At 49.8% G+C, this 60,948-nt stretch overlaps 1 protein-coding gene across 2 annotated transcripts; it reads left to right on the forward strand.

Moving 5' to 3' along the window:
- The first annotated feature begins 48,886 nt into the window (after positions 1-48,886).
- On the forward strand, positions 48,887-59,165 carry MLN (motilin). Of its 2 annotated transcripts, none has more exons than XM_053602651.1 (5): positions 48,887-48,943; positions 51,439-51,562; positions 53,486-53,602; positions 55,604-55,712; positions 56,468-59,165. In XM_053602651.1, exons 2-5 carry the CDS (start codon positions 51,446-51,448, stop codon positions 56,473-56,475), a joined length of 351 nt encoding a protein of 116 aa, XP_053458626.1. In that variant the 5' UTR covers positions 48,887-48,943; positions 51,439-51,445; the 3' UTR covers positions 56,476-59,165. The 2 variants fall into 2 exon arrangements, with proteins under 2 accessions (XP_053458626.1, XP_053458625.1); XM_053602650.1 differs by having other exon boundaries at positions 56,465-59,150.
- Positions 59,166-60,948: the final 1,783 nt, after the last annotated feature.

Here is a 60,948-nt window from a genome sequence, read left to right on the forward strand (position 1 = left end):
CTGTACCCCTGCTTCCCCCGTGAGGCCAGACCCCCTGCCCAGCCACCTAGGCAGGGGGTGGGTAGTCTCTGGTCTCTCTGTACCCCATGGGGGACATTCCTGGGCATAGGGCAAGAAAGGGGATGGGCAGGAAGCCTCACCAGCACCAAAAGCACTGGTCTGGCCTCCCCTCTGACACTGACTAGCTGTGAGGTTTGGAGCCAGCAATCCCCCTCCCTCCTTAACCTCAATCCTTTCCTTTGGAAGTCCTTCTAAGTATCTAACCTGCAACCCTCCAGCCCTTGCAACAGTTTGCTCCAGGCTGAGAACCCAGGCTGTGGAATCCAGACCCCACCCTGGACCCACCATGAAGCCAAGCCTAGAGAGGCAGCTGGATGTAAGGCCAGGAGCTTTTAATGGGCTGATGATGGTGCTCTGGAGACTAGGGAGGTACGAACATGTCATAAAGCATAAAGCCACAGCCACTCGTGAATTATTCATTCTCCACTTGTTCTAAGAGGTAGAGTAATGGGACAGCTCAGAGGGTGAGGGTGCCAAGACTAGGGAAGAGGGGCACATCCAGAAGGACAATTCCATTTACTCCCATTCCCAGCCCTGGCCCGGGTCAGGATAGGACTTGACCTCTCCCTTGTTCTCTCTGATCTTGGCAACATTTATGGACTAGGTGAGAGTTAAATACCCAAGAAGCATAGCGTCTACCAGGGCCTAGCCCATTGCCAGGCAGCCTGGAGGATGCCGGGATGGAGACTTTGCCCTGCTGTAGGAGTCCCCCTTCCAACCACAGGGAGTACCTCCTAAAGCAGACCACAGCTGGCAGCCACATAGCAGGAGCACAGGGGCTAGAGAGACAGATGTAGGGTGGGCGCTGCAGTGCGGCATTTACCTATCACGCCTCTCTGGGCCTCCCCATCCACTGGGCTTCCCCCAGCCCAGCACTTGTCCATGGCAGCTCCAGGACCCCTGAGGGCTTGGTCAGAGGAGAAGGAAGAGATAACCAGCCTTGTCCTGAAAGCAAGCGTCACCCCTACACCTGAGTTTCTTCACCTGCTGCACCAAGCTCTCAGGACTTCCAGGGAGCAATTTTACTGCAGCCTCAGAGGCCTCCATGAACCAAGGGCCAGTTTTCCCACTAAATAGCACCATCCTTCCTTATGGTCTTTTGATATGAGGCAGGCATAGCTACACAGGTGAGGGCAGGCTGCACCGTACCTGAGCTGTCTGGTGGGTTTTGAGCCTGGTCAGAGAGTTAGGAGCAGGAATCTCTCTTGAAGAGGTCCAGACCCTAGCCCCAGCCAGTGTTGCCCTAGAGCTGACCCTCCTCTATGTGGATGGGCTCCCTGGCCCCAGGTCCAAGCTCAGCCCTGGGGGCACCTGAAGCCTTGTACTCTACGCTCCTCCTTGGTCTTCCTCTCAGGCTATGCACAGTGAAGTCTCATTCCAGCAGGGATAGAAGGGAGGGTGGGGAACCAGGAGGGAGAAGTGAGTGTAGGGCACAGCCTGGGGCTGGGGAGGAATGAGTGGATGTTCTGACAACTCGCTTCCCTCCCATCTGCAAACACCTCTTCCATTTTCACAGCTTCCCCAGAAGCCACAGCAACCTTCTTTTACACAAGCTGAGGGTACTAGCTGGAGGAGGGGCAGGCACCACCCTCAGGCCACCTCCACGACTCTCCTCCCTGCCCTCATCTGTAAAATTGGAGCTTTGGGCTTGGTAACCTCTAGGGCCCCTTCCTGATACCCTGGGCTTTCCTCCCTTAGAGGAAGCTGCATCCTCCCAGCCTCTGGCCTGGATTCCACTTGGCCTCTAACCAGCTGTGCCCCCTCAGGCAGGATTTCAGCCCCTCTGAGCCTGTTTACACCTAGTATAATAAGATAATACCCCTTGCCTGCTGACTTGTGAGGATTCAATGTTATCAAGGATGGGACTGTGCCTTGAGCCATGAAGCTCCCTGCAGCCGTGCAATAAGTTTACAGAATTCTGGGGTTTCAAAGTGATAGCCCAGCTCTGTGTGTCTTGTCCATACGGTTTCATATCTGAATGCCATCAGGCAGGGTGTGCCTGTCCAGTCTGCCCCAGGCTTCCCACTGTCTACCTCCTAGCCTGGACAGCTGTGTCTAATATCCTCCTTGGAGTCTGGCCCTGATTTTGGTGGTGTCAGAGTCATCACTCCCAACTGGAGTCTCCTGGGTCCTGAGAGACACTAAGTTGGAGTGTACAGCTGGCGGGGTCAGCCTGTCCTACCCCAGCTGGCTGCCTCTACCTCCTGCTCTCCAAACTTCTAAGTGCCTAGCCCCTGGGCCCAAGGGGAGCAAGGGGCCCGAGGTGCTGCCTCACCCACAGCTTGTGACAAATTGCTTCTGTGGTCTCTGAAATAGATGCTTCATTTTCCCTCTTTCCTTTTAGAAATTTGCAAAGTCTCCCCCAGCCTGGCCTCCTCCCCAAATCTATACCCTGCCTGTGCTCCCCAGACCTTAAAGAATATTTAACCACCTGTTAAATGATTTATCCCATTGAGGCTCCTGAGCTCAGGGCATCTCACGGGCCTCCTCCAGAATTAACTAGAGCCATAAATCAAAGCGACGTTTGAGAAATTTCCAGCCACCTCAGACAGTAGGCAGTGGCTTGGGCTCAGACAGGGGAAATGGCATTTAGATGGGGGGAAATGGCATTTAGGATGGAGAGGCAAGAGCGCTGGCTGGAAGCAGCCTCCAGACTGCTCAGAAGGGGGTGGTGGGCCAAGGACACTGAGCTTCCTGAGGGCTCTGTGGGGAGGGAGCCACAAGCATGTCCTCTCTGCTCTTTGTGTGTCCAGCATCTTAACTCCCCACACGTGCAGAGCCTTCTACAGTTGGCAAAGAGCTCACCTACCTGTTGTCTCATCTGATTTCAAAACAGCCCAGGGAGGCTGGCGCTGTGAATGAATGCAGTGGACCTAATGGCAGGGTTCCAAGCATCTGCTGGAGGCAGGAACAGTCTTGACTTGTGGCGACCCAAGAGAAGAGAAATGTGGCTGGACTCAGGCTGGACAAGGACTTTGGCAACCCATGATGGCAAAAGGGAACCAGGTGAGGCTACGTCCAGATTCTGGGTTGGGGGAGAGAGGGGAGGGTAGGAAAAGGCGACACTAAGCACCAGATGAGTGCTAAACCCAGAGCCAAGTGGCAGAGGTGAACCCCTCAAATCCCACAAGAGCCCCAAAAGGTAAGTAATTTGTTAAACCCCACTTTACAGATAAGCAAAATGAAGTTAACTGGCCTGGCCAAGTTCCCACAGCTAGCAAGTGTCAGACCCAAGAATTGACCCTAACTTAGTCTGGCTTCAAATTCTGTGTTTTTCTTCTCCACTATCAGGTCTGCTGCGAGTAAGAACTAAACATTGTTGGGCCCTTGGCAGAGCACCCAGCACTCTGCTGAGTCCTCACCTGCATTATCTTCCAAAGTTCTTTCAACGACCCATGAGGCTGCTTCTCCTATTCTCCCCATTTTACAGATGAAGAAATTGAGGCCTCCAACCCTCAGCTCTAAGGAGCTCTGTTGGGGCTCAGAGCCAAGCGGTCCAACCCAGAGCCTTGTCTGCACCTTCCACACAGCACAATTATCCTGTGTCAGGAACCCCGAGCTAGTGCCTCTATGGAAGGCTTGGCATGATACTTTCCAGGCAAGAATGAAGCAGATGAATCATCAGATCCAATTTTGGAAAGAAAGAAGTCCACAGAGAGGACTCAAACCAGATTCTCAAACCCCAGGCTAGTGCCAGCAGACAACACTGAACAAGGATCTTAAAGGGTCCCTAAGAGTTCCACGAGCCCCATGCCCCCTCAGCCATTCCTGCTCCAGTGCGGAGGGGCTGGGCTATGGCCTAGGCTCATCTCCATCCAGGAGAGCGCCCTCCAGGAAGTGCACCCTTGGGGAAGTGTGTACAATGACTCCCTTTTCTGCAGTGGAGAGGAGGCGCCCTTGAGAGTGAACAGTGAGAGCCAGGCCATGAGGCTGGGAGGCAGGGTCCCATGGACAAGATATTGTGTCTTCAAGGACAGCCATGTCCCTCAATATCTATCCTTTGTCCCCACAACCCTTGCAATGTCCTGGAAATGCCAACGCTGGGTATCCAGATTTGGTCTCCCACAAGGCTTTACTTCAAAGGCAGAACAAAAATTCTTTTCTGTTCATGAGCCTCAGTATGTGGTCTGAGAAATCCCAAATTTTGGAAAAGAGATACAAAAGGCCTGCTGGAACTAGCATGGCCTGCCTGAGGCTCCTGTTTTAGCCACTCTGTGTCACAGGGAGGAGTGAGAAAGTGGCATTTAAACGTTAATGCAGTGGCACTGAGTGGACAAGACACCTTGGCCAGGGTGGCTTCTTTCACTCTTGCCTTGGCCCACATCTCCCCCTCCCTGCCTGACCCCAGCCTCAGGGCCCTTCATCCTCCCAGGAAGCTGGGATGAGCCTAAGCCCTGCCTGCAGGGCTTGCAGAAGTGTCCCTTCATGTGGCAGGCCTTGGGGCAGGGAGCCCGCTGCGCACCTCTCACCAAGAAAGTTGGCCAACTCTCCCCTCAAACCCCAGAAAGCAGGACCTGGACCTGCCCCCCACACCTCAATCTACCCCCTCCAGGAGTGTCAATTCAGCCAAGTTCACAAGGAGACTAGTGTCCCCTAGTGTCTGCTCAGGGCACATCCCAGGCTCCTCAGGCTTGGAGCCACTCACCCACTGGGGAAAGGCTCCAGATAACCCAGGGCTGAGGCAGGCGGTGTATCCCTGACCCCAACTTCCTCTCATCCAGGCAGGTCCCAGGGCTACCACCATCCCCAACACCTCCACCCCACAAATTACAGTCCATACTGGGTCTTTGTGGATTTAGGGAGGTCTGCTGCTGTCCCAGAATCCCAGAAATGGCACTTATGGACAGATGCACGGAGCAGTAGCATTCCAAGTAGAGCAAGGGCAGAGCACCTGCAACCAGAGAACATGGGGAGGCCGCTCAGCTGCAACAGAGTGAGCGTGCTGGGCCCCTGTGAGAGGGTTCTGAGAGCCACCACTCTGAGGCATGGTATCAAAAGCCACCGCGCAAATGGAAACAATTCATGGGCTTCCAGACAAGGGAGAGGTCATTCTCACATCACCTGTCATCTGTCAGAGAGGGATTAGGTCTAAAGCCTTCAGCAAAACTGGCAGTAGGCATGGTGTACCCCAGACCTCAGACTCGGGGCCAGAAGAGAGTTAGTCCCTGCCCCTCTTTGTGGCTTCTGTCAATGGAGCCCAGCTGCTCCTGAGAGTGGCTTTGAGAGGCTAACAGGCCCTGACACAGCCCAGCGGGCCTCCTAGTGAAGGGCACATGTTATTAGTACTCCTGGGGCTGGGAGGGAGGAGGGCACCAGCCCAGCTCTCTTCCCTCACCTCAGGCTTCTTTGGCTGGAAGCTGCGCCAGCAGAGGAGACAGAATGACTGGCGTAGTCCCACTGAGCAGAGTGACAGGCCATGCCGGGTGCTCTGAGCTTGGCCGCTGCGTTGCTCCCATTTAATATCTGGCGCTGCAGCAAGGAGGGTCTCCAGAGGCTGTACTGGCTGAGCGTGTAGGTGGACGTGGTAGTTGGGGAGTCCTCCCCCAGACTCTTAGGAGGAAGTTCTGGTTCCTTCTCCTCAACCCCAAGGCTCGGAAGGGGTGGGTCTGCAGCCAGAGTCCCACCCTGGAGGACAAACTTCCACGTTATTTAGGGTGCAGTTGGAGGGGGTGATTGTACATGGAAAGCAGAAGAAACCTGACATAAATAAAAACTTTACATCCTTTCTACCTAACAGCCGCTTGTAGCTTGTCGTGGTGTTTTTGCATCAACTCTGGCCTTGGCGGTCTTAATTAAAGAAGATTATGCACACAGAGTGTGAGTGACCGGCCTAACACAGGGATCTGGGCAGCACAGTGGCTGGAATTGCTCCAGGAGAGCAGCTCCTGCTCGCAGATGATGTTGAGGCCGAGACTAGCACCATGACCAGCCCAGGGCCTTGCAGTGGGTGAGGGCAGAGCTGGCACCAAGCTGACACTTCTGACTCCCACTTTCTACCTTGTCACCCTGTGTGGCTCTAATCCCAGCCTCTGGCACTGCAACACCAGTGCAGCTCTGAAGCCAGTCCCTAAGCAAGCAGCACTCAGAACACAAATCCTCCCCGCCCCTCCCCACTCCCCCCCACCCAAAGCCTTGAGTTCCTAACCTGGAATTTGACAGGAATCCTGGTTCTACCCCAATTCTAAATCGGATTTCAGTCCCTAAATCAAACCCTGACCCAATCTCCTCAGGCCTCGCCAGTCTCAGCTCTGGCCCCAGGCACGTGAGTGTCCAGCTAGGGATGAGGACTGAGTCCACCACCACCCCTCCCTGGGATGGGCAGGCTGAGGGAGGTTCAGAGAGGTTAGGTAATTCACCAAAGGTTACACAGAGAATGTGTAGCAGTTGACCCTGGAACCCACGTCCCTGGGGCTCTGGACTTTCCTGGAAAGGTTGGGATAGCACAAAGCCTGGAAGGTGTAAGGTGAGGCGATGGGGGACACCCAAGGCCACTGATACAACCCTCCACAGGCCCTCCTGGGACAGTACATAGCTTCATGAGAGCCCCACTGTTTCTGGAGAAGGGGGCAGCTCAGTGATCGTTAATCTCCATTTAAAGAGAGAAAGACTGAAGCCCAAAGGGAAAGGCCAAGGTCACCCATCAGGCCAGTGGGAAAGCAAAGCAAAAGCCCAAATCCCCTGGCACTCCACCCAGGGCTCTCCCACTGCCCCACATTGTCCTCAGCCTACCCTGTAGGAGCTGGGAAGCCTTGTCAGGTGTGGAGTAAGAAATAAAGCAGGAAACTGCGCAAGATCAGAAGTAGCAGAATGCCGATTTCCAATCTTCATCCCTAGAGAAGAGCCCCAGAATGGACAGTGATAACTCACAGCCCCCGTAACCAGGATGGGCTCTGGGGCAGCCAACCCGGGGCCCACCTGCCCACAGTGCGGTATTAGGTGGGTCAGCACCCAGCACTCCCACATCCTCTCCTGAAACGAGACAGCACAGCTACATTACGATGTTGCTGAGTCCTAAGATGGGATACAGGACTCACGGCGCCCTCCTCTCTCTCCCCCCACCCCCCGACCCCCATCCAGGGCCTGGTTCATTGTAGGAGCTCCTGACTGTTGACTATAGTTCCACCCGCCCATCACACCATCCTGTATCTGGGAAATGTCAGCTCTGGGCAGCCCCTTTCTCCCTCGCCTGCCTTTATAGCCAGCAGACCATTGGAGGTCATCCACTCAGTTCTGGAATTTGGGCTGAGGGGGTGCCTTGTTCTTGCAGATAGTTGTGGGGTGTAAATATTGATACCTGAGTCCTTAAGAATGACCTAGAGGGCCAGCTGAATGTATTTAGCCTTGTCCTCCTGTCCCCCTCTGGAACATTCAGGTGTATCTGGTGAGGCCCTTGGACCTGTGTAGAAATGCCCAAAGCTTAGAGTAACTCTGAAGGCTAAAGAATGAGAAGTGAGCCTGGGGCACAGAACCTGGCAGAGGGGCCAGGAAAGAGACCCCTAGGATTGAGACAGGGAAGGGGAATCCTGGCTCAGGACCCAGAAGGAGGAGCAGTAGCCATCAGGGCTCCCCAGGCAGACAGAGGGGAATCCCACTGGGAGAAGACAAACGGCCAGATGGCAGAGGAAAGGCACTGGCTGCAGCCTCCACTGGGAAAATTAATTAAGCCTTCAATTACAGCAGGCCTGCCCCTGTCAGTTCCAAAGGGCACCCAGAGCCCCAACTGCCCTGCCCAAGCTAGGAGTTAATAACTCACCTGCTAATGAACTCAATAGAAAAAGAGCCAAAAGCACCCACCTGTCCATCTGCCTGCCTGCCAGGGCTCTGGGCAGGAGGGAGGGTTGGGACCACCTCTTTGGATCCTGCTGTCCACCAGAAGTCACATCATAAGTCAGCCGGAGGTGGGATGGCATGGTGGCCCTTCTTGCCCCAGGGACGGAGTGTCCTTACACTATTCCCAGAAAGTTTACTATGCTGGACCCTGTATGCAGTGCTGGGGACATAGATGGATAAGACCCCGCCCTGCCCTCCAAGGGCTCATAGTTGGCTGGGAAGTGGAGAGGGATAGACATAAAATTGACCATCATCAGAGCTGCTATGGCCAGAGCTGTCAACAACAGCAGTACCCTCCAAGAGGTATGGAAGGAAGGTCTCAGCCCGGGGGTGGAGGATAGCAGTGCACAGGTGGGCAGGAAAACCTATAGGTCGGGATCATATATTCCCACTCCTTATTTCATGGGTGAATAATCTAAGGCACAGGAAAAGCAAGTGATTGGCCCAAGACCACACAATTATTGAAGGTCAAGACCAGAATTAGGACCCTGTAAAGAATGTTTTTTCTACCTCATGCTGAGCAAGGCCAACTGAGGCCTGGAGAGTCATTTAATTGAGACTATAAATGGAACCCTCCTGATGCCCATCCCCTGCCTCGAGATAGACCAGTCCTCTGAGGGTCATTTCACACAGTGAGCATTACCCAAGGGTCTACACTCTGTCTTTTCTACTGAGAGAGCTCCAGAGCACAGTGGCTGCCCCAGCCTCCCTCGGGTGCAAAGGCTCTTCCTGCCCCTTCCATCCTGCCCTTTCTACCCCCATCTACTCAGGATCCCCAACTGCTCCCCCAGCACCTCAGGCCAACTGGCAGGCAACCAAGAATAGCCAAGCTCTGACCCTCCCAGAGCTTGCCAGAGCCAGGATTTTTTTTATTATTATTTCATTTCATTTATTTATTTTTTGAGACAGGGTCTCACTCTATTGCCCCAGCTAGAGTGCAATAGTATTATCACAGATCACTGCAACCTCAAACTCCTGAGCTCAAGTAATCCTCCTGGCTCAGCCTCCCATGTAACAGATGGTTTTAATTTTTGTAGATACAGGATCTCATCATGTTCCTCAGGCTTACCTTGAACTCCTGGCATCAAGTGATCTTCCCATCTTGGCCTGGGATTACAGGCCACTGTGTGCAGCCAGGGCCAGGCTTTTAAGGCATAGTTCTGACACATCCCAAGCCAGAATCACCTGGAGTACTTGCTAAAATGCAGATTCCCAGGTCCCCTCCAGGATCTAGTGAATCAGAATCTATAGGAGTAGGTCATAGAAATCTGTATTTTAAAATAAGCTGGGGTTTTTTTTCATAAGTGATGTTAGTAGATACATAAATACAGAAAAGTGTAGAAGTCACAGTGAATTTGTTCAATACATGTTCAAAAACTGTGCATCTGTCCAATCTATACCCAGGTCAACATATGGAGCATTGACGCCCTCACAGATCCCTCACACCCCTGCAGTCACCATCTCTCCAAACAGTGCCACTATCCTGACTTCTAACGGGTTATACCAGTTCTGTCTGCTTTTGAACTTCATGTGTAAGGAATCATACAGACACTTGGTCTGGCTTTTTTTGCTGGACATTATTTGTAAGATTCATTCACACTGTTACAGGTGGTTGTGGTTTGTTTATTCTCACTGCTGGATAGCATTCCAGCGGGGGATTGTACCTCAATTTGTATGCATTCTGCAGTTGATGGGCATTGGGTCAGTTCCAGCTTTGGGATATCAAAAGGGCTGCCATGAAAATTCTATTACATGTATCTCTGTGGACATCTGTACACATTTCTGGTGAGCATATGTCTATGAGTGGAATTGTTGAATCATAAGATTTGTTTGTGTCCAGGTTTAATAGAGACTGCTGGACAGTCTTCCAAAGTGACTGTACTTTAGATTTCCCCCACACTGTGTGAGTGCCTGATGATGCGCATCCTCATCCACACTTGCCACATCTCTTTTCTTTTTAACCATTCTGGTAGGTGCATAGTGATACCATTTTATACTTCAACTTGCATTGCCCTAATGACTAATGATGTTGAGCACATATTCTTATGTATATCGGCCATTTGGGCATCCTCTTTGTGAAATGCCTCTTTAGATCTCTGCCAATTTTTTGATTGCATTATGTGTCTTTTTCTTGGTGATTTATAGTTCTTTATATATTCTGGAGTTCAGTCTTTTTGTGGAACATCTTCTTCATCTTGGTGTCTTGCCTTCTAATTCTTAAAGACATTAGTTGATAAAAACAATTTAACTTTAATATGGCCCAAATAACCACTTTTTTTTCCTTTTTGTGGGTAATACTTTGTGTCCAGGACACATTTTATGCACATGAAAATCCAAACGTTCATGGGAGTGCAGCTGTTCTGGATGTATGACAGTCTTGCTACTGCTAGCCCCCACTTTCTCCTAAGCCAAAGGCACAGAATTTTTCTTTATCACATGGCCACATTTGCCAGGTACTTACCCCACCCTGAGGCAGCGTACATGTTATGGCAGACATCCCTATGGGTATCTGCTCAGACGGTGTCCCAACTGAATGCTGGCCGACAACTACTCCTGGAGCACGTGGAGCATCGTGTAGTGGCCATGCTGGTATGTGACCCTGGCACCTGGCCACAGTTGATTGAGCAGACCCTTACTAGGCTGAGCAAATGAGACTCCCTGTCCTAGAGATCTGGAATTTGACCCTGAGTGGTACTAGACTCAGTTTATACTGTACCAAAGAAGAGCTGATGAGAACTCAGGAGCTGAGGCTGCCATGAAGGCAGAAAAGGGCACATCTGGCCTGGCACCCCTGGAAGCCACAAACCTGGTCTTTAGAGGAGGACAGAGGAGGCAGATGTGCAGAGAGGCAGTGAGGAGGGATGGAATGTGGACACTGGCTAGGCTCCCCCTCGCCTCCTGGTTCTTGGTTTTTGTGCTGCACCCCTGCACTGAGGGTCCCTGAAGATACCTAGCAACTTTCCAGTAAATTCCCCTTTTTGTTTAATGTAAATCCTGGTCTTGCAGCTAAAAGAGTCCTAGCAAAAATATGCTTATCATCTTGAATCTTCAGAGCAATGGATTCTTCCCTTTTTAGAAATGAATAAAATGAGACGTGGGCTCCAGGAATGATTCCTTTAAAAAAATAAAAAATATTTGCTTCCCTCATCCAGCTTTGAAGATTTGGGCCAAACATATATAAAAAAGGACATTCTTTACTGCAGGGAGTTCAGAGCCTTTGACAGAATGGTGCACATGGCATCTGCCAAACATATTTGACCATGGAGCCCCCTTTTGTGAGAGCACTGCATGGGATTAATATTTTATGGAAAATGCTGCAAGGAACCAAATTTCTCCTCCCCACCCCAAGGTGTTCTCTCTGGAAGGAAGTGTCCTGAGCAAACAACTGGAAATCTCCATCCCATCAGGCACATTATCCTTTGTTAGATATGTTGAGGACAAATACGAATTTCTTTCCTGAGGGTGTTTCTTCTAATCAACTCTCCTGGGCCTGGGTCCCCCTAGATGAATCAGCCATAACAGAAGTTCAAAATCTTCCCTGTGGTTGATGCCCAACTCCGGGCTCCACCAGGCCACTGTGATCCCAGAAGCCTGGCCCTTGACCAGGCTGCCCCTCTCAATAGGAATCAGGCCAGGGAGGTGCAAAAGAAGAGGGAGGAACCTGAGAAGAGAAGGTGATGGAGAAGAGGGAAAGACTGATGAAAGGGGGAGAGGACCAGAGAGGAAGGAAACAGGAACAGACGGACCCTCAGACCAGGGACCAGGAGGGTTTGGTGAAGGGACTATTTGGCAAAGGATACACAGGATTCTGGAAAACCAACAAGGATGGTGCGTGCCTGGGAGCTGGAAGCATGGAGCGTGGTGGCTACCCCAGGCCTGAAGGGACAAGGGAGGGAGTGGAGCAGGGAGGGTGGGTATGGAGGAGGCTTCCAGGAGGAGCTGCCAGGGCCTTTGAACTGGATCCACATCCCATCTATCCTGCCCTCTGATTTCCTGCTACTCCCTCCCACTGGCCAAACCCCACCAGAACCCCTCAGGCCAGGAAGTGGCTGATGCCACCCTGAACTGGGCAGGATAGAGACAGGCAAGAGCTGGGATAGGGGAATGGAGGTTGTCCTGCACAGGGAGGTTTGGGAGAAGCTGGGGGAAGCAAAAGAGGAGAATGAGGAGATGAAAACACAGACCATCAAAAGGGAGGGCCTGAAAAAAGCTAGAGCAAAGGGGAGAGGAGCCCGGGGGTAGAAACAGCTTTTCCCTGCCTTCTCCTACAAGCATGGGGTTGTTGCCATGGCCCCAATGCCCAGATCTCCGAGTATCAAAACAGCCCACCCTGGCAGGCAGGCGGGTGAGCGTGGCCCCTGCAGAGAGTGTGAGCCGGCCTCCTCTCTACTCCTGCCGGCTCCCACAATCGGGTGGGTGGATGGAGCTCTGCTGAGATCAGCTAAACAGACCCGCCTCTGATGTGCACAGCCCTCCCTTTATGCAAGCGAGGAGTGCCTGAAAGGTTGGGAGCATAAATCAATGCCAGGCAAGGGAGTCCTTGTTGAAATTCATCAGGAAAACGCATCGCTGAAGATCTGAGAATGAGTTCCTCTCCACAGACAACAGTCGTCCCTGGACCTGGTTTTTGTTTAAAAGCAGACTTTTTTTTTTTTTTTTTTTTAAATCATAGCTGTGTACGTTAATGCAATGATGGGGCACCATACACTGGTTTTATATACAATTTGACATATTTTCATCACACTGATTAACATAGCCTTCCTGGCATTTTCTTAGTTATTGTGTTAAGACATTTATATTCTACATTTAGTAAGTTTCACATGTACCCTTGTAAGATGCAACGTAGGTGTGGTCCCACTGATTATCCTCCCTCTGCCCATCCTTCCCCCTCCCCTCCCTTTCCCCATATTCTTAGGTTTCCCCATAAAAGCAGACTTGCACACACAGGGGTCATTGAAAGTGGGCCCTCCATCTGTAGCATTTCATCATGGGGGCATTTTGGCCTGGTTGGGATACATGACAGGCCACCTCTGCTCCCAGACCACCAGTGTTAAGGGAAATTTGCCAGCGCTCACAGTCCCTCTCTTCACTCCTCCAAGTTCTGGTAACTCCATGGAGGGAAAGTACATGTGCCTCTACCCATTCTGCAGAGAGATAAACTGATGGATCGGCACACAGAGCTGACTCAGGCCTGCCATCCACCCAGCCCTCACTTTCTCCAACCCCAGCTACCGTACCCTTATGGGCTGTGTCCAGCCCCAACCAGCAAGGTTGCCTGGCTCCCTCACCACTGGCTCCTTCCCAGGGACTAGCCATGTGGGGACCACAGGACAGTCACCTTCCCAATTCACTCCAAACACCAGCAGCATCCAGAATCTCAGTGAAATGAATCCAGGAACACCATGACCAGTCCAGAGAAAGTGATTTCTGCGACTGGAAAATCCCTCATGGAGGGGGACAGCTGCTGTAAATCAAAGCCTGCTCTCTCTGCCTCTACATCATCATTAGCTGAGGGCAGAGGTTGGGGACAGGATTGCAGGAAAGCTCTTTGTATCCCTAGAGTAAAGCTCGGTGCCCCAGAGGCACCTGATGGAAATGAGGAGTCAATGCTAATGCCTTCTGAGCCCAGGGTGTAGTGGAGCCAGAAAAGGGGCTCCAGGACCAAGCCACATGTCAGGGAAGGCTTCCTAGAGGAGGAAGCATTTGAGCTGAGTCCTGAGGAGGCACCAGTGGTACCTGGGCCCCACCTGGGTAGTCTGACCCCTTATATTGGGAAAGTCTTCACCTGAGGAGGGCTTAACTGAAAGGTGCGACACCAGGAGAAGTCTTGAATCTACAGACCCATCATGAAGTGCCCATTAATAGGGTCGAAGGATGAAGCAATAACAGAAGACTTCATGGAGAAGGTGAACCTAAGCAAAGCTTTAAAGGAAGGCAGTTGAGAGAGACCACAGACCTGGCAGACCTCAGCTCCATTCCCTTGTTGCTCCCAGGATCTTTTCTTCGGCTGTTGTCTGTTTGAGGCTGTACAGTCCTCTAACTGTTCCATGTGACTTAGTGAATGTTCAGTGTGTGGGAATGAGCAAATGAAAGGATGAGTGACTGGTCCCAACTTTCAGGGCCCGGAGATGGAGTAGGTCAGTTCCACAGAGGGCGGGGAGGCAGGAGAAAGCCCTGGAGATTCCTAAGTGTAAGTGTGCCCTGTAGTCAGGCTGGACAGAAGGCGGCCTGGGCAAAGCACTGCACACACAGGGCTATTTGTGCTTGTTTCCAGGGGAAAGGATGCCAAGTCAGGGAGATGGGAATGTGATAGAGTTTCCCTAGAGCCTGGGATGGCTGGAGCTTGCAGGAGGTGGGTTAGAAGGAAAGGAGGGCCCAAGATGAAGCCAGACCTCACATAATCTGCACCCCAACTGCAGGGACCCTCTCCCCAGCCCAGGGTCCTCCAGCAGCCACTGGGCCCCTGCCTCCTGTCTGCCGCACAGCTTCCCTGGTCTGATTGTGCTGAGTGATTTGTGGCCCTGACAAGTTGAATTGTGGGTAAAGCGGCTGTCCAAATGGGGAGCAAATTGGAATGCGGCTCTAGCCAGCAGGTCATCCATCACAGAGAGAAATGCTCTGTCAGCACCTCTCTGGCCCCAGCCCCTTCCTGGCCAGCACCTCACTCTGCTTGCCCCAGGGCGAGGCTGTCTCCTGCCCTCTCCACCTGGATCAGAGGGGGCCTACGTGGGAAGAAAGACAGGGAAGAGGAGGATTGAGATCCCCACTTCTTACATTTATAAGATCTACTTTGTACTTTTCCATAGCACTTTTATGCTGATGAATTTCTCTGGCTCTCAAAAAGCCATCTTTATTGATATGGCGGTAAAAAAAAAAAAAGAGAGAGAGATGGATATGTTTACAAACTGAAAAACTAAGGCAAAGTATACTTGAGTGATAGGCACAAAATTGCACAGCATTAGCAGAGACCAGAGCGTGGAATTTGCTTCTAAAATACCTGGAATTCTTAACAAAGCAGTGGTTTCCTACAACATGAAAGAATTCAAACACAAATAAATATTCTATCTGGCCTAATTCCTAGTTCCTGGAGTTGACACCTTCATGACTTTATTATGGACCAATAAGATGAAACAGCCACAAAAAAAACACCCATTACCTACAAACCCTGCTCAAGCTGTGCCTCCCACCTACAGTCATTTCCAGGCAAGAGAAACCTCCCCTTGCCCAGCCTCTGACCCCCCAGGTCTGGACCCTGAGACCCAGCTCTTGGCCATGACTGATTAGACCAGAGGTGGTCACCTGAGATTCAAGGAATTTGGAACTGGGAACCCAATCAAGTAGCAGCATGAGCCCAAGCTGAAAGAGTCCAGGGTGACCCTCAGGACTCATCTTCTCAGAGGCCCAAACTATCGGCTTACTGCTGTCCCAGTTTTCTGACCCTGGTCCAGAAAACTCCATGTGTATGGGGTGGGAAAGGAGGGAGAGCTCCCCCTGTCAGCCCACGTGCCCCAAGCTGCTGTACTGTTTATCCACATGAGTCATTTCCGTTTCCCCTGAGGCCTGGGATTTGGAAACTCAAAACCTAGCACTGACTGCTTGTCTCTCTCTTTATGCTGAGTCATCCTTTCCCGAGCCGACAGCTGAGCTGTCCTGCTGACTACCAAATGAATCAGCCAAGGTTAGGGGCGGGAGGAGCCAGGGAGTATGAATTTATGATCTGAAATGTTACCCTGTTACACAAGGTTCCATGTGGCCCAGGACCCCAAACACATCAGGAAGGGAGAAGGCTACCCTCTACTTCCTCCTCCCTGGGCACACGCACGATTTTGTTTGTGTGTGTGTGTGTGTGTATGTGTGTGTGTGTGTGTGTGTGTGTCTTGGGGATGAAGTGGCAGGCCTTACAGACTAGGGGCTAGGAGGCAGTGACACAGACAGGGAAGTTGGAGGAGAGAAGGAGCTTTTCCTTTCCTTTTCCTTGTGTGTGTGTGTGTGTGTGTGTGTGTGTCTACACACCCCTCTCTGTCACCCCCTGTGCTTCAATTTCACTTTTACGTGGCCCTCCCTGGCTGCCCAGCCCTGGGGTCCTTCATGACCTGTTAGCTGAATGCTAAAAGTCGGGGCTGTTTGCACAAACTGTGTTTGTGTCTGAGTCAATCAGGGTTCAGTGCAGGAAGAGGAGGTATGTAGGTATTTTAAGTAGAGATGCATTAATATGGAGAACCAGGTACGTACAAAGTCATTGGAGGTGCTGCCAGAGTCAGTTGGCTGTAGGTAGGTTGGTATCTGGGAATGCATCTGAACCTGCTGTTGGCCCACCTGGGAAGGTGCTGCCCTAGCCCCACCAGGAAAGTGTCACCACTGGAACACACCATTGTAGCTGCAATCTGGGGTCTGAAACACGCTGATACCACCGCACCTGCATCTGGGTCCCACAAACCTAGTGACTGGACACTAGAATACTCCAAAAGGAAACCCACGTAAGGGAAGCTGGCCCTCTGCCCTCCAAATCTCATGCCTCTATTAAGCAGGACCCCACTTGTCAACTAAACCTTAGGTAGGAGTCTGAAAAAACTAGTTTTTAGCTTTGTAGCCTCTGCAGCACCAAAAGGAATGGAATGGATACTGAGTCCAAGTATATACCTCAGAGCCCAATTCCAAATTCCCAAAGGCCAATTTGGCCCATCTTTTGCAGCCAGTGAGGATTGACTGCCTTGGGTTGAGGCCTGGCCTGGGAGAGGCTGTGTAAACACAGGAGGGAAGGGGGGTGGGACCGGAGAGCTACACACTGGTCTGTGTACACGGGCACATGGGTGCACATGCCAGCCTGTCCAGGAGCCAGACTAGAGGGGATCTTAGGGGCTGGGAAACCAAACTCAGCTCTACCCAGATTCTCACTGGGCCTCTGACAATAGGAGCAGTCATGGGGGTTAAAATCAAGTGGGGAAGTCAGAGACAGGGTGGATCTCACTAATTCCCAGGTCTTCCTCTAGCCCTGGGTCATTATAGTCATTTCTTTTTCTTTTTCTTTTCTTTTCTTTTCTTTTCTTTTTTTTTTTTTTTTTTGAGACAGAGTTTCACTATGTTGCCCTTGGTAGAGTGCCGTAGCGTCACAGCTCACAGCCACCTCCAGCTCTTGGGCTTAGGCGATTCTCTTGCCTCAGCCTGTCAAGTAGCTGAGACTATGGGCATGTGCACAATGCCTGGATATTTTTTCTTTATTTTTTTATTGTTTTATTGTTAAATCATAGCTGTGTACATTAGTGCAATCAAGGGGTACAATGTGCTGGTTTCATATACAATCTGAAATATTTTCATCAAACTGTTCAATGTAGCCTTCATGGCATTTTCTTAGTTATTGTATGAAGACATTTGAATTCTGCATTTAGTAAGTTTCGCCTGTACCCATTCTAAGATGCACCACAGGTGTGGCCCCACCCATTGCCCTCCCTCCACCCTAACCTCCTACCTCCCTTCTCCTCCCTTGGCCCTTTCCCCATATTCTTGTGCTATACTTGGGTTATAGCCTTCATATGAAAGTTACAAATTAGCTTAATAGTAGGGCTAAGTACATTGGATACTTTTTCTTCCATTCCTGAGATACTTTGCTAAGAAGAATATGTTCCAGCTCCATCCATGTAAACATGAAAGAGGTAAAGTCTCCGTCTTTCTTTAAGGCTGCATAATATTCCATGGTATACATGTACCACAATTTGCTAGTCCATTCCTGGGTCGATGGGCACTTGGGCTATTTTCTTGTTGCAATTGTCATTGTTGTTTAGCTGGCCCAGCCGGGCTTGAACCTGCCAGCCTTAGTGCTGTGCTACGGGCGCCAAGCCATTATAGTCATTTCTTATAAGCTCTCAGGGAAGTCTGAAGTCTTTGTTTCTCCCTGGCCTACATTTTTTGGGGATCTCAGCATCTTGTATTCAGGGTACCCAGAGTATCCCTCTCTTGCAAATATAATTGTGACATATAATATATAATAAATATATTATTTATTATTTATTTATTATTAATATAATCCCAAACACTGTGGATGCAGATTCTCTGGGGGAACTTTTGCTGGAGTGAGGCACACTAGCCTTGAGGCTCAGATTCTTCAGACAGTGGCCAGGTGTCTACAGGCCACTAGCCCAGGACAGGACTGAGAGGACAAGGAATGCCAGATCCAGGAGCTGCTGTGGCCCCCTCTGCTGAAGCCCTTGCCCCTGAACATTGCTCTCCCCTGCACTTATTAAATAGTTTATCTGCTACCACTTACTGCTCCCTGGAAAAATGAAGGAGCTGCCCCTCCAGAAGCTTAGGGGAGGCACACTCCAGACTGCGTGCTGGAGGGCAGGGACAGCTGCCCAGGAACCTATCCCCAGTGAACAAAGGCCCACTGCTTTCTGCAGCCTGGCAGAAATGCTCAGCCCATAATGGCCTCAGGGTCAACCTGGCCAGGGCCTCACAGAGGAGGGGCTCAGAAACTAATGAAGGACTTATCACTATTACCTCCACTCAGGATGTACTGAAGTTCCCTCCTCCAACTTTCCTATGTCACTGCCTCCCAGCCCCCAGTCTTTAAGACCTGTTACTTCATCCTCAATGCTTCTCTCAGACATGGCCCTTCTTTGTCACTCCTGCCTTTGGATTCCTCTCATGAGACTCCTCTTCCTTGCCCTCATTCATCACCAGACAAGCCACCTTGCCCAGCCCTGCCTGCACAGCCCTGCCCCAGTGATCTGCTAACGCCATGCCTCAGCCTTGTCTCTGAGGCTTTCTACAGCTCACAAGCTATTCCAGGCTATCCCCCACACGGCCCACATTCTTGCCAAATTGTATTATTTATCACTTCCCCAATAGTGGGCACCTGGTACGAGCTAGCTAATTAGTGTCCTCCCCTGGGACTTTTGCCTGAGCTGGTCCTCTGGGATTCTGAGCTACAAGGGTAGGGTAGGCTGAAAATAATGCCTCCCTCCCCAAGATACACTCACTTACATGCCGAAAGAGTGAATATCACCTTATACAGCAAAAGATGTGATTAAGTTAAGGATCTTGGAAAGAGAAGCTTATCCTGGATAATTCAAGGGGGCCCCAAATGTCATCATAAGTATCCTTATAAGAGACATTAGACATGAGGAGAGAGATTAGACACACAGACAAGAAGACCATCTGAAAGCTGAGCAGAGAGGCGGAGCCACAAGCCAGGAAGTGCTGACAGTCACCAGAAGCTGAGAAAGGTCCTAGAGCCCCCAGCGGGAGCACAGCCCTGCCCACAACTTGATTTAGGCCTGGACTTGTGGCCTCCAAATTTGGAAAGAATAAATTTCTATTGTTTGAAGCAACTCGGTTCATTGTGATTTGTTAGAGCAGCTCCAAGAAATAGGTGGAGATATAGATGGTGGGCACTGGGGCTGCTGGAGCCATCTGGTGCCTAGTGGAGAGGGCTATGGCCCGGATTGGAGGTGGGCAGTGCCAAGGCACAGAGACAGACATGGTGATCAGGCAGAGCCCTGAGCACACTGGGTCACCCAGGAGCCAGCCACCCTCCCTGGCCACCTCGGCAACGTAAGTCAATACTTTCCCCTTATTACTTGAGCCAGTTTGAACTGATTTTCTGTCACTTGCCATCCAAAGAGTTCTAACACCCTCATCCGATAATTAGCAAGAGCCTTAAAAATAGCTCAAATCTTTGACCCAGTGATCCCAGCTTTCTGCCCTAAAAAAATAATCTTAAGGACAGTCACTGCAGTGTGAAAAAATAGAAACAACCTATATGTGTCACCATAGGACACGCATTCATAAATTATGGAACGACCATATGGGGGGAGGATATCGCATAGCTATTAAAAACTATGTTTTCATGCTCATTATAAAATGGCAAGTGAAAAGCAGGACAGTAAAAAATATACATACACACATGTACGTACATGTATGTATTTTTATATAAAAATAGGATGATCTCCATTTTTTTAAATTTTGCTTTAGATCATTTTTAAAAACACAAAGCATTATACACACAGTTGAAATCTTTTCCATGCTTCTACTCTTCCTTCCCTCTCCAAAGGGAGCCACTCTAGCTAAGTTGGTATCATTCTCGTGCATGAGTTTAAATATTTACTACCTATGTATCCATAAGTAATACGTAATATTTATACATGTTTTTACATTTCAATAAATAGTATGAGGCTTCTGCAACTTGCTTTTTCTCCAAAAATGTTTGTGTATTTAATCCATTTTGGTAACATGTAACTATAGTTTTTTAATTGTGACTGCTGTCAAGAATTCTAAGTATCTCGTATTTTGTTTATCTTTTATCTGGTTAATACATGCTGAGATTATTGGCAATATTTTTAGTCTAAAATGCGGCAATTCTTATGCTTGCCCATGTACACGTGTGCAGTGGCTAGGGTGTAGGACACACATACCTTCTTCCTTATGAGGTGCTGCTGAATCGCGCTTCTCAGAAGTGGTACCAACAGTGAGTGAACAGTTTCCATTTTCCACATCTTAAATGGGGAGAGATTTTTATTTCTGCCAATCCAATAGGAAAGTGTAGGAAAGTGTAACTCACCATGGGGTTTTGATGTCATTCCCTGTGTACAGGGCTTTCTGTCATCTTTTGTTCTGTCTGTCTTTGTCCTCTTTGGTTTCCTCTTCTGTTTACTGTCTTTGCCTATTGTACTGAAGTGTTTGCTTTTCGAATACAAGATATATTTTCATGAACTACACTCAAATGTCAACAGTGTTTAAACAATTTTTATTTATTTTTTATAGTACTAGAACACTTCATTGGCGTGGTGGCCCTGTCTGCCTTGGATAATTGGAAGACACCCCTGTACCCTTCTCACATCCCCACCTGCTTGGCCATATGGAAGTTGCTAGACATTTACTTGATCCCACCTCAAAGGCTATAGTGATTGGTCCAGGGTCAGGCATGTGACCCAAGCCAAGCAAATCAGAACCCTTTCCTGGGTTTTTTTAAAGTGGAGCTGGATTTCTTCTCCACCTTTCTGGCTAAGATCAAGTGTACACTGGAGCTGGAGGAGAACAGTTCTTTCCTCATTGATCATGAAAGTGTGAGGATGTGAGGCCAGCATTCCAGCTTCATAGAGACAAGCAGCCTGAAACTAAGAAACAGAAATAAATGCCAAGGAAGAAAAAAGAGTGAAAGAGGACAGGGGCTGTGGGCAACCAGACATGTCTAAATACATCCAGGCCAGGTACAGTGGCTCACACCTGTAATCCTAGCACTCTGGGAGGTCGAGGCGGATGGATTTCTTGAGCTCACAAGTTCAAGACCAGCCTGAGCAAAAGCAAGACCCTGTCTCTACTAAAAATACAAAAACTAAGGCCAGAGGATTGCTTGAGCCCAAGAGTTAGAAGTTGCTGTGAGTTATGATGCCATAGCACTCTACCCAGGGCAACAGCTTGAGACTCTGTCTCAAATCAATCAATCAATCAATCAATCAAAATAGATAAATACATCCAACTCTGACCTCCACTAAATGAGCATGGAGGGTGAGGCCTGGCCAGAAACCTGCCCCTACCACCAAGGGTTGCCAGCCTCAAGGGCACTTGCCAAGCTCTGACCTGCCCAGGGTCAGGAGAAACCTTGGCTTTGACCCCTTACATCCGGGGCTACAGAGAAGCCTGCTCCTGAGTTGAAGCAGCAAGGCTGATAAATTCCCAGCAGCACTTCCGTTCAGGGCCTGAGCATCCTGACCTGTGGGGGGATGCCGGCCAAGGACATCTCTGTCAGCTCCTGCCCCCACGCATCGTGCACCTCCTCTTCTCACTAAGTCTGGAGGCTTAAAACGAGAAGTGTGTTCCAAAAGATGTGGCTTTTGGGAAAACTTCAGCCCAATCAATTAATGATAAAAAACCTTGAGCAAACACAGCTACTTTTATCATTTAAGAATGTTGCGATTTGAGCAGCAAACGAAATTAAATTAAAAACGCAGAGACTTCAGAGGTCAGAAACCTAGCCTCTCTTGTTGGTTTTTAATCTCCTATTAAACGATATATCTTCTGATGGCTTTTGTCAGCTTATTCGATGTAATAACCTGTGGTGTGTGGCCTGCTCACCCTGCTCATTCCTCCCATGTGGCTGGGGGAAGGGTGCCACTGGCAGCCAGGTCAACCAACAAGCTTAAAATGGAGATGGGCAGGTAGGGCACAGTCATGGGAATGACAAGGGGCCCCAGAGGACCCTAGAAACTGAATGTTGCTAGAACTATGTAGGCAAAGTGCAGGGCAGAGAGGTGCCCCAGGGCCTCCCATTTTACATGACTCATCTGGAGCCCAGAAAGCAAAAGTTTTCCAAAGTTACATACAGAGCCAAGGTTGGAACCCAGGTCTCCTGATGCCCAGCTCTCGTTCAGTATCCAGCTTGGTGGTAGGAGCGTGGTCCTCAGCTCTCCACCTTCTCTCAGGGCACCATCAGTGGAGCTTAGTGAGCTAGGTCCGAGAGACAGAATTGGAAGGAGTCCCAGTCCCCGTCTTTGGGGAGATCCTGGCCTGATGGGAGAGATAGTTTTCATACATGGGGACCTCCCAGTGTGATGACAAAGACCTACCCTTAGGAATCTCCCGGTGTGAAGAAGCACAGGCCAAGTACACAAGTAAGTTATTTTGATGAGAACAGAAAAGGTGACTTGGAATTTGTATTGGCTTCTCCAAGGAAGGCTTCCTACAGGAGGACAAGCAGGACAGAGAAGGGTACAGTTTAGGGTTTTTTTTTTGCAGTTTTTGGCCGGGGCCGGGTTTGAACCCACCACCTCTGGAACATGGGGCTGGCACCCTACTCCTTTGAGCCACAGGTGCCACCCTGAAGGATGCAGTTTTAAGACAGCTTAGGCAGCAGAGGGAAAAGGTAGAGCTGGTGAAGGAGAAGAGACACAGGGCGAATGTCCTTGGTGAGTTCCCTGTACCCACACAGGCACACATAAACACACAGGTTTGAGTGCACACGCTCGCGCCTATTGCATATAGTCAACCATGAACATGAACAACCATGTTTTTATCAAAAACACATGCTCACATGCCGCATAAGCACATACAGGCTTTCTCCTACCTCCACGTGTGCGTGCACACGCATTTACACACATACACCTGTGCATACAAGGATATACAGACCTGCACACCGGCCAGGCCCAGGCTTTATATGTAGCTTGAATATGCTCTGTATGCTGTGCCCCGCCCTTAGGTAGGGGACTTGCACTGCCCCCAGCCATGCCTGGGGTTCCCCAGCAGCTTCATCTCCTGTCAAAAGTCCTGAGCCCCCTGCCTCGGCTCTGTCTGCATCCCTGCCCTTACCATGGCTCACTCACTAATATACCTGCTGCCTCACCTCTAGCTCTGTGGGTGGTCCCCTGTGGGAGGACCCCAGGGGAGCCTCCTGGGCTGCCTGCTGCTCCATGGACCCAAAAGCTGGGAGGTGTCTTCAGGGATTGTCTGAGCCACCCCTAGCCTCAAAGCAGAGCTCTCCTCGTTCCCTTTGCAGCCATTCATTGCATCCCTCTCTTGTTACCCAGGACTGTGTGACAGGTGAGGATCCTGGAAAGCTGACTGTGAGATGCAGATCTGCATGCAGGAGGTGTCCTAGGAAGAGGCCCATGGGGAGTGGAGAAGGGAGGCCTGGCAGAGGGGAAGCTGGGTGGCAACGCACAGACAGCAAGGCCTCAGCCACTCCAGGGCCAGCTGAGGAGAGGGATGGCCCTGCAGGCTTTCAGGTTGTCCCACATGGAGTATGGGGCCATCCTTTCCATTTATGCATTTACCAGCCACCAAAAAATGGAGTAAGCTTGAAGGAGGAGGCAAGGGCACCCACAGGGAAGAGGGTTCAGGTTGAGGCTGTCTGTCATCAACATTTGCACAGCTGGGAGAATGGGCACTAGAGGGGACGTAAGAGGGCAGCACCTCGGGGTCCACTCTAGTCGCCAAAGGATGAGGCGCCCAACTCCCTCCCCACTGCAGTCTCACTCAGGCCCTCCAGTGCAGTTGGATGAGGTTGTCCTGGGCCCTGCCCCCTTGCCTGCCCCTCCCACACATCCCATCTCTTTGGACTGGTTTACAGATCTCAGAAAACCAGAGGACAAGGCTCCCTCCAGTACCTTCTTTGCCTCTCTTCTTAGAGCCTGAGATCGTCTCTGAACATGGGGCACTGAGTCATCCAAGATGGGCTGGGACAATCCCCTTCTGATTGCTAGTCTTCTATGACTCAGATCAAGACAGAGGCTGAGACCGTCCCTTTTGCTCTGGGCTGACAAGACAGTGGTGTGGGCTTGTGACTTTTTTATTCAGCAGACTCCGTGGGTGGCAAATAGCTTTCCACTTTCTGCTGACAGGACCCGTCGTAGCCCAGTCATCTGCTGATATCACCACCACCTCTGTTTACCCTCACACAGACAGTGCTGGCAAGAGTGGGAGCTGAAAGCCTTTGGATCCAAAGAAAACTTTTCATTTTTTCTTCTCCAGGGAAGATGTGAACTAGAGAGCGCTAACTTTTGAGACGAAGGGGCTGTCCCACCTAAACTATATTTCATCTGTCCTAAGGCCCACATTTCTTTTCACATTTTAATATCCCTGAAATTGGCATCTGTCTAATAATTGATGGTGATCCTACTTTATTCAGCAGCATTTTCCCCCTTTGTGCTACGTAAAGTAATAGTTCCTTTAAAACTCAGTGGTGCTTTGCATCCACCTAGGAGGACAGGGTGTACCAGGAAGGGATTGGAGCTAGGCGGCTTCAGTATCTCCTGCACCAGGTTTTCACTGCATGGCTTCGGGATCTAAGCCCTCCCAAGGCCTCTTGCTGGCAGATGAGGAACAGAACTGTGTTCTTGAGCCAAACAGAAATTTTTTTTTTTTTTGCAGTTTTTGGCAGGGCTGGGTTTGAACCTGCCACCTCCGGCATATGGATAGGTCTGGCGCCTTACTCCTTTGAGCCACAGGCCCCCAGAAAATTATTTTCGGAGACTCAGGCCAGAGGTTTCTTTTCATTCTCTGCAGACCTCATCTGCCCGTGGCTGTAATTCTTCTTCTGAAGCCTAAATAAAAGTGGTTGGAAGCTAGTCCAGCCTCAGCAGCTGGGAGATGTCTGGGATGTGGGTACAGATGTTCTAGGGATGAGAGCTTGGGGCTTTAACTCCAAGGGAGCCTTTTAAAGTGTTAATAGGCGTGGCTCTGTCTCAAGGTGAGAGAATCAGCCCTGGAGGGTGGCCAAATGTAAAAAAGCCTGGGAATTTAGGAAGAAAATGCTGGACTGCAGGAGAGGAAAGGGTGAGGAGCTTGGAATGCTGAGCTCACAGTAGAGGAGAAGCACATTCTGGACCTTGTCTGGCCACAGGCAGAGGCAGCCCCGCTAGCAAGGCTCCCTGGGGATGGCTTTCCTGCCTCAGTCACACGCTGCACTCAGGTGCTCACTAGAGAGAGACCTTGGTGAACTCTCAGACCGCAGATGGCAGCTGAGCAGACTGTGGGGGAGGAGGGAGTAGGGAGTAGGAAGGTGGCACTGAGACCCTAGCTTCTCTCAGCCAGCAGAGACACAGGAGGAAGCTACTCCAGCATGCAGCCTGCTGGAACAGGTGTCTCCAGAGGGAGACACCAGGTGCTGAGGAGGCTGAAGGGCCCGCCCAGCAGAGTAGACCGAGAGCTCCACTGTGCCCCAACACTATGTTCCCTCCTCACTTTCCAACCCCAGCAGAAGAAAAAGGGCTCCAGGAAGCGTGATTTGCAGAAAGGCAGGAAAGCAAGCCAGTGCCACCACCCCCAGGGCTCCCACCCAGCCCAGTCCTGCTTCCCTCATCCCTCCACTCCACAAATACGTACTGAGCAGAGACACAAACAGGCCCAAATCCCTCTGAAGGCGTCTACAGTCTAGTCGGGGGAGAAATAGATTAAACAAAATAAACATATAGAATGACATTGGTGTTCTCGGGGTGCCAGAGAGAAAAACACAACAGAGGGCGGCACCTGTGGCTCAGAGAGTAGGGCACTGGCCCCATATACCGAGGGTGGTGGGTTCAAACCCGGCCCCGACCAAACTGCAACAACAACAACAACAACAACAAAAAATAGCCGGGCGCTGTGGCAGGCGCCTGTAGTCCCAGCTATTCGGGAGGCTGACGCAAGAGAATCGCCTAAACCCAGGAGTTGGAGATTGCTGTGAGCTGCGATGCCATGGCACTCTACCTAGGGTGATAAAGTGAGACTCTGTCTCGAAAAAAAAAAAAAAAAAAAGAAAGAAAAACACAACAGAAGAGGAGGCTGGGGGGTGGCGGTGGTGGTGTGTGACAGCAATACGGCTTTCTATGGTGTGAGCAGGGAAATCCTCTCGGAGAGATCTGATCAGAGACCCAGATGAATGAGGGAATGAACCAGGAGGGTATCCATAGGAAAGGTGCCTCCGGCTCAGGAAACAGGATGTGCGAAGGTCCTGGGGATGAACTTGGGGTGGTCAGAGACTATCAAGATGACCCAGGCAATGACAAAGGAGGAGATGGTAAGGGCAGGCAGGGAAGTGGCATCAGATCCCACAGGCTTTCTGGGTCAGGGAAAGAACTTTGGCTTCCACTCCAAGTGAAAGGGGCACCTGTGGAGGACCTGAGCAAAAGGGTATGACCTGACTTAGGTTTTAACAGGACAGACAGTCAGGGGCAAGGGGCAGAGGCAGGAATGCCAGTAGAAGGTCATTATAATCTTCATAAAAGATGAGGCCGGTTGGATTGTGGATATACTTAGAAGGCAGAGCTGACAAGATTTGCTGACAGATTGGATTTGGGATGTGTTCCAGTTATCTATTGCTATACAACAAACCACCCCCAATCCTTGGTGGCTTAAAACGACCAGTCACTTATTTTACTCATGAATCTACAAAATGTGGGCAGGACTCAATGGGGAAGGCGCCTCTTCTCCACATGACATCAGCTGGGCTAGCTGCAGCGCCACTTGCAGGGTGGGTCACCACTCAGCTGGCCCTCGTGCACAGATAGACTGTTGCTGAGGGCTCACCTACCTGCCCAAGGTCGCGGCCCCTCTTCACATGGGCCTCTCACAGGCCTCCTGGGTTCCAAGAGCAAGCATTCCAGGAAACCAAGGTGGAAGCTGCAAGGCTTCTTATGATCCATTCTCAGCAGTCCCATAACATCACTCCACTGTCTATTGGTCAGACAAGTCACCAAGGCCAGCCCTGATTCGGGGGGCAGGGGGGGAGGGATTAGACTTCACCATCTTTCATTGGGGACAGTAGGTAAAAATTGGTGGCCATCATTAGTCTGCCACAAGGTATGAGAAAAGAGAGCAAGTCAAAGTTGATTCCAGGATTTCTGGCTTGAGAAATTGACACAGGTGGAGGCACCTGTATCCCAATTACCTTACCCTTCAGAGACAGAGCAGAGTGGCCTTGTTCAAGCCCCAACCCTCAGTGGACTTGTTTTTTCCTGTCAAATGAAAGGTTTGAATTAGATAATAGCTGTTTCTTCCACCCTTGGTACATGAGCCTCCAGGCTGAACTCAGATGCACCCCTCCCCTGCCACAGCAGGCCCAGTGCCAGGCCAGAGTCACCCATGATGGCCTACATTCAGGAAAGAGGTGGACAGGACCAGGCTGCTAATGCTAGATTATGGTTTCCCCCAAGCCTTTATCTATCAGGGCATAATCAGGATAGGGAGGCTCAGAGGCAATCAGCCCAGCAGCCTATGCGGAAGGCTTTAGCATTTTTCCCTGACACAGATTGAGGTAGGAGAGGGGGTTGCTGCCAGTGGCTGTGAGGACACGGCTCTAGCTCATTTGGTCCATAACCCCATACACACATCTGGGATGGCTGACGGGTATACCATCCCTCTCCTGGAGGCAAGACTAATAGAATGTGAACCTCTCTACCTGCCCCCCCCCAAAAAAAAAAACACTGTTGGGTTACAGAGTGAGATCTCATCTCTTTAAAGAAAAAGAAAAGAAAATGTCTGGTCTAGCCAGGTGGACACCCTACAGGACTGTGACACAGACAACCTAGCTGAAGGGACCATTTATTGTCTAGCCCTGAATGTCACAGATGACAGGACAGCAGCCATAGCACACTGAGCACCTATAATGTCACTATTAGCCCAGTCAGGCTCTGGAGTCAGACCAGCCAGGTGGATGGGCTGGCTGTGTAATTTCTGGCAAGTTCCTTCATCTACAAATAGGGAGATGCCTGGAAAGTGGGAGAGAGAAGGAAGGATTGAGGGAGATGGGAGAGGAGAGCTGGGGAAGAGCATCGTACAGGAGGGAAAGATTGACAAGGGGAGGGGAGGGGAGGAAGGAAGACAGAAAAAGAAGTGGGGGGAGATGGCAGAGTGGAGGAAGGCAGCAAAGAACCCCCAGGACAAGGGGACTTAGCTTTGAAGTCATAGCTAGGAGGCGGCCCTGAGAAAGAGTATGTGGAAGGGACTGTGAGCTGGGGCCAGGAAGGGGCCCAAGGGGCCACAGCCCTCTCATCTTGTCCAAGCTCTAAGGTACTAGGGAGAAAGGAGATTCTAGCTGCAACCCTCTGGGAAATGTCCTGCCTTTTCATTTTCAGGGAATAAGTAGAAAAATGACTGGGGGAGGTGCCACTACTGTTCTTTTGGGCAGTTGCAGGAAAAATGTCTCCATTGGGACCATAAAGTCCATCAGGATGGTTATGTAATGGCCTGGCTGCCTCCATCAAGCTTAGCACCCACAAAATCCCTCCCCAGGCCATATTTCACCCAGGGCCAGTGGCCCAGACGTGGCTGTAACCCTGCAACAAGCTGCAGGGCAGATGTCTGACCTCAGCCCTGGACATCGTGCTGGCGCACCTGGCCCTCCTGATGCAAGATCCAGGATTCACACAGCCAGGACTATCCCACCTCAGCTCTGCAACACAGTATGGAAACTGAGGCACAGGAGTATTCTCAGTCCCTTTCTGAACCAGCACACCTGCTCTCTTATCTTGGCATCCTCCAGCCATTCAGAGGATTATAGGGACCAGAGTTGCCCTTGAGCTTGTGGAATGACAGCGTTGGGGCCTCCTCAAAGAGAAGAAAAATGAGGATCTGTGCCTTCCTGTAGTTCAACCTCCTGCTCAAATAAAAATGTTCTCTTAGGCTCAGCGCCTGTGGCTCAAGCGGCTAAGTCGCCAGCCACATACACCTGAGCTGGCGGGCTTGAATCCAGCCTGGGCCTGCCAAATAACAATGACGGCTGCAACCAAAAAAAATAGCCGAGCGTTGTGTTGGGCGCCTGTAGTCCCAGCTACTTGGGAGGCAGAGACAGGAGACTCGCCTGAGCCCAGAAGTTGGAGGTTGCTGTGAGCTGCGATGCCACAGCACTCTACCCAGGGTGACGGCTTAAGGCTCTGTCTCAAAATAAATAAATAAAAACATTCTCTTAATCTTTGCCTAAGACAGTTCTTTGTTGGATAAGTCTGGGAGGAGATGGGAGGGGTGAGGGGACATGTGTGCTTGGAGGGAACAATGTCAAGGGTAGGGGTTTGCACTGTGGGCCTTTAAGAGGTGCTACGGCAGTGAAGGTGAAGCCCCGTACATATGGCGTGTAGTTAATAAAGACTGCAGGCATTGTCTACCAAGCTCAGGCTGGGGGCCAGGGCAGCCCATGCCCTCCTCTAAGGGGGAGAAGCCCTTGCCCTGTCTTGGCTCACACTGTACCTTGACCTCAAGTGTCCTCTCCTGTCCATGCAGCTGAGGTCCTGTCTGTGGAAGAATCACACTGTGCCCTGTGGCTAGTCTGGTCTCTTTCCCTAGACACACAGGAAGCTCCTTAAGGGTAGAGCTGGCCCTGTCCCTTGCTCCTGTGAAGAACCTTTGAAAACGTCCTGTTCCTGTTTCACAGGAGGGGTCTGACAACCAGGCATGCTGAGTGTCATTTCCTTATTACTCTCTGTGGCCCTTGTCCCCCTCGGATACTATACAGTCTAGTTCTTTCTTTGTTTATTGTCTGTTTCTCCCAACCAGAATGTAAAGTCTATCAGGGTGGCTATATTTGCCTGTTTTTATCACTATTGTATCCCCAGAGTCCGGAACAGTGCCCAGAGCACAGAGTAGGTGCTTAGTAAATGTTGGCTAAGCGCAGTTCTTTACAAAGAGTGAGTTTCCGTGGAAGAGTTATTCCTCGCCTTAACCCCCATCCATGCAGCAACTGGTGGGAGGTGGTTCGTTCCACATTGGAAAGCACAGGGAGAAGTGAGGTCTTTTGTTCCATTCAGGGTCTCTCCCCTTTCCCTTGAAAATCTGAAAGCTGGTAGCCATCTCCCCATATAATTCTCTTTAGCCAGAGCACAAACCCTCAGAGAGCTCCAAAAATAGATATTTTTTGTTCACACATTTTGCTTGGACACATTGGAGAGCACCCAGGGAACAACTTACCTTTTTGAGAGGAGTACAGTGACTTGCCTGATATCATTCACCAAGTTAGTGGCCCAGCCCAAGTCAACGGTACTGGCCATGGTCAACACTGGCTCTTTGCCACCCACTGAGGCTAAAAGAGGCAAAAGGCTAGGAAATGAGCTGACTCTGGAGTTCTTATCCAAAACACAATGCAAAAATCTGTATACCTGCATACCTCTCCTCCTGGCTGAGCAGGGGGCTTTGGGGAAGGGCCCAGATCCATGAGCTTGGGCACTAATGCAGCTGGTTCTCAGACGGGACACCAGACCACCTGGGCCAGTGGTCCTCACTGGGGGGCCTGTTAGAGCACAGCCTGCTGGGCCCCCAGAGCCTCAGATCCAGTAGTTCTGGAGCAGGGCTCAGAGTCTGCATCTCTAACACATGCAGTACCAGCTGTGAGAACCGCTGGCCTAGAGAAAACCCTCCCAGATGTCCACAGTCTCATGTGGGGAATAAGCCTGGGAGGGGGAGCAGTGTGAGGGGCTTTCACTTTTTCCTGATCCACTTAGGTATTGTTGTGAATGTTTAAAAACCGTATGGATTATTTTTGTAATAATTTTTAAAGTTTTAAAAGAGAATGAGCAATTCATGCATGATGTGAACAGCAATTATCTATTCAACCTAACCAGCATTTATTATGTGCCTACTGTGTGCAGGGCAAAATTTTAAATGAATAAGACACAGTCCCCATTGTCTAAACACACAGGAGCCATGATGGGGAGTTAGGCAGATAAAATTGCATTACTAGAGAGGAGGAGAAACCATACTTGAGGTGGTTATAGACACAATGGCAACACAGGTGGCGATTAAATTCCACCTGAAGAGTCAGGAAAAGCAGCCAGAGGAAAGGTAGCATTTCACTTGGCCTTGAAGGACCCCAGCCAAGGAGAATAGCAGGAGCAGAGCCTGAAAAAAGACAGCACCACATTTGTAAGGAACGGGACCAAAAGCCTGGGGTGCTAGGGCCTCTGGAAGGCACTGGAGGCAGGCCAGAAAAAACAGGTGGCAGGCAGGTGGTGAAAGTGGTGGTGAGTCCCTATCTAAGTGGCCGTGATTTCATAGAAAGCCATTTAAGTCCTAAAGGAGAAAGAGGAGCCCATCAGACCTGCATGCAGGAAGGGCTGCATGGTGGCTGTGAGAGTGAATGCGACAGGACCAGCTGGAGAAGGCGGGTGGGAGATCAGGGAGGGGGGAGGTATGAATGTCCCAGAGAGGCATGACAGGGTCCTAGACTGAGGACAGAGGGGCAGCAGCACGAAGAATGGGCATTGCTGAAGCCTGGCCCAGGGAGAGGCTACCCTGCTCTGAGGCTCCCTGCCTGGCCACAGGCTGTGGCAGCACCAAGATCCAGATCATATGGTCCTGCCCCAGTTCCCTGGCTACAGCTCACAGGTCCGTGTCCAGGCACCTGATCCAATAGCACCTGGGAGTTGAGATTCTTCCAGAGACCTGCTCCAGAGGATTTCTTTCAAAGTATGTATAATGAAGGACTCAACCTTGATATTTCCACCCTCCTTGTCTCCCCTCTGCCCTGCATAGGGCTGGGCACTCAGCCTTGTAGTCAGAGAAAAGGATGACAGAAAGGGCAGGTGCAACCGAGGGACCTCCTGGAGGAGAGAGCTAGATTTGGATGGACAGAGGGAAAGGGAGAAGCCATGGCAGGAGCACAGGCCCAGGCAGGCTGGTCAAGACCCTCTCTCTCTCCAGCCTTTGCAAAGAGAAGCCCCAAAGGAGCTCCAAATCCCCTCTCCTCACGGCTCTGGTAGGGAATGTGTCCTCTTAGCCATGGGGAAATGAGCCCAGGGAGAGCAGTGTCTTTCCCTGTTTTGTGTTGCTAAGACAGAGTACCACAGTGTGGTAATTTATAAACAGTGGAAGTATATTTGGTTCACACACCTGGAGGCCAGGATGTCCCGTTATCAAGGTGTTGGCATCTGGTGAGGGCCTTTGGGCTTTGTGGCCTCATGGCAGAAAGATGAAGTGCAAAAGAGTGTAAGATATCAAGGGCCGAGGGGCTGAGCTGACTTTCCTAGCAAGCCCACTCCTGAGATAACCAGTGCACTCCTGCCATCACAGCGTTAACCCACTCACAAGAGCAGAGTCCCTTATTTGGCCCCCCACCTCCCACTTTTGGATTGAGGATCACATTTTCAACACATGAAACTTTGGGGGACATCTGAACCACAGCAAATAGCAACTTGCCTCAGGTCACACAGCCTAATAGTGGCCCTGCAGGATCCCAAATCCAGGCCTTTTTCTCCTAGAGAGGAGGTTGGGTTGAGCAGAACTCCATGTGGCAAAATCTCCCAATCTATATGGGACACAGAGAACTAGTCCAGAAATGCTGACTCAGCCCTGTGTGGATGTCCATGGCACCAAGCTTGGGAAGGTTCCGTGAACCTGGTGTGCGGCCGGGAAGGAAGACTGGGCCTGGGGGGTAGTCAAGAGGTTAACAGTGCCATGATCTCAGAGCCTCAGACTGATGCCTTCCTGCCCTTCATCTGGCCTGGAGGGTTCTTTAAACCCTCCCTCCACAGACAGCATCAGCCATGAGCTGCTAGGACATATAGGGAAGGTGGGAACAGGGAGAAAAGAGACGCTGTGGTGCCAGGCCAGGTACCTATAGGCCACTCCTTGGTAGCAGGGGTCCCAGAGGAAAAGATAGCGGTGACAGGCACCAGGTGCCCGCCCTGCAGATCAGTCCGTCAGGATGTAGATAGATGGACGTGTGCTACCACAGAGGGGAATGTGTGTGCCCCTCCAACTGGAGGTCCCCAAATCAGGTCTAATCCTGCTCCAGTGACAACTCCAGGCCTGAGTGACAGCAAGAAGCCCCAGATCCTCCATTTCTTGCTTCATTTGTACCAAACTCTATTCCCCCCCACACACAATCCTTCTCTCTTTATTTTCTTCTCATCCTATCTTCTTCCTCCCTCCCGCGGTACCCCTCCTTCCCGCCCTCCTTCTCCAGGGTTACAGCCTTGACTTAAGCACTGCCCCCCTCCTGTGTCCTCTTTTTGAAAAACCCTGGTGAAGTACTCTGTGACTTCCCTGAAAGGAGGCAAATAAGAACACAAAAGCGGCAGGTGGGTGAGGAGCATGTCCCTCCATTCTCCCACATGGCCTCCTCGAACCCTGCTTTGGGACTGCAGTGACAGTAGAAGACAGACAGGAGAAGGGGAGGCTAAGAAAATGTCAGCGCTTGCCCACGAGGTGGGCAGGGGAGCACAGACAGAGGGGACACAGGGCTGACCTCAACTTTCAATCCCAGAAGTGTCCAGAGCCCCACCCTGCCGGGGACAGGGAAATGAGAAAGCCATCTTCCTCCTCACCCCTGGCTCTTCCATGTCACTTGCCTAATGGGATGCAGCAGGTAGAACTGGGCTACGAGGTGCAAATGAAGCCATTCCCCACCACAGGCACAGAAACCAGCTACGGCAGGTCCTCGGCAGGGATGGGAGACCCACTGCCCCTGTCACCCTGAAATCTCTGGGAACCCATCCTCCTCCCAGAGAACCTTGGGTCACCACTGCCCACTCTCCAAGTGCGGTCCTCCCCAGCTCCAGCCCCCAGCTGGCTCTAGCACTGTCAAGGATGTCCTACATCACTCGACAACGAGTGCAGGCAACAGACTGAACGTATTGTCCCACACACTTGCCCTGCCATTTTTCAAATGTCTGAAGATGCTATTGTGATTAATAAAATGCAAATTCATCTAAAACGTTCCTGAATCCATAGTGGGTTCTGGTCATTGTGAATTTCCTTCTCAGTGACAGATACTAGAAGAGTTGGAAGCTTTTGTTTTCAAACAAAATGATGCTGGTTTTTATTTGTTTTATTTTCTTTTTTTTTTAATAATGGAGAATTTTTTTAAAAACCACTAAAGTGCAGACGCTAGTCTAAGGAAGTCCAAGACACCCACCACCCGCATCACTGGTCATCAGCTCATGGCCAGTCCATTGTACCCACACCCCAGCCACAGCCCCAACCCTGTCCCACTGCCCCTGTCACCCTGAGATCTCTGTTACTTTGAAGCCAGCCCCAGCTAGCATATCACTTCAAATGGCAAGAATTTAATATATATCTCTAAAAGATAAGGACTCTTTATTGTTAAACATAGTCAAAATATCAAAGCACACTTACAAAAAAAAAAAAAAAGCTTAATGGTAATTCTTCACATGTAGTCGGTGTCCAAAGCTGTTGAAAGTTTGTACGTCCATCATACATCCTTATACTTGAAAAGGGGGGAGCCACTGGGCTGTGTCTTCTGCTCATTTGATTGTAACTGTGCCTGCTTCTTATTCCCAGTCTAGTCTCCTCCCCAACACAGCAGGTAGGAAAAATCTTGGGCCAGAAACCAGGTCAAAATCCTCTTCTCTCCTAAACCCCAGTGAGGAGAAGCTAGTCAGGACCAGGGTCTATGGGGTCCATAGTGGACATTCCATAAAATATGTTCCTTTCAACTGAGCTGCACTTTTATGCTGGAACATGGGTATAGATCGAGGGCCTCAAAGCAGTGGACACCACAGCCCTGGCAGGAGCAGATCCAGTAAGAGAGGGTCCAGGTGAGGGCAGTCATCTTCCCACTCCAGCTGTCCAGAGCAGAGCCACATCATCTCCACTTGTTCTGCCAAAGGGCCTTCCCACCTGACCTCTCTCCAACTCCATCAGGCCCAGTGAGAAACTGTCTCTGCACCCTACTCTCCACTCTGAGTCTAAATGCCACTTCCTCCAGGGGGCCCTCCTGGAGTCCACCTACTGCTAAAGACTTGCAAATGTTTGTCCTCTCTGTCCTCTGCATGTTGCCTGGCCCGCTCTTTCCTAAGGCTGTGGGTAATTTGCCTCCCCTCTGATGTAGCTGTATCCTCCATTGTAAGCTCTCAGTAACTGCTTACAGCTGAGCAAATAGTGGACATCTTTCTACCCTGAGATATTCCTTCTCCTTCATATCCTTACTGAATCTTACTATCCCTTTGGTCATTTTCTTGCTTTTTCAACCAGAGCTTCTTCCCCACAAAGCCATTTATTTCACAATCTCTTATTAAGCACCACTGTGTCAGGAACAGGTCTAAGCAATCACACCACTGCCTGTGAGGTCAGCAGGGCACACGTGCAGGTGGGTGTGGGCAGATTCTCCAAACCATCTACCCCAGTGGTTCTCAACCTTCCTAATGCCGTGACCCTTTAATACAGTTCCTCATGTTGTGGTGACCCCCAACCATAAAATTATTTTCATTGCTACTTCATAACTGTAATTTTGCTACTGTTATGAATCGTAATGTAAATATCTGATATGCTGGATGTATTTTCATTGTTACAAAGGGGTCATGACCCTCAGCTTGAGAACCTCTGCTCTACACCCAGACTGGGCCCAGGGCTCTCACAATCCCATGATGCCTGTCTCTTCTTCACATCTAGGTGTTGGAAACTTAGACCTGTCCTTGGTAGAAATGACAATTAAACTGGAGTAAAATGTTCACATTCACAACTCATTAAATTCTCAGATCAACCCAGGAGGCGAGGGGTTGGGTAAAACTGACATGCCCAGTTGTCAGCTGGTGAAAGTGACACATAGAGCTTGTGCCTTGTCCAAAAGGCACACAGCACAGCATGGAACTGGACCCAGGTTTCAACACATTTCAGTGGTCCAAGGAGCTGACCCCCAGGAACCCCCACGTCCACAATGCTTGGTCTTATCCCCTCCTAAGCCCTTTGTTGCCAGCCCAAGAAATTTTCCTTCTTCCTTTGTCTAATGCTCAGTTAGGAGAGGCCTCTAAAGTCCCCAAGATAGACTACCTACCCCCTTCCAGCTCCTTATACTATAGCTGAAGTAACTGAAGGTGAGGGAAATGCCTCACCTCTTACTGAGCACCTACCATAGACATCAGGCCTTTACATCCATTGTCTATTTCACACTCACAATGCCCCAGCAAGGCAGACCTTAATAATCCCACTATTCATATGAAAATGGACTCCAACCAAGCCAAGCCCCAATATTTTTGCAACTTCATTGACCAGAAATGGGAACAAACTTCTGTGTGAAAGCTGTCAGCAATTCTCTGATTCATGTTGTGGAAAGACAGCTCTTTTGTTTTGGGAAAAATAATTTAGCAGATTTTTGTGTGTAAAAACACAGCCAAACTCCTCTTCTGGACTGGAGAGGGTGGGTCTGATGACAACCACATGCTTTGGGAGGCAGTGTAGGCTCTCTCTCTGTCTCAGCTCAGCAGAGGTTAGGGGCCTAGACAGTGGGGTCACAGGGCTATGACCAAGGCACCCTCATTAAAGGTCTGAGTGGCCCCTTGGCATCAGGTCCAACCTAAGGTGAGAGCTGCCCAGCAGGAGAGGGGTTGGGAGATGCTCATGGAGGCATGGGGCCCCCAGACACTGGGATCGGGGTACCTCCTAACTAATTTTTCTTTATACTGGCTAAATCCTAAGTAAAGTGTGCTTAAACCCCACAGCCTGGTCTTAGCCAAACTTTACAAATTAAGGGAAATTAGGCCTGTGTCCCAGGTTGAGTAGAAAGGAAATGGCCTGAAAATACAGTGAGGAGGTGGTAGATAGATCCCAAGAACAGATATCAGCAAGAGTGAGATACTGGCAGAGCCTCCACCACGGATTTTGGGAGCCATGTAAGGATTCCTGGGGGATCCCCTGAACTACTTTGCAGGAGGATCCTGGAAAAAACTGGACTTCTCATACACAGCAGGTAGAGAAGGGGCTCAGAGTACTGTCCTATTGGAAGCACAGTCTCACAGAGTGGAGAAGCCAGAGGCATCTGGGTTACTACAGATGAGAAAACTGAGGCCCCACAAGGCCAGGTGGGTTGCCCAAGCCTCCCTGAAAGCTCCTCTCTCCTTCTCCAAGGCTCTGTGGTTATTCGACCCAGCTCCCCTCGCCTCTAGTGAGCCCCTCCACCTTAAAAGAGACAGGGTTCTTGGTGCGGGCAGCCCGCCCTGACACACGTGCCTGCCCTCCACTCAGTCTGATTGACTTTTTACTGCCCTGGCTGTCCAAACAATAATTAGGATCCCTTTTCCATGTTAAGCAGTTGCTGTCATCACCACTTCACAGCTCTCCTTATCACATTTCTCCTTCTTGTCTTTATCCTGGAGGCAGGTTTCTGACAAGTCTGCTGTTTCCATTTCCTTTCAGAAAAAAAGCAGGATGTTGGAGATGGAGCCTGGAGGTGGTAGGGGAGGCAGAGGTTGGGGTGGCTTTGTGTGAATATGGACAAGGCCATTTCTGACTTTCAGGGCAGACCAGCCTAGAAAAAAATAGAAGATGATACCCTGCTAGGGAATGAGCTGGGACTTCATGACCCCATGCCCCCCAAACTCCCCTGTTCCTGACGCCTGAATCCCCTTATTAGCGATTTATTCCTTTGCACAGGGCTTGTTAAAAATAGACATTGAGTAGTTTCTGGCAAGCATCTGTGCTGACCCCTGCCTGCTTGTCTGCTCATCCTCCTCTGTTCTGGATGACAGCAATCTGCCCCGCCCCCCACCACCACAAACTACATTTCCCAGGCTCCTTGCCTGCTGGCTTCCGGTCAAGTTTGACCAATGGAAGCCACTGGCTGGAGGCCCTTGGGAGGGGAAGAGGCGAAGCCAGTTGTTTCTCCCTCTCTGATTTGTGTTGTCTGGAAGTTGTTTATCTACCTCTTTATCGGCTTCCACAGCTTGTCCCACCACAGTTCCAGTTCAGCCTGGGAGACCCCAGGGGCAGCCCCTTCACTGCACCCAGCTCCCAGGTCTGAGCCTGGGCCTTGTCACTCCACCCTACAGGGAGCAGGTCCCTCCCATTAGCAGTCTCTAGGTAGCCCTCCGATCCCCTTTCAGCTCACCCAGCATCTCTGTAACTCATTCTGCATATTCTATTCTTTCATTGAACTCCCTGGCAAAAGTTTGGTTTTCCTGCTCGTACCCTCACTGATATAGTGTCTCACACTTAGAATATTCAACATGGAATGTTGATTCCACCACCATCCACATCATATTCAAGTCAAAACCCAAGCATCATCTTTAATTCTTTTATCACCAAATCCATTTTCAAGTATGTCTCTTGAGTCCTTGGTTCCCATTGTCCCCACTATCCCTCCCCAGCCCATGGCTTCCCAACTGGTATCCCTACTTCTCTTCTTGCCTCCCTCAATCCACTTGCCACACAGAATGATCTTTTAAAATCATAACTCAGACCACGTCCTCCCCTGTCTAACATCCTTCTGTGGCATCCTATTCAAACTCCTACCTAGGCCCAATCAGAATATGTTTGTTCACGTGTAACTCCACCTGTTTCTGGCTATCTTTAAAAAAGGGGGGGAGACTCTGCTAGAGATATTGGGACCCTCAAATTGATGATAGGAGACTCTTGATCTGAGAAACAGGTGAGAAGCATCTTTTGGCAGGAACAGCCTGGGCACAACAGGCCCAAGGCATCCCCTGTCACCAATAGGAGGGATGAGCCTAACTCCCTTCCCATCACTGACCACTCAAAACTCAAAATTCAGGGCAGGAACGAACAGTTGGCCAAGTCATGTCATGTGCCAAACCTGAGATATATATATATATATATATATATATATATATAATGGGCGAATGAGTGAGTTTTTCTCCTCTGGCTTCCTTCTTTCTGCCCCCATAAGGGGCGAAGGGTGACTGCTGATGGTCAAAACATGATTAATGTCCTCCTGTGGACTTCAGGGTCTTGTGTGACTGCTTTTATCTCCTCCTCCCCCCAGCTCATCCACCCACCTCAACCCCGGGGCTCACTCCATGCCATACTGGAATGTCAGTTTATAGAACACAAGCAAACTCTCTTGTCTGTGCAGTCTCCTGAAAGGGCTGCCCCTGCCAAAAAAGCAATGCCCTCAACCCTGGCTGCCCCAGTCCTCTCTTGCTCACTCCACTTTTCCAGCTGTAGGGGTAGGAGAGCTAACCCATGTCCCATAGAGACCAGGCCATGCTCCAGTCAGCTGTGCCGGGAGACCCTAATCCATCCTTTGGGGTCAGCACATTTGTGGACCCTGAGTGTTGTCAGGGCAGCTTAGGGCTCTGGCTGCTTCCCTCAAAGAAATGTCCTCTAGTGCCATCTGCAACACCCCCAGGTCTGCGGGGGTGGAGGGATTCTCTCAGATGCAGGCTCTCTGTCAGTGGGTGTGGAAATCCTGTTCCTTTCTGTCCGATCTCCCAAATGTGTCCCCCTTCAGACTCCCCCCACCTCCTTTACCACCAACAGCTGCAAAATTTCAGTGGAGAGCATAAAAGACAGGTGCTTGGCTTTATTCTTTTAAGAAGAAAAACAAGGAAGAGACAAACCCAAGGAAATCAAGTGGGGGGAAAAAAAACCTGAATTCTGAGAAAATGTTAAATCAGCGAGTTGAAATACACAGATGAAAACAGGAGGGCCAGGTGGGGCCTGTCACATGCACTCTGACAGCGGCAGGGTGGTGACAGGGGTGATAAGGCATGACGTCAGCATGACTGGGGGCCTGTGTGCCCCCCCTGTGGCCCCCTTGACTCTCCTGGCCCCTGAGCTCTCCTTGTCTCTCCTCCTCTAGCAATACAGTGTGGCCTGGGGCGGGGGGGTGCGGGTGGAGGTTCTCTTGCCTCAGCTGCTCCTACCACCAAATTATAATTAAGTCCCCACCCCACCGTCATGCAGGACAGTACCCCATAATGGTGCCTCAGTGAGTTTGCCCAAGAAGTGGTGGCCTCCCTGGTTCCCCATAATTGGCCCTCACACTGGACTTCCTGGAAAGGAGCAGCTCTGCCCCCCACAGCTTAGCCCTCAAGGGGGTAGACTGCATTCCTGTCTCCCAAGCATTGGCACTCGACACCTTGGTCAGTGATTTATGACCTTGGATCTAATGGACATAGGAGAGTTCCAGGTGGCTCAGTACTCAGGGGAAGGGAAAAGAGAGAGAGAGGTGGCTGGGGTCTGTGAAGAGAGGCCTATTGGGAGTAGCTACTCTGTATCAGGCTGGGAGATGGGGTGTGAGGAAGGAACAAAGAACAGAAAACCCAGAGAGCCAGCCATCAAGATGGAGTGGCCTCCCCTGAGAGGAAAGGAGAGGCCATGGGTACTATCCTGGTACCTGAGCTGCATCTAGACCTGAAGCGGCCACGCAGGACCTTCAGGTGGGGTGGAGGGTAAAGGAAAGTTCTGCTGCCCACTCTGCATGGTTGATGCCATCCTCAGACTCTCTTGGCCCTGAGTAGCATCTTCTCCCTGAGTACCGTCTGTCCCTGTGGGTCTGTGTGGCATCTCCACACGCTAAGCTGGCTGGAAGAGTCTTTTAGAACAAAGTGGGCCCTTCTCCTTGGCATAGCACTGGGCCTATCATAAGGAACTTTCAGGACAAAAGGTCAGGGGACAAACTGGACCTCAATATAGACCTGACAAGACCAGTGGCTGAGGGAAGGAGGACTGGGCTCATCTTTTAAGGACACCCCTCCCTTGAGAGGTAACAGTGGGCCCTGCCCCCCAGCAGGAAGGCCACAGCTAAGCCAGCCCACACTCTTCTCGCCATCTTCCTGAATCTCTTGTTTTCCTGACTACCCTTGAATGAAGGGTAATCATTCCAGAGGCCCAGCAGGAGATGTTTTGCTGCCCTTAGGGAAAAGGGAAATATGTCCAAGTCTATTTGTTTAAAGTATTCAGCCCTCCAAGCTTCAAAGCTGCAAGAAGGACTGCCCCAGGGTTGCCATTGACATCAGCACCATGGACAGCGCCTTGGGCCCAAACACCACATGGTGCCTGCAGGCTGACAGTTGAGAAGGGGTGGCTCTAAGCCTAAGAAAACCCCACTTTTGAGGTCGTAAGAGTATGTCCCTTCCACTGCAGCTTAAAGGGACATCAGATAAGGAATGTCACCACCAGGCCCAGTTGCCTGGTAATCAACCATTCTCATTGCCCTGCATGGAAAGGCAATTAAAGCAAGAATTAAAAGCCATTGCATCATTTAAAAATCCAATAACACGGCTAGCCTGAAATGTGTCCTCAGTCTCTGGGGAGGGTGGAGGTGGGTTGTGGGAGATGCTAAGGGCAGAGAGATGCAACAAGGGAAGAGGAGAGGCAGAAAAGGAGAAGGGATGGAGAAGGCTTGGAGGTTTCTGAGGCTGCATGCCTTCCTGCCACGAAGCTGAAATCTGCTCATCCACTCCCTCTTAGGAGCCCTCCCTGTGACTCTGGCCTTAAGGATGTTCTCTTCTCTGGAGTCCTTCAGAGCTTGCTGCCCATGCTAAGTGCCATCTTGTGGTATTCAGCATTGATTCCTGGCTGTTCCTCTTTCTCTCTCAGGCAGAGCAAGTGCACCTGTAGGCCAGGCTGTGCTTACATCACCCGCCTGCACATCCCAAGCCCAGTGCCTTGCTGAACACAGGTAGATCATCATTAGCTACTCACTGATGGGTTCACTGGCTGGACTTTTTACATACTGCCCTGAACTAAGCATATCTTGTGCTGCCTCGCATCACCTTTCCTAAGCTCAGCAAAACTGTCCCCCAGTGAAAACCCTAAAACTCAAGATCCTCCTGAGTCTGTTTGTTAAACTCAAAGCAAATATGGCCATTTCCTCCCTTTGTTTCCACTGTCTAGAAAGGGTTCCTGCAAAGGCCTTCATGTAAAAACTCTGCATTTGCCTCTTACTCCTAAGAGAGCTAGCGAATTTCTAATCTACTGAGATGACAGTTAACCCTTTTCACATCAAAGAAAGCCCTCCTGCAGGTAATCTTCCTGTCACAAGCTGACTGCCTTGATGTAACTTGGAAGCGAGTGGGGATACTCCATTCCCTTTCATTTCCCACCCTCCTTAGTAAAACCTGAAACCAGGAGGATTCAAGTTTGATTGGAGCTGTTCTTGCAATTTATACCTCCTGTCCCTTGAGGGCTTACACGTGTCTATTTTAAATAAATTCCCCTCTTTTTTCGCTCCTTTTTACAAAGAACAACTGCAAATCTTCTCTGAGGAGAGCTTTTCTTTGGGGTGGAATTCAGTTCTGACAGTCAAACATTCATGAGACTGTGCCCTGAGTGAATAATGATTAAATGAATTACCTCTGTGATGGGGTCTTTCCTGAGAGCTGCGGATATTCTCTCAAAGTCCTGTGGTGTTTGGGGCTGTAGTTTCTAATAACTTGGTTGCTCTTTCAAGAAAAATCTTATTCTAAGAAGCAGAGAAGGAAGAAAAGGAATGGATGCTGTCAGGGGAAGGAAGGCTGAGCTCTAATGCCCCCTGTCTACAGAACTGCTCTGGGATATTCTTTCTTATTAGAGACCTAGGTGAGAGTAGCTGAGGCTTGCCACTCTCTAAACCACTTTCTTTAACTCTATCCTGCCTGTGTCCTGGCTGCTGTGGTGTGAACACAAGATCCTGCCTCTGCCTCCCCCTACTATCTATCCTGTCTGATGATTTAGGACCTGCCCTGTTGGTGCATATTTCAGTTAGATGTGGCATACCAGAGAGCCCAGCCCAGGGACTGAGATGCATGCTCAATCACTTATGGTGGCAGATCAGGCCTCTGCTCAACCAGAATCTAAGAAGGGATTGGGGCCTGAGGTTCCCAGCAAACTGGACCTGTGACTGGCCAGAAAGCAATCCCCGCTCAGTGTCCTCCTCACCAACCTCCCACATTCCCCTAGACTCCACCAGCCACCCAGCCCTAGCCTGGACCCCACAGGAAGCAGGTCCCTCCCCCTTTCCCTGCCACTCCAGAGTGGGCTAGTGGAAGGAGGCCCTGGGGACTGCCACCCACAGCCATCACCAGCAGAGACTGCATGAGGCCCCTGCTTTCATTTTCAGCTGCTGGCAGCTCCCCAAATCCAAAATTCATCAGCCCAGCAGATGTGGGGAAGTCAATGACTGGGGTGCTGATGCAATGGAAGAAAAAAAGTTTGGACAGCTAGTCCTTTCACCTGAATCTACCCTGGATAAGGCTGACATCTGAAGCAATTTGGCTTCCATCCCATGACGTAAAAGCTCTACCAAGACTTCTTTCCTTCTTAAACATGAAAGTGCAAACTTTTCTCAATTACAGCCTTCCTTAATCATTTATAAAAATGTGTCAGCCTCTCCTGCCTCCTTGTTCTAGTGCCTGGTGCCATGGGATCAGGGTGCCCGCCCTGAAGAAACTGAAGAGAAAGGAGAGGCATTGGCTTATGGGAGGCCAACCCTTCCTTAGAATTAATTCATCACTTCCAAAGACATCTGCTTTCTCTTCACACACATCCATCATCTCCATAAAAATTTAAGTACGTATATTTAAAATTCAATTAAAAGGAGATCTGAATTGCAATCAGTGTAACCTGGCTTATTGTACCCTCAATGAATCCCCAACAATTAAAAAAAATAAAAAATAAAAAAATTAAAAAAAAAAGGAGATCTGGTATCACCCCCTCAATTCACAGAAGGAACAGAAAAAAACCAAATCTCACAGTGGTCTGGCCCATAGACCCTACTCTTATTGCCCACACCCTGTCCCTGGAAAAAAAGTTATGTGACTTCTTCTCAAAGTTTTATAGCAGCAGCTTTTGTAATAAACCCCCATAAATAGAAAGGAAACCCAGAAGCAAGTTGGTGATAGGAACATTTCTAGGAATATTTTAACCATCTGGAGAAATATTGACCGGGAAGTTGGCAGGGATGCTATTGTAAAACTCAGCCGAGTCCCCAAGTTGCGTGCACACTGTCAATAGCCCATGAGGCGGAACTGAAAAGGAAAGCATTTTATCGGATTGTTTCAGGTCCAGGTTGTTGGTGTGCATTGAGTGAACTCAACAGGAAATTGGAGATGCAGGAATGTTAATTTGAGTAGCAGATGTAACACACAAACAAGAAGCTCAGCAAATTGGAAATTAATTCTGGATGGACCCACTCTGTGTCTGTGTTTTCCTCTCCATTTACAATATGTCTATATCACGGGGTTCTCATGTATGGTTTCTGCTGTGTATCACTCCTCAACAAATCATTTGTGATTTCTGATAAAAAAAAAAAAAGACACTGAGCCATAGAAAGAAAGGAATATAAATACCCCACAGGTCACCAAAGCCTTTGTCCCTTGGGCAAGGGCGCAGTCGTTGCCCAAAATACATCTCTCAGTGCTTTGCTTGACCTAGTTTTAAATGTCGTCACCATGAACTTGTATTTTTGCTCACGAGTCCAGTTACACACCTCTGGCTCTGTAAGGGACATCACAGACTCTAAATACAAAGGCTTAAGAACAATTCTCTCTCCTTTGCCCCTCCCTCCTGCAGCTGGGTGTTTGCCTCTCCTTGGCCTTTGCTTAACGTGAGCAATGCACATTTAATTTTTACCAGCGTTCTGGGAAAACCAACCTTCTAAACCTTTCATTTTTCAATTTTATTCCTTCAGCTTTGGAACTCCCAGCAATCCCTGGGCTATTTTGGCTCATCTGAACTCTGTCTTCCTTCATCCACCATCTTCTGCCTCTTTGAAGGAGCCATCTAGAAAACAGGGCAGTGCCTGAACAGTCCCCAGTTGCAGCTCTCCCTCTTTGCTGGCCCCTGTCCCCCACCTGCATCTTCTATCCTGTGTCCTCAGGGCCTTGGTGACATATGTCCAGCAGCTCACCTGGATGTTTCCAGCACATTGTCCTAACCTCCTGACGTCTTCTTGTATTAGATCTCTGTCCTCCCTGATGTTTGCTACATCTCCCAATTTAGTATCATCTGCAAATTTAATTAACATGCCGTTGCCTCCCTGTTCCAGGCCATTAATGAAGACGTTATGGCAGCACCCAGCAAACAATATTTTCAAGGTCATGAGGAGAAGAGAGCAAAACTGCTAATGCCTCTGCCCGATATGGGGGAAAGAGGCAATCAAAAGTCCACATGTGGTTTGAGCCATCTCCTCTGAGTTTTGTGAACTTCCTTTCCCAGACTTGGGTCAAGTTTTCACGCCTCCCCTCTGCCTCAGCTGCAGCACATCTATAGCAATTTCCGTTTGGAAAATGAAGAACATCAGATTATGCCTTCCTTTTATTTTGGTCCAGTTTCTAGCAGGAGAAACAGCCACTAATTGAGCATTTGTAGGAAGAGTTGATGTACATGGTAAAGACAAAGTAGCAGTTATTAGGCTTGTTATCCAACCAGCTCTCCATTTTGAAAGCACTAACTGTGGCAGTGGAAAATACCCATGGAGGACCAAGGCACCTGACAAAGAGGGGAGAGAAAACATATTGCTGGTGAGACAGTTCCCAAAGGGCTGACCCGCAAGATCACAAGATCTGTGCCCATAAGGTCACGAGGGGAGGCCACTTCATCCCCGTAGCTTACAACCCCAAAGCAGACCTGGGGCCCCCCATTAGTTTATATTCTGCTCTTGCATTGCAAGGAGTACTCACAGTAAACCCTGGTTTGCCTTCCTTCTGCACCAAACTGAAGGTGCCATATCGTAATGCTGCAAATTACTTGGGTCAGAAATACTGAATCATAGGAGAGATCCAAGATAGTGATACCCACACCCAAGAAAACTGATCCTTGTTAGTGTTTCCAGCACTTCCCTTCTCCCCATTCCTCAACACAGACCTGTCTCAGGTTTGGAGGCTCATAATCATTTCTCCGACAGTGTCTTGAAGATATCTGTAGACCACAGCGCTGACTGGCCCAGCAGAGACAGGGCACAGCCCTCAGAGCCCAGTGTGGTAGTTGGGTGGGGACCTTAGGAAAGTGGCCCCAAATGTCTCCTTGTGCTTAATGGATAGGCCCAGTCTGCCACCTGCAGCCCTGCTCTGAGTCCAGGTCTGGCTTTTCCTGGTTAGTCGGCCCAGACTGCATGATGCTCAGCTACCTCACTGGGGTTGGCTAAGGAGCTGCAGGTTCATAGAATTGGTAGAAGGCCACTGTTTTGTGCCTTCCCCAGCTATAGAGAACCATATGCTCACTCACCAAATGGTGAAAGGCAGAAAAGCATAGTGGTAGCAAGAGTGATTCAGAAGCCAGACTCCCTGGATTTGAATCCTGATGCAGCCATTGTAATAGCTGTGTGACCTTGGAACAATTGTTTCACATCTGTTTCCCCACGTGTAAAATGAGATAATTACCACACTGATGTGGTGTGGTAGCAAAAGAGCTGATGATACACGTAACATCTGCCTGTCATTTATTACATGCTCCAGACACTGTTGAGGCCAGGGAGCCAGCAAATGTTTTCTCTAAAGGTCCAGATAATAAATGTTTTCACCGTGAAGGCCATAATGTCTCTATCACCTTAACTCTGCTGCTGAAGCCCCACAGCACGGGCAACACATAAGTGAACGAGAGAGAGTAGCTCTGTCCCAATAAAACTGTATTTGTGGGTATGGAAATTAAACTCACATTAAACTCACATGTCACTAAATATTATTCTTTTGATTTAATTATTAGAAAATGTGAAAACCTTCTAGGAGGTCTAACTGGGAGAATCACTTAAGCCTAGTAATTCAAGACCAGCCTGAGCAAGACTGAGACCCTGTCTCTACTAAAAATGGAAAAATTATCCAGGTATTGCAGTGGGCACCTGTAGTCCCAGCTACTCAGGTGGCTGAGGCAAGAGGATCACTTGAACCCAGGAGTTTGAGGTTGCTGTGAGTTATGACGCCATGGCACTCTTGCTTGGGTGACAGAGATTCTGTCTCAAAAAAAAAAAAAAAGTAAAATAAAAACAATTCTTAGCTTTCAGGATGTATACAAACAGGTAGACAGGTGGGGGCTGGATTTGGCCCACAGGCTCTATTTTGCCCACCCTGGTCTAGGTGTTAGAGATGCACATGTTAATGGCCCCCGCAGCAGCCCATAGCACAGACAGAGTCTCCCCAGAGCATCCTGGAGACTGAGAAGTTGGCAAGCTGCTCCGTGAACCTTGAGCAACTTTGTCCTCAGCAAGTCTGTGTCGCAGTCTTAAAAGCCCCTCACAAAACAGAGAGCATGAGATGCCAATGAGGCCCAAGCTTAAGGGATAACAACTCAGCTGCAAGCCCTGGCACTTTGAGCTCTAATTCCTCAGAGATGAATCTTAAAGACTTCAGAGCCACACTGTCCTGTGACAACAGTAGCTGGTCCAGCTTGCTGGAGGAGTTCAACCCTGACGTGGAGTGGAGGGCTGTGCAGCACACGGAGGCCCTGGCGGCGGGAAGCCAGGCCACCAGGCTCCTGTCTGTTCTCATTAAGCCTTGCTGGGCGGGGAATGTAGAGGTTATCTGTGTTGAGTTTGAAGCACTGCAAACATTCCTTTCTCAGGAGAAAAGCCAGAGCATATCAAAGGACTGACAGGGCAGGGTCACCTGGGCAGGAAGTAGCCCTGTCTGCATGTTTGCCTCTCAGTTACTGCCCACCCAGACCCTCAGGATTTAACACCCATAGTGCTTCCCCAGCCTCCCTGTTCTAATGCCGACAGCCACCGAGTGATCTTTCACCATGTTTTTGTCACATCATCCCCTTCAAGGTGTTGTGAAGACCCCCAGTAACACCCTCCCCCACATCAAATCTAAATCCTCTGCTCGGTTCCAAAGGGCCCAACACTCAGACCCAACTGAGCCACTCCCAACCCACACAGGGGACCTCCTGTAACACCCCATCCTCTGTGTCTTCTGCATCCCCCGCTCCCACTTCTGTACCTGGCCATGTCCAGCCTTGACCCTTGGATGAAGAGACCTTATAGTGGGGTCACAGATAAAGATTATACTGTGCTGCTGTCTTTTTATCTGTTGAATGGGGGATACAAAGACACCAACCTCATGGGGTTGCTGAGTTTGAATAGAACGTGAGTGTCAAGCATTTGCTGAGCAAGGCTGTGTTCTGGAAATGGCACCGGCCAGCAGCAGCAGCAGGCCCGGTCTGACTCCATATCACATTCATCTCTTCCCTTGTCCCTCTTTTAATCTTCAAACTTACTGTTTGACTTACATGATTACCACCAAGTATCTCCCGAATAGGTGTCCAGTCTCTGTTTAGGTTACAAATGTGTTGACCTTCCATGCCTCCGCCCTTACGATTTCCTCAGCTCTCTTGTGGCATCTGGTCCTGCGCAGCCCTGGGTCTGGACTCGGTCATTTTCTTTTCTTTTTTTTTTTTTTTTATTGTTGGGGATTCATTGAGGGTACAATAAGCCAGTTACACTGATTGCATTTTCTTTTCATTAATAGATTGAAATGCTGCCACATACTCCTGAATGCTTCCTCTCATGAGGGGCTTCAGGGGAAGAATGAAGAGAAGTTATCTTTCTAATACCGAGCTCTGACAGGCTTACAGAGAATCTGATCACTAAAGTGTTGGCCTGGAGATGCTCAACAATGTCATAAATTTAAGGAACAAAAAAGATAAGACTTTCATTAAAATGACCCTCTGAGTGGCAGCCGAGTGTTCAGCAGGCAGGAAAACGCCACCTAGGTGGGTACTGGCTTCTACAGATCCCTGACTTGCTTACAAAAAGGCCTTCCAGGAAAGTCCTGGAAGCCCATTGTGTGGCAGGCCCTGCCTGTGGTTTCCATGAGCTCCAAGAATCCAGGCTTCCCTATCCCAGGGCCCTCAAAGAGGTGGCCAAAGGTTAATGAGGTCCAACGGGAGTTCCAAGGGACAGGAGGTATATAAGGGCCCATCATACCAGCCAGACACCAGAGAACAAGCAGGGAGACTCCTCCAGACCCCCTCAGATCACACTCACACTGTAAGTAGCCATTGGGGAAAGCGGGTGGGAGAGGCTGTCAGCATGGGCCATAATGCAGAACAGTGGTGCAAGCTGGAGCCAGCCCAGTCCAGGGCACTCTGGAGTGAGCTGACCCACTCCCATGTCCCTCTGCCACCTTCTAAGAGCCAGCTAGGCTTCAGACTGAGAGCACTGAGCTAATTCCCAAGGGAATACAATAATCATTTAAAGTCACAGAGTGAGCAGAAGCAGGGCTGAGGCTTAGAGGCTGGAAGGAAGCAGGTGGGTGCAGAGCAATCTCTGCAAAGCAGAGGCTGTTTGAGTGTGTCTGGCACACCAACAGCAGTCCAGAAAGCCATCCACAGCTCAGCATGGATGCACAGCTCTACTTGGAAGGCAGCTTGGCTCTGGGAAGTTAAGAAAAAGCAGGTCCCAAGGGCAAGAATTAGCCCACCCAGTGCTGCTGCAGGACAGGGGGAGCCAGCACCCACTCCAGCAGAGCTAAGCACTTGAGGGCTGGAGCCCAGCCATGATGGAAAAGAGGGTTCAACACCTCATTGTCCTATGGAAAGCTGTCTTTCCCACTCCCAGCTCAGCAGAACACACATGAACGCAGGCAACTCGCCGACTGCTGGTTAGATCAAGAAAATGAGCAGCAATTGGTTTTGCCTTTTTTTATTTTAAGTTTGTATTGATTCTTATAAAGTGAATTAAATGCAAACACCAGAATGAAAAGGGATCTATGGTATCTCCATGAAGGAAATGGGATGCCATAAATGTGACATATCCATCTCCAGTTGGAGGAATGCAGCTCCCAGAGACACTGCAGGGGAAGAACAGGAAGGAGAGGGGAACCGGTGATGGGCTCACCCCATCCCCAGCCCCCCATCCTCTGTTCAGCAGAAGCTCCACTGGGGCTCCATGCAGGGCCTCCCAGGAGGTGGTCTTTAGTGAGCAGGTGGTCCTTCCAACCTGCTGGGAATTTGCATGCAGCTTGGATGGGGGGGACTCTGGCTGTTTGAACTCTCATGTTACTCACAGAGTTTGAACAAAATGGAGAAAGAAAGTAGGCAGTGGGTAGGAAGAGAGAGGATGAGGGAGAAAGAAGGAATAACAAGAAGGCAGGAGTGTTTTGCTTGGTAGCATTGGTTTCAGATGACTGAGGAGACAAGTCCTGGCTGAGAGGCAGGATGCAAGCTCACAGCTTGGAAAGTTCTCTTCAAAGGGAGAGCTGGGCTCAGACATGCAGAGAAGCCTTGAGGCCAGCCCAGAGCACAACCCTCTCCTACCCACAGAATCCAGGCTGCCTGAGGGCTGTGAGAACTCCTTATCTGAAACCCTGTGCCTACCTCCACCCCACCGCTACTGCCACAGAGGCCACCCCTGTCTCCCCTCCCTACTCTGGAGGCCTGGGTCCTGTGCTCAGCGGTCCACCTAGAGCAGGAACAGTGGTGCTCAAGATGCATCCAAGAGGCCTGCCCCCTGCGACGCCCTCCTCCGCCTTCTTATGGGCAAAGCAACATGAAGTTGGGTATTGGCAAATACTCCAGGCCTCAGAAGGCCGGGGCTTCAGCCTCCACTACCTTTGAATGAGTCACCTGAGGCTAGCACCCAGCCAGGCAGTGCCATCCCCTCCACAGGACTACCCTGTCCTTGACCAAAGTCTGCCCAACAGAACCCCCTACTCAAGCCTGCAGTTACTGTGCCAACTTGCTCCCTGGCAGGACCTGAGCCATGAAAGCCTTCACGGTCTGCCGTCCTGTCAGCCATCCCAGATATACCCCCCACACACCAGCACCCTATCAGCACTCACATTCCCAGAGTATTGATGGTCTTGTACAGAGGAGGCCCCTCCCTGTTGTTTCCAGACAGTGGCCAGCAGGCAGTTAGATGCACTGCAGCCAGTGAGGGGCTTGTTCTAGAGCCAATACTTGCCCCACTGGTGTGAGGGCTGCCCTTTCACCTCTAGGGTGCTGTCCCACACTAAGGTTTTCCATCTGGCTCTTCCTCACATGGCCAGAGGGTCTCACGTTTGTCCTCTACAGACCAGGGTCTTGACCTGGTACTCCCAGGAAGTGCTCTGGTAATCTGGACTTGGGTCCATCCCTTTCATAATTCTAATCAGCATATGGAACAGGGAGGTCTCCCTGGGTCTTGGAGTGTGGTTCTGTTGATAAACTAGTTCTTTCTCTGTGAGACGAGGTCCCTCCTGAAATCCGAGCCCAGATGGCCCCAGAAGACATGGGCTATAACAAAGACAAGGGCTGATGAGTGGAATGATTCTTCCCTGGTGTGCGGCAGGGGACTGAGTGGCCTTTCCCAGGAGCTATCACAGCTTTGGGGCAGAAAGGATGCTCAGAGCTCTGTAAAGCCCTGATACCAGGCCCAAGTCCAGAGAGGCTAAAGGTCACAAAGCCATAGGGCATGAACCAGGGCTGAAGGCTCCTGCCTCCAGTGCAGTAGTCCACTACTATGCCCTAAAATTTGGTTGACCAGAGCTCTTTGTCAATGTCCAGCTCCAAGATGGTGTCCCACAAGGTTGTGGCTGCCCTGCTGGTGGTACACACAGCTGCCATGCTGGCCTCCCAGACAGAAGCCTTCGTCCCCATCTTCACCTACGGTGAACTCCAGAGGATGCAGGTAAGATACCTCTGCTGCCCACCTCACAGCCCCACTCAGCCCTGAAGTGGGTTAGTCTCGCTGAAGCATGTGTGCTCCTTTAGTAAACCCAGGTTAATTACCCATGCCAGTGACAGCATAAAGGACCAAGAACCAAGATGCCCCACGCTCCAGCCATCACTCTGGCCACCTTCACTCCTTCACCAGCATCACTCAGAGATGTCAGTGGCTCACATGAGCAACATTTTTCTCACCCCAGCCCCACCCTTTGGAGGAAATTTTTAATTAACAAACTAATAAAATATTTTCTGAGCTTCTCACAGTATAAGGGACCACATGCACAAAAAACTCAGCACACACACCCACCCCTGTCTTCAAGAGCAGGCTAGGGTGCCAAGACACAAACATATGACAAATAACTAACAGTCGAAGACAGAGATGTCACAGCGGACATGATGAATTGCCCCATAAGTGATGCTGATAGTAAGCGCTCAGGTTCTGAGGAAGGAGCGATCACCAGGGTGGGAGCTGGTTTGGAAGCCTGCAGGAAAAAGGGTGAGGCTCAGTGGGGGTGAGGGGGGTCTTGCAGTGGGTTTCCAAGGGGAGCTAGCGCCTAGAGGTGGGAAGTAGCCTGGCATTCCATGCAGCAGTGGCAAAACTTTATTTTTTTTTGCGGTTTTTTTTGGCCGGGGCTGGGCTTGAACCTGCCACCTCCGGCATATGCGGCCGGTGCCCTATTCCTTTGAGCCCAGGCGCCACCACACAAAGCCTCCTCTTTAGAGCCCAGAACAAAGGCAGGCAGGCCTAATGGAACTCAGGAGGGCCTAAGGGAAACTGGATTGTTGTCTCTGTCTCCCTGCTACCTTTCCCTTTAGACTTCAGAGGATTCCGAGCGTGTGTGCAGACATTTATTTCCCTTTAACCCAAAGAGATGAAGAAATGGGACTTTCATGCTCCCGCCCATCTGAGACTGAATCTCCAACAGAGACAAACACATGAGACCTCCCTGGGAGGTCTTAGGGCTCTGTAGCTCAGCCTGCCCATGCCTGCACACACTGTGCCAGGACAAGTTTTCACATTCTCAGAGAACAGAGCCCTTTTTGGAATCCAGTTCTCCTTCTTCAGGGACAGATACGGGAACTGGGGGAGCTGTCATAGCAGGCACTACACACCTTCTTCCAAGCTGGCTCCCCAGCAGATGGCTGACTATCCTAGAATTACCTCGTCTTGAGCCAGGCCCACAGCAGAATCCCAAGAGTCCCAAGTTCATTAGAGACACCAAAGGAATAGGGCATGTCTGGTCTCAGCACTCAGGGACGTGGTAAGCAGCATGCCACGCAAGATTTGAGGCTGAATCAAAACAAACTCAGTAGAATATGAACTAGTAAAATGGCGGCTAAAGGACACTTTGCATTAATCTGCTTGGTGCTTTCCCTCCTCATAATTGCCAAGCACTGGGATTTTTAGGAAGAAGCTGCAAACTCCTTCCTCCGTAATTCATCTCCTTGTCTAGCCTCTTATAAATCACCTCCCAGGGACTCACCCATGGCGCCCTTACAGGCTAGGTTGTCATGCTACCTTTTTTATAGGCTCTCTGCTAAGAAAGACACATTTTCACACTTAATATGCATGAAGGGTGGCCATTATTTTCAGCTTTTTAACTTAATTAACAGTAACAATCTGGGTACAATGTTTTAGCTACAAAGGAATGAATTCCTCTTCAACTTGATCCATTTGTGGGAAACCCCAAAGCCAGAACTTCAAGGCCATCCTCAAGCCACTGGGTGTCTGAGTCCTCCCATGCAGGAGGCCCCTGGGGAGGGGATTCTTTCAGCTTGTGGGGAGCTCCATGCAATTAGCACCCTGGGCAAATGGAGACAGGGGAGGGGACATCTGAGCGACTTGGGGGAGGATGGTTTGTGCAATTTTCTGCTCTGCTCTTAGGAAAGGGAACGGAATAAAGGGCAAAAGAAATCCCTGAGTGTCTGGCAGAGGTCTGAGGAGCCAAGTGCTGTAGATCTCATGGAACCTACTGAGGAAGAAGGAAACGAAGTGATCAAGGTGAGCAGACAATGGGGATGATGGGGAGAAATTCAGCATAGGACATGGCTCCCCCAGCTGGACCAGGAGGCTGGACTCATGAGCCACAGTCAGCCAGGGGCAGTCCTATGATACAGCAGTGAGCAAAACACCCAGGCAAAAAGCTCCATCCTAGGAGAGAGAGACAGTCACCAATAATGAGACAAATTGATCATTTTTCTGGGGTGGTCATGCTGGAAGCAACACAAAGTGGTTGGATTTTAGAAATATTTTGGAGGTAGAAGCCCATAGGATTTGCTGAAAGAATGGACATATGTAGGATATGAAAAAAGAGAATAGTAAAAACTGAGTCTAAGGGTTTTGACTGTAACAGCTGGAAGAGGAGATCTGCCACTAACTGAGACAGTTTAAGGCTGGGGTTAGATGCTGGCTGGTAGAGGAAGATTGGGAAATCAGACTGAACCTGTGAACCCTGAGATGCTCTTGGGCATCCAGATGGAGACACTGCACAGCGTGTGGACACACAAGTCTGAAGTTCAGGAGAGAGGTTTCGGGCTGAAGATGTAAATGTGGGAGTCATTAGTGATTGGATAGGGTTTCAAGCCAGGACTAGGTGAGCAACCTGAGGGAGCCAATGTGGACAGAGAAGAAGGCTCAGACCTATGTGTGGACACCTCCACGTAAAGGGCCTGTGGTTCAAAAAGAATGATATCCAGAGAGATCAAGAGCCTTGCCAAGGTCACACAGGAGTCAGGACAGAGTCAGCCGGATTCCTGCCTCCTGCTTCCTCCCACTGGACAGTCAAGACAGTGACCTTTCTAGATTGTCAAGATGTGGCCCAGATAGTGACTTAAGTGCTGTCACTGTACTTAGCAGTGTGGTCACTGCACTCACAGGGATGGGGCCCCTGTCTCCCCCCTCATCAACTCTGACCTCCTAGGGCTCACAAAGAGGGAATGGGACTGAGTCCTGCAGCCAGTAAGGGGGAAGCACACTCAGAATCACCCTCTACATTCACCTGAGGCAGAGTGTTAGGTACTAACTCCAAGGTTCCCATGGGATCGTTTGGGGAGAGGTACCTGTCATGCCCTTTCCATCTCCCTAGAACCATGACCCAAGGGGCTGGGAGGGCCCCTCTGGGTTACTCAGTCCAGCCTCCCCATTATAAAGTGAGGACACAGAGGCAGAGAGAGGCAAAACTACAGCAAGGTCGTGGCACAGGCAGGACATGGACATTCTGAGCCCCCACGGTCGAAAAGGCCCATCCCCCACCCCCAGCAAGCCTGGTGGGAGGTGGGGAAGCGGAAGCCATGGCAACTTCCCAGAAAGGCAGGGAATCTTGGAGACTGCCAGGTAGTTTATACAGCAAGATCACTGGGCCCGGAAGCTATGGAGGTGACAGAAAATCAATCCATCGCACCCTAGACTCTGCCTCAAGGCCACAACTCCTCTTGGTGGAGAGTCTCATGATGCGGAGAGAAAAGGTAGCTTGGTGGTCATGGGCACAGACCCTAGAGCCAGGCCCCTGCGTATAACATCTTCCTCTGCTACTTATTGCCTGTGTGACCTTGGGCAAGTTACTCAATCTTTTTGTCCTCAGTTTCCTCATTTGCAAAAAGGGAACACTAATAGTCTCTGCCTCATAGGACTATTAAGAGGCTTAACACATAAAGCATTTAGCATGACGCCTGCACACTAAGATTCCTGAATGTTAGCTATTATCATTGAGGAGGCGTGATTCCCTCTCCATGTGAAAAGCCAGGTGAGGTTCCAGTCCACTCCACCCTCTTGACCCAGCTTCCCCAGTAGAGGAGGTGTGTTTATCTCCCAGCAGGATTCTGTAACTTCTGGGATCCAGCTTTCTGGGGGCAGGGTGTGTGTGTGTGTGTGTGTCAGAATTCTCAGCCAGCCCTAGAGACCCAGTTAGCAAGAGTGGGTCCCTCCTGCCACCTGTAGGGCACCCAAGGCCTAATGGCCTCCTCCAAACCTCTCCCTTCTTGTTAACTCTGTTTTATTTCACAGCTGACTGCTCCTGTGGAAATTGGAATGAGGATGAACTCCAGGCAGCTAGAAAAGTACTGGGCTGCCCTGGAAGGGCTGCTGAGCAAGGTGCTAGTGTCTACCCAGAATGGTACGGACAGGGCAGAGTGTCTCTGCAGCTCCAGCCTGGCCTCTTCCCACCTTGGTGTTAGCATTCCAGGAGCATGCCTGGGCAGGGTTTGAGGATGGCGATTTGCTTTTCTGCTTTGCAGTTGAGGACATGAAGCTCTCTCCCCAGTACCTCAGTGTCTGAGAGGAGTCTAATCATAGAGGGGGTGGGCTCTGATGTCTGCTGGTGGCCTCGAAGTCCCCAATTCTCCAGAGAGTGAGAAGAGTGCAATTCTCTCCTTTTGGCAGAGGGCCACAACAAATCAACAGCAAACCACCCAACCATCCCTGATCTGGGTATTTTCATTCCCTCCCAAAACAAGACCAAGACTGGGTGGTTGCTCTGGAGGAAACCCTGGTGGGATTTCTTTTCCCCATTCTTTCTGCAAATTGAAGTCCTAAGCCCCATTTGGCCTTGCCCAGTTCAAGGTCTGCACGAGTTACTTGTGCAAAGCTAGATCTCCTCTGACAAACAGCTATTAATTACTTCTCACAGTCCCCAGGAGAGGAGAGAGACCTGAGGAAGTGTGGTTAGAGATGGAGAAACTGGGAGGTTAAATGACTTGCCCCAGGCTATAGACAGCTTCCCAACTCCAGCAAAACCTCCCACATCCCAGACCTCCAGCCTGCTCTGAATGCCCCCTCCTCCCTCCGACCTGCAGGCAGGTTTTAGAGGGCAGTTTCATAAGCGAACTTGCTGGCAGTACTGAGCTGCAAACCTTTGCTTTTCCCTAGCAGCCAAGTGACAGCCCCGCTCTGCAGAGAAGGTGGACAGATCTGGGAGCCCCTTCCCACCTGACTGAGACTCTAGAAATTTGCACTGCCCACCAGCTGGGCACAGAAGGAAAACACCCTTTCCAAAGCACATTCCCCTCCAGCAAATAAAGCATGAAATACACAAAAATGACTCTTATTTAATATTTTAATTTCTAAAGGGCAAACTCAGGTCTTGAGGAAAGGGGAGAAAAAGTAAAGCTCAGAGGGAGCTGGCCATAAATGGTACATATATTAGTGAAATGTGTGCTTTTTGTGAGTTCTAAGTTCAAATATTAATTCAGATCCAGGGAACTGGAAGATTCTCACTGACCCTTCCAGCAGAGGTGAGGAAACTGAAGCTCTGAGAGAGGGCATTTTCTGCCCCCCACACTGAGTCAGTGGCAAAGCAAGGACCAGAATTCAGGTCTCCTGCATCCTGGTCTGATTCCTGCTTACTGGTTTTCTGTTTACTCATGTACTAGAGGTTTAATGGACCAAAGGATTTTAAGGCCTCTGCACTCAACTGCTTGCTGAGTAACTTCCAACTAGCCCTTTAACCTCAATGAGCCTTTGCAAAAGCAAGGTGGTAATATCCGCCTAGAGATCTGGGGACAGAGGCAGCAGCACAGAGCAAATTATTATTATTATTATTATTATCACCTTGTGGCTACATGCTCCAGCATCCACAGCAAAATTATACAGCCAACCCACTTATTTCTGCCTTCTAAACAAAACTGGATGGGGAATTTTATTCTAATTTAATTTTACATTAATGAATGTTCATTTATTTATAAACTGGGGCCATGTAGGAACCACAGCTCCTTCCATCCATAGGTCACCAGCAATTAGACACAGTGACTATTCTGTATTTCCACCCACCCCAATTGCTGCTGAGCCTTAGCCATGGAAAGTAGTTACCAGAACAAAACTCTAACCCTTACAAAGGACCTTCATTTGGGGTGCTCTGAATTCTTCTGAGGAACACCCAAACCTTCCAGGGGACCCAGACCCTGCCCTACTGCACAGTCACGCACATTTCCGGTGCATATACTGATCAACCCAAGAACAGCTGCAGGTTCTTAGGAAATGCTGCCAAGACACCCAGTAATAAATGGAGAGAGGAGACTGCTGCAGAGGGCATGTGGGGAGAACAGGGAGGGAAAGACACAGAAATCTAGAAAGCATTCTACTAGGAAGAGCTGGATCCAACTCTTCTTGCCTCTCAGAGTTCCCCCATGCCAGTTTGACCCATTATCTGTATCACATTCCAAGAAGCAGAAAAACAAGATTCTCATGCCCTCTGCAGAAATCTGCCCCTGTAGTGAGAACACCTTCCCCCATCACCAGCAAGGGGTGCCCATTTCTGGGGTGGGGCCCCAGGACCCATTGGACAATTTTCCCTGAGATCCTGAGTATTGTAGAGCAGTGCTGAAATAGCCCCCAATGAGGGAAGTGGAGGGCCTGGGAAATTTCACCCAGGTGGTCTGTGTTTTTTAAAATAGGAATTGTTTCAGTGACCACAGGACCAGAGAAGGGTGTAAGAGCTACCCTTTCTACACAAAAGCTCTGTTCAAAGCTCAAGCACTATAGCCTGATGTCCCTGACCCTCACCCTGCAGCCTCAGATGTGCTTCTAGGTAATGAGCCACAACAGGGACCCAGCTACCACCTGCATCTGTATGCACGGTGCCATGGCTGCTTGTTTAGATGTGTCGGCTCCTTTCCTCTCTCATTTTCCTCCTCCTGTCACTGTTCAATTTCTCACAATCAGCTCAAATAATTTTTTTCAGCAATGAGCTCCTCCAGTTTCCAGGATGGCAGACTCGATTGCTTGTGGGACATGCACAGCCCTGGAAAAAATTAAAATTGTGAGGAGGCTGGGGAGGATTCTGTGAGTTGAGCCAAAATAAAATGACCATGTTTTCACAAAATGGAAGAAAAGAGAGACACACTCCTGGTTAAAGCTACAGAACGAGTGGGACCAGAAACCAGCCAGGATCAGAAGCAGGTTAGGTACCCAGAGTAACCAGCAGGGCAAGGACACTGTTCCTCTTCATATCTTGCGATGTTTACCAAGCAAAATCTCCAAGAGTCTCTCCAGATACCTGGCAATTACAGAGAGGTACAGATTACCCTATCTTCATTTGGAATGTACTTTATACTTAACAGGACCACAGGTAATTATAGGGCAACTTGAACCTAGCTTCACAAGATGGAGATGATGAGGCATTTTCTCAGTAAACACATTGGTGTGATTTTAGAATTACTGAGCTACGTGAATTTGCCATGAAATTGAATAGTTAAAAGCAAAGAGTAATTGCCTGATATCTGCATGCTGTAATTTAGTATAATCTAATCATGGACAAAGACCAGAAGAAAATGTTCTGAAATCATTACATTTTTCTTCACACACAATTTGTTATTGACATGGGGTAATGTATTCCATGTCTTGAAAGCAACTCTTACCCACCAATATCAAAGTGTGAGAGCTGTCAAAAGAGGGAGAGTTCTGTTTAATTTTTAACAAATTAAGAAAAGCAGGTGGCATAACTGCCCTTTAAACCCATTTTGGTCTGGGTGCAGTGGCTCATGCCTGTAATCCCAGCACTCTAGGAGGCTGAGGGGCGAGAACTGCTTGAGGTCAGGAGTTTGAGATCAGCCTGAGCAAAAGTGAGATTCAGTCTCTACCAAAAATATAGAAATAGCCTGGCAAGGTAATGCAGGTCTGTGGCAGACTGAGGCAGGAGGATCATTTGAGCCCAGAAGTTTGAGGTTGCTGTGAGCTATAATGATGCCACTGCACTCTACCCAGAGCAACAGAGCAAGATTCTGTCAACCTCCCTCCCCCTGCCAAAAAAAAAAAAACCCACCATCCTGGCATTTCTCTGGGACTCTATTTACCCCCTACACACTCCCCCAAACCTAGAGAAAGAGGAAAGGATGACCCTCTCTTCCATAAGTCCCTGACATGAAGCAACAGGAAAGTGGGTGCTCCTAGGTTCATTCCAGTCAAAATCTGAGGCACTTGCTTTTCAACCCAGTGCCCTAGCTGCACTGTGATGCCACCCACAGTGTGGCTTGAAAGAAGGCCTGAGAAGCCCAGTGGCTCTAACGAGGTGGATCAAGGACAAGTTTGTGGTCCCTGAGCAGTTTTGAGGACCTGACAAATGTCCTGTTCCAGAGCTTTTTGCAGGAGGAGGAAAATGGAAACCACTAAAAGATTTATGGCCATTATTATTATAAGGCTTGGCTGAGACAGAGAGAGGTCAGCAGGCCGGAAGGGAGGGTGGCAGCCCTCTGGGAATCCAGAGCATGCTCCAAGCAGCCCTTCACCTCTGCTAAAAGTATGGATGTGGTTACTAAGTAGATTTAGACATTGGAGCTTGTTTTTCCTCTCTTGCCTTTAATAAATCAGGAAGAGCGACCACAGCCTGAGCTGCTAACCTTAAAGAAAACCACAACGAAGTGTTGAGAAAGGAGGACATGCAGGGCAGCCTTTGACTTTGCAGTATCGTCCTTTTCTTTAAAATAGGTATCCTCAGCCTGGACAGGCCCAGCAGGAGCACCATACTGAAGACACAGAAAAGCAGACTGAAGGGCCCAAGGGCCTTATGGACAGCTCCTTGGACAGCTCCTGAAGGGACAGCAGCCTCAAAAAAACACTGAGACAGAACCCGGACAGAGACCGTGTGGAGGAAAATAAAAAGCCAAACTCCAACTTCACTAAACAAGGTAAAAAGGCCTTGGGGGCGGAGAATATTAATGTAAGACATGGGGGGATATAAATCCAGGAAAGGGGTGAAATTGAAGCAGAGAATTCAGGAAGAAAATGGAAAGGCCAAGACTTGGGAGGAAAGACTGACTTGTGAGGTTTCTTCTCGGAGGGGTAAGGGAAGTATTGATGAGCAAATACACAGGAAGTGGTCCAGGATCTGGTACCTGCTGACACATAAAGGCCTGTTGGACCCAGCAGGACAATGCCATCAACAGTCAGAAGCCACTATGGAGACAGAGGTCGACTTAGGTTTGGCAAATGGCAGTAGCTGCAAACATGATGGGTTCTATGCTGGAGGGAAGACAGAGGCCTCAGGGAAAGGGGCTGGGATTTGGCCCCAGGTATTGAGTCGCAGCGATAGCGGTCCCAAAACACCAGGGAGGCTGACAAAGCCCACACCTCGTACTACCGCTGGGGGTGGCTCTAGTTCAGTCCATATTTTTAAATTGCCCTGAGATCCATTGTAATAAAATAGACCATAACTCTGAAATGCTGTAATGTTAACTTTGTTTAAGCATTAGTTTCAAGCCCTCTTAGAATACATAGGGCCAGTATTGATGCCAAAAGGCTCATTCTTTATATATTGAACTGCACAGCTGCAAGGAGTTGCACAAATGTTACAAACTCATTTGTCATGCAAACAGTGCTTCAGAAAGAAATAAAATACTATTATGTGGTATATGTGTTAG

Source organism: Nycticebus coucang, chromosome 9 (genome assembly GCF_027406575.1).
Source record: "Nycticebus coucang isolate mNycCou1 chromosome 9, mNycCou1.pri, whole genome shotgun sequence".
In the NCBI taxonomy this organism is placed as follows: Eukaryota; Metazoa; Chordata; class Mammalia; order Primates; family Lorisidae; genus Nycticebus; species Nycticebus coucang.

Excerpts from the sequence above, each read along its gene's own strand:
- MLN (XM_053602650.1), top strand. The coding sequence starts at position 51,446 with ATGGTGTCCCACAAGGTTGTGGCTGCCCTGCTGGTGGTACACACAGCT. Across the intron at positions 51,563-53,485 it reads GTGAACTCCAGAGGATGCAG|GAAAGGGAACGGAATAAAGG; the intron begins GTAAGATACCTC and ends CTCTGCTCTTAG. Across the intron at positions 53,603-55,603 it reads AAGGAAACGAAGTGATCAAG|CTGACTGCTCCTGTGGAAAT; the intron begins GTGAGCAGACAA and ends TTTATTTCACAG.